This window comes from Anthonomus grandis, chromosome 13 (assembly GCF_022605725.1).
Source record: "Anthonomus grandis grandis chromosome 13, icAntGran1.3, whole genome shotgun sequence".
NCBI classification, from domain to species: Eukaryota; Metazoa; Arthropoda; class Insecta; order Coleoptera; family Curculionidae; genus Anthonomus; species Anthonomus grandis.
In genome coordinates this window covers 13,385,749-13,457,837 of record NC_065558.1, presented here as the reverse complement: position 1 = coordinate 13,457,837, position 72,089 = coordinate 13,385,749, and positions in this window count along the sequence as shown.

Here is a 72,089-nt window from a genome sequence, read left to right as displayed (position 1 = left end):
CTTTCTATCTCCACATCCCAAGATCCATATTAGAGGGATTATGTTTTTTCCATTAAACTTTATAATACAATTGTGTTTTAGTTGCTAGTCATCTAGTACGTGATGTAAATGTTTGGCTATAAAGCAGTGGCTATAAAACGTGGCGTATTTGCCAAGACTGATGCTAGCTCCATTTTTAAGTTCCGCCAGTATATATTAGGCCTGTTTCCATATTTCTTCTCAATGTTAAATAAATTTTCATTGGATTTGTAAAGTCGACAAAAATTCTACAACTGCATCAAAAATTTACTTTAACTTAAAAAACTGATGAACTTGTGTGAGTTAATCTTTGGCTCCCAGAAAATTTCTGCAAAGTCGAATAAATCACAAATAAGTTTGTTGACAAAAAATGGAATATATGACTTTATAAGTTAAGCCTTTCTGTTGAGCTTTAAACCCTTGATGAATGAAGAAATCTTCAAAATCAACGTTTACTTTATCTGAAAGACGAGGAACTACAACCCTACCCTCAGGTTTGCTGGCTTACTTGAACACGAAACCTGTATCGAACTAAATAATCTCGTATTATACCTTTGACTTCGTGCAAACCATCAAGATATCAAAATCTAATCGTATATTTGATAAAACATTTTGAGGACCATGAGGACCTAATCGGATATGCTTATGTTTTAATAACATGCTAACCACATGATTTTGTGAAGGTAACAGGATACGGTGCTTCTGTTTATAAGAAATATCTAGATAGATAGATAGATTCTAGATATCTGGATAGACTATTTGTAATTGACGCTGTAAGAAGCATGACATAAAATTCCAGCCTTGGACCTCTCACTGTTTTAACTGAGGCATTTCAAGACTTTGGTGATACTATAATCTAAAGGGAACTACACAAAGTCTTGGTCTCAAAAGTATTGATAAATTTTAACGGTAGTGTACACCTGTTTTGCTCATATTAAGAGCATCACCAGACCTAAAAATTAAAAACAAAGTAACTAAATACAATAACAAACTTAAAGTTAGATGAAATTGGTAGCATAAAAATCGACTGTAAACAGTACATACTTTACGGTCACATTATACAAATCTACTAAATAAAATAAATTCTTAGGTGATACGCCACAAGTCAGTAAAAAACCAAAACAGCTAAATTAAAATTGATAAAATATAAAATTATTGTCCTAAGCAAGATTCGAACCTACTGGTAGTCTCGAAAAACACGTCAGTTAAGCAATGTAAGCTTCTGCGCTACCAGGTCCTTGGAGATATTTCTAGTAGAAGTAAAGTATGTCAAGCAATTTTGTTAAAAATGAGTCCGGGTTCAAAGTTAAAAACGTCTATAACACAGTCTAAGATTGGGCTTTTCTTGGCTTTGGTGATTTTTAATTTTTCCAGAAGGTCCAATTTTCTACTTTTTTGGCATTCATACACGACTAATACATTATCATTTTGGCCTAAGAACGATAAATGTGTCGCAAAGGTCGACTTCGTCTCAATAGTATCACTGTCTCCAAACTTATTCACCAGATACAAATGTTCTTGTATTCTAGTGGAAATTGTCCTGCCTGACTAACCTACATAAATAGCGGAACAATCGGCACATTGTAAACGGTCTTGTTCATCTACTGGTCTTACCAAATTTCTTTTTAATGAATTTCAAGCTTTAAGAGCAAGAGATATGTAGAGGGACTTAAAGAACTTAGCCAGCTGATATCGGATACCTCCAAAGTACGTTAAACATCTAAAGTTTTTGTTAAGTTTCTTCTTTTCCTGGACAATATGATAAGAGAGTTTGTACTCTAATTATAGCTTGAAATTGGGCATTTATTATTAATAGCAATAGATTTTATGATGTTAAATTCTTTTTGAAATGCTGCGTTAGATAGAGGTAATTTAAATAATCTGTATAGCAAAGAATTAAATGCAGTAAATTTATGTTGTCCAGGAGAAAGGGAATTCTATAGACTTTAAAGGAAATGCAATTGTCATTTCTTCGCAAAAGATCTAAAAATAGCAGACATTGATTTACCTCCCTTTCCAGCGTAAAATTTTTGTGTAGGGAGTTAATAAACGTTAAAAATTCAGACAAATCATTATCGTTACCTCTCCAAACGAGACAAACATCATCAACTTGAACCCCAAACAAGACAAACTCTTATAGGCAATGATAAATTGATAAAATTTCGTAGCCATTATTTTCTTTTCTAATTTTCCCATAAACACTTCGCTCAGGAAGGTAATTAGGGAAAGTAATCAGAAAGAGTAATAATAAATACTTTTGAGACCGAGACTTTGTGTAGTTTTCTTAAGGTTATTGAATCTAGGTCTCTTTGAGAAAATGGACGACTTCTTCCAATTTGGTGATACTGTAACAGATTTTCTGCAGATTCAATAAATAAGCATACTTGAAGACTAAATACTAAACTTTAGCAACTTCACTTACATTTACTTTTTTTTTCTTATCGCCTATTGATTATTTAGGGTACTCGAATTACAATTACTATAAACCTAAACTTAACATCAAATCAGTTCTCTATACATATATACTTATGGCAACTATTGGTATCGTTATAAACTATCCGTAGTTAGTAGGCAGACCAGTCTTTGAAGGTTGTTCCGTTTGGTTTTAGCAAATTGTTGAAATACTAAATCAGAGATTCATAGGTTATCATAGGTCTCATGACCTCTGTAAACATCAAATACAATAAACAATTTTGACGGGTGATAGACATTTCTTCCTTATTGAAAGAATACCCCGTATATAAACATGCTGAAGGGTTATTCCTTGTTTTACACTTGAACGAAATGTTTATTAAGTAAAAATCGTTGAATTAAAAAACGTAACTCATTTTACACGCTTTGAATCTCTAAACTTCCAAAGAAATCTCATGAAGTAAAAACACGTAGCGCAATGAGTGTCGCTCTCCAATTTCCGCATAATGGCACGCCCGAATCAAATAATCCATTCGAAATGAATCTTTTATTAAATTCACGAACTTATTCGCATCGATCCTCGTAGACTTCCACGACGAGATTAAATGTAAAATCTAGCTAGTTTTCGCTATATGGGACCCTCTTGCCTTTCGTTTCTAATATCCCTTATTCCGAATCCAAATTTCATTTTGTCTATAGCGAAATTCCGAAGGGTATATCGCCCCTCGGCCTGTAAGCGACAAGGAATTTCAGTTTTTTTTTGCTATCTCCCTTTCGGGCCAAATAATCCGTATTTTTTAGGTTTACTTTATATAAGTTCAAGATATGGCGGGGAAAAAATTATAAAAAACTAAGGTTGAGATCATTTTTGAGTGAGTTTATAAATTTAATTCTAATATAATTAAATAAAGTTTTAATTATATTTTATTTTCTTTTTATTAAAAGTAAAAGAGCCTTAACAATTTTTTTATTTTTCAAATTTGCTCTTTTTAAAATAACCATTTATTCTAATAGTAAAAAATGCATAGAATTAGTTGGAATTAGACAAAAAACTCTGTCACTTGGCACTTGTTTGCATGAGATTTTTGACATTCATATAATTTTAATAAATTTAAAATTATTTAGCTTTTAAGATTGTAAAGTTAAATTAAAAATAGTTTTAATGTATCATGCTTAATTAAATTATGCACCACTTTAAAGAATCGCGTTGGCAATAAACATATATATCGTTTTCTGTTACTTATATTTTGAAGTTGTATGTTAGAACTTTATCAAAATAAAAGTCGCCGTAACATAAAATGATTAAAAGAAGACTCAAATTAGTAGCAATAATATTAATTTAAATTTTATATATTTTTTTTTGTTCTTTATTAAAAACGTAAAGCTTACTTTAATAAAAACTAAAACACTCTCAACATAGCCCTTTATCAATTTTGCCCTTTCAGAAATACCCATCTAAACTAAAATAAAATTAAAGTGGCAAAAAGGGTGAGTCCGCGGAGAGTCTCGCATGGAATTAATTCGAATGACACAAAAGTTTTTGTCGCTTGACATGTGTTAGGGTTAGTATTTTACAACAGTTTTAATAAATTTTAAATTATTCAGCTTTCGGCGAAGCGTAGCATTTTATTAAGGAAACAGCACTAACTACAAATTAAAAAAAAAAACAGAGATTGCTACAAAAATGCTTTTAAGGTGTAGTGTTTAATTAAATGGGGTGGATGTATAATAATATCGGTACTATCACTAGTTCACTAGTAGTTGTTCCCAATGATCTTGAGCAGGTATTTTTTAGGATTAGTACTAGCTCTAGTGTATTAGTAGTACAACCTCATTCTCCATTAAATAAATACCAACGATATTATTCAACTGTCAACAATTGTTGTGTGGAGACTTTAATATACCTCATTGCACCTACAGTCAACTAGGGAATACTATTCAGTGCCTATGGTAGATTTTAAAAGTGTGCAGTTGTGCTGACATCACCGTTGTGTAAACTGTTCTATACTGATAATCTGACAGGTATTTGTCAACATTATCAGTATGGTTATCGAAAACACAGGTCTGTTGGCCTATATCACGAATGTTTACATAAAAGCTATCTAGAAATATGGTGAATCCCGTGCAACAGCTCTTGATATTTCGAGGGCATTCCATAGTGTCTGGCATAAAAACCTCTTAAACAAACTGTATTTTTATGGTTTGCCACCATTTTTCATCGGTTAGCCTAGAAGCTTCCTCGAGAACCAATCCATCTATGTTGTCGCTGATGGCCACACCTTAATTTAAGTTTCAAATTAACGCTGGTATCCCTCAGGGATGCATCTTGTCCCCTACCCACTTCGTATTATATATCTACGACCTTTTCCACAAGACTTTTCTTATCCAATTTACAGCTTTACTGATGTTAGTATATTGGTGTATTCCTTTAAGTCGCCCAACCAGATGACATTAACCAACAGTGCCATGGGCCCGTTGGAAGCAATATCTCTTAGCATGATATTGTAGCGGGAATAGCTAAGGTAGATTTTGGAGCTGCTTCATTTCTTCCGAAAGTGGGACATACGTCGTATAAAAGATACAGAGATAATTAGAACCGTGGAGAGTTTGGTGCATAGAAATAAGGTGGCGGACCTTACTCTAATTTATCCATACCATCACGGTAACTGCTTTTATGAACTTCCTATATTATTCCACTTAGAACACTCAAAAACTATGAATATCGATCTGCAGACTCCTAAAATGTTCCTATATGTCATTTTTCTTTTTTTCATTTTAACTTCTATTTTGTTTCTCTTAAACATCGGTCTTTCGATTGACAATCCGAGTTCAGATTTGCTATAATACCCTGTTGTAGTGGCCTTTGATTTAATTTATCAAGTTTTCAAAAAATTGAAGTATTTCATTTAAAAAAGAAGCGCAAGCCAAAATCAGAAAAAAAATCTTTTAAGTGTTCGTATCATATCTATTCTCCGATATTTTCGTTCAGTGCGGCCGGACAGATTGCTAACCCTAAAGCACGAAAAATATGAATATGTAAATTGGTAAACACGATTTCACGTTCATGCATATTCAATATTTTCTATTAGAGATCGACGTAAACCCTTCGGTTTTGTTCCTGTTTTGTGTTGCGAGATAAAAGGGCATCAAAAAGGATCGCGAAAAAAAATGCGAGTTTTTCGAAGCCCAGCGGCTGGAAATATACGCTCTGATTGACTTTGGCGTAGTTAAAGTTGAGAGTCGGTTATATTTTTTTTTATTGAATCTGGAGATCGCCGGTTATTGGTAAAATGAATTTTTGTGATTATTTTGCGGTATTCTTTTTTATTAAATGAAAACGCCGCCCCTTTAAGGAAAAAATGTAAGAAGCTCTTAGTTGCTTATGATGAATGTCGCTTTTAAGACATCTCCTAGTATATTTCATATAAGCTTGAAAATTTAAACATTTATTGCTTTTACCCTTATGCCTTGCATGGTTTGGAAAAACAATTTTTAGACTCTCTGTCTTTCAAATTTTAAAAATAATCTTAGAGGTTTTATTAAGGTCTGTCCATCGGAAATATTAATTATTTTATTGTTAGGTCCCAATTTGATAAACTTCTTTAGAGGTCTATCGAGAGGTTATAACTGTTTCTTGCTGATTTCCAGAATTTTAAGCAGTTCATTCTTAATCCTCAGTTTTCATTTCGCCTGAATTACCATAAGTCCCATTATAATGCGATCGATTTAATATAGTCAGATTCAAAAAAAATCATGTACTGTTTAATATTCACCTAACAAGATATTATCATAAAATTTAAAGTAACGCCTGAACAAACAAATGGATATAATAATATAATAATGTATTAATATGTGAGAGTTTAAATTATTTATTACTGTCAATTAACTTCTTAGAAGTCGGCAAAATACGATGGCCAGGATTGAGAAAAAGAAGAAATGACCCTCACTCAATATATTGCAGAAGTAAAAGCGACTCTCCCCATAGACATGGAGTCGCTTTTATTATTTCCCTAATAATAAAAAATCAGTTTTAAATCAGTAAAAAAAAAATCGGATAGAATTGTTTTACTGCAGTTGTAGGACAATTAAATAAAAATATATGAACCAAAAGCTGATGAGATAATGATGAGATATTAGAATTCTACCATGAGTTACAGAACGTGTTAAAAATCTTGCAAAAAACAGGAAGTAAATACCAAATATTATTCTGGGAGATTTTAATACCGAGATCAGTCAAGGAAGCTGCTCAGTAGTGATAGATGGCGTTTTAATTTCTTTAAAATGCAATGTTTAAATTGTCTCAATACGATTATTATCCCTTGCATAATTTAAGTCAAGATGTAGATATTAGATCAAAAAGAATATTATCTACGGAATTATATATTTAAATAGAATCTTATTTACGTTTGGTTCAAAGAGATTTTTATCCTCCATGAATTTATGCAAAAAGAATATTATCCATACACGTGTAGTTTTATGTTATTGTTTATAAGGTGTTTTTATTAGTTGCACGTGTAGATCGTGATGTATCTATTAATAAAACTGGTTTTTGACGAAGTTTTAAGTAGTTTTAATTAGTAAGGCCAATGAAGGTAGTTGAAAGAAGAAATCTAATAATAATAAATGAAAAAAAAAACTAAAAATTTAAAAACCACTTTAAAATTGAGGTTACCTAAATTATTTTTTAGATACCAGGACCAATTTCCAATCATTAAAAATTTCGAAAAGCGTTGTAAACATAACGAGCCTGGGTATAACTGCCTGAAAATATCTGAACAGGATATAGTTTCTCTTAGAAAACGTGTTTTACACATTCCCAAAGATAAGGTAAAGCAAGATCGTAATCTGTCATATTTTTGGAAAAGTCAAACACCAAAAGAAGTAGAAAATACAAACTCAATTGTAGAGATCAACAGCATGTTTTATTAACCGAGTACAGGATGCATCCAATATGCGTTTATACATATAAAGCTTGTCAAAAAGTGATATTGAAGTCCTCTAATTTTTTTTTTAAAACGACATATCACACACAGAGACACATTATATCTAAAGCAGATATTCAAGAGAATAGGGGGAATATTACTGTTTTTTTAAAAAACTTTGAAAAAAAAAATGTGTGATAAATTTTATTATAAAGTTAAAGGTGAAATTAAACCATTATAAGCAAAAGAAATCCAAAAAATTGTATCTCCCGGCAAACCTAAATATTACCAGGCTTTAAAAGATGTATAGTTCCAGTACAGTTAATAACTTGAACGTTAAGAAAAGTTTTTTTTATAATATTTTTCGAAATAATTCTAATATTTGCCTCCAAAACTTAAATGCATTTACCCACCATGCTTTGTACGGCAGACTAGTCCAAGCTTATTTTTTAAATGTTTACATTGAAAGCCGTAAACCATGCTATACTGTTTTCAATGAACCATCCTGTAATTTAAGATATTATTCTTATGTTTTAAGGGACATATTATCATTCTATCTTAAGCTGGGGATCATTCAGAATATTATGCTAAATATTTATTTATTTAATTGAAACCTGGCTTATATATTCTTTTTTAAAATAGATATATATGAGAGGGATTTTGAAGGTATAAAAATCAGTCTGGAAGACCTTTTGTTATACCTATAGAAACTGCAATTTATAGCAACTTGGCTATCTTTATATGACAATAGCGTGTAAAATATAATGATAAATAGAAAAGTGTTTCTAAAAATGGCTTCTTTATCTTCATCATTTAATATTATTTAATTTTCAGGCAACTTTCATAAAAAAAAAATTAAAAAATATATCTTAAAAAAATGTAATAAGATAAAACTGCCAGAAATATTTATTTGTATATTTTGTTATTTTTACGCACTTTTTATATGTTAAATTAGAATTTATTATAGAATTGGATTTAAAATAATTAAATTAAATTCTACTTTAAAATTATATTTTACGTTTATAAAATTTAATAAAAGTGCATCAATAATTTTTTCACCAAGAGACCAAATAAAATAGTATAACGATGAAAACTAAACACAAAATAAAACAAAACTCTAAAATATAAATATATAATAAAATAAGAACAACTATACAGGTTTCGTATTACAGATGCATCATCAGACGTAAGAAAAAGGACGCTTTTAATTTTTAGGCTTTTATCTTATGATGCGCAAATGGCAAATATTATGATTTTTTATTCAATAATTATAAGTTTTCATCTCACATTAAAAGAAGACATACAATATAAATAACTTTTTCAAATTTCACAAATCAATACAAAAAGTGTTTCTTTTAGCACTTTATTTACAAATTTATTAGCAATTTTCCTTTAAAATTGTTAGCTTCCTTGGTACGTTTCTTTAATTTCTTTATTGTTTCACTACTGTATTTATATTTTTAAAATATTTTTTATTGTATTTTTTCGTATAAAATTCCCTCTTAAATTTACAAATAAAAAAATACCGTTATAGCGATTTAATGTTTTCGTGTTACATACAGGATGTTTAGTCAAAGACTTTCTTGGACGTAAATTTTTTAATCCAAGGGTGGATCTTGAAGCCGAACCATCCAACATAAAAAGCATCTTTTTACGTAGTTTATTTATACATATATTATTTGTTCTAATAATAATAATAATAATAATAATCTTTATTTAGCATAAACAGCTACATACAAAAACAACAAATTTCCCAAAAAAAATCATAAAAATAAAAATACATATAATATTAATATTAATGTTCATAAACCTAATTCAACAACATATTTAGTCAGTAAGAGTACCATATAAGTAAGCAATAAATATCAAATGCTGGGTATCCCGATCCCCGACATTTGCAACGCCTCGGTTTTACCAGGAACAGCAGCATCCCGGTTATTCAAAGGATACCGCATTATTCCGGTCCGTCTAAACTGCCATGTCGGCGACCTAAGCACCTTGCCACCAAAACTGGTTCAGAAGTTATTAAAAATTATTACATACATAACCCTCTTACTAACTTTATAATAATATTATTAATTAATTAATTATTAATATACCCTTATAAATTAATCAATATACGCTTATTGTGTAAAAAATATAATATACATATGCACTTGAGGTTACTATTAACATGTGGATCTAAACAAAATAATTGATGTAATCAAAATTTGCAGTGCTCGCAAATAATCATAAAATGTTACGCCAATAGGTGAATCTCGGTCATGAGGTTAATTACTTATGGGCTGGCTTCTTGTTCAAAGCTGTTAGCTTTTTTGGTGCGTTTCTTTAATTTTTTTGTTATTTTCATACTGTATTTAGATTTATACTTGAATACTTTTATCGAAAATGCTTTTAGTTTAATAGGTTATGTCACAAATTTTTTTAATATTAAATTTTAAAAATTCATTTATTAAGATGACTTTTAATAGTCGTAAAAAAAAAAACACGTGAAAAATATTTTACAAAATTTTACTAAGCTTTTAAATAATTTATACCAGGTTTAGATTCTTATTGCTCTTACTTTAAATTTTGATTATTAAAAACTTATTTTGAGGCTAATTCGGAAATTTTTTTTTTCACGAATAAAGCAAATTAAATTGAATCTTAAAACTAATATCAAAAAATTATTTAATTTTTCCATTCTCTCATCTTAAATATTAAAATTCATTTGCTTCTCATATAATTTTTTTTTTACATAAAGTATGGATAATTTATTTTTATTATAAGACGTAATTAAACACATCAAAACCTAAGTGAAACTTATAAAAAAAATAAAACAAAAAGTTGAAAAGAAAACGTATGTGTGCTTAAAAAAAATAAACAAAACGTGAACCTCTCAGAAACTCGTAAAATGCAATTTTCACAAGGGAAAACTACTCGGATACACTCGATGTAGAAAATTGTACGTAGACATTAAAAGGAACAAAGTTTTCCCCGGTTTTCTCCGGTTGTTATATTTTTAAGTTTCGTGCGGGCACGACGATCTTTTTGTCGTTTGTGACAATTTATGCGACCGCTTTTCCCAGCCGAAAGTTTATTTTACATATTAAAGTCTTTGGCCAAGGCATTCCGAAAAGAATGAAATATTACGTAAGCTTTTTGGACCAGATTTTTTACTGCTTAAACTTAAACTGCCGTAAAGTAATATTATGCTAATATAAAAAAATAGTCAAAAAGTATATTCTTTGATTTTTTTTATTCTATTTCTTTTATATCATTTCATTGCATTTGCCAAAGTTTTGGCCAAAGTTTTTTTTTTCGAAAAATTTAAATGTGAAAACCTTGAAACTTATAAAACTGGATTAATTAAATATGACCACTTACTATTAATTAAATCTCATTGTGTTATTCTGCACAGTATCCTACTAATTTTTTTTGCTTTTTTTTCGCTTTTCTTTTAAATTTTGTACCTGTATTATGTTTTTTTTTAAATTTTGGTATTGGACGTTTTATCATTTAATAGTTTATCATTTAATAATTTAAAATAAGCCATTTCAAAAAAAAGTCCATTAAATATTAAAGGGTGTAGAACCTAAGGACCTATTAGGAATTAAGGTCGTTACAAAAATTGAAAATTCCGCTACTAGTTCGAAAGAAAATTAGAAAATCTTTTTGAATAATGAATTCTTTTGCTTTCTAAGGTTAAAGCAAACATGAAAATAAATAAACAAAATTACGTATATTAAATAAAATTAAAAAACTTATTAATTAGGAATGTATGAACTTATTGAGAATTAGTACTGATTCGTATATGTTGGAGTTCAAATAAGAACCTTATTTATTTTAATTAACAGTCTGCAATGATTCAAAACAATTTATCTAAAATAACCTTAATCTTAATTGATTAAAAAAATAAACTTGCCGAAGATTCTTTGCCTTCTATAAATTAGACTATACATGCCATAGTTAGTACGATAAAGCTTTAGGTTCAATAATAACAATACAAGGATTATTTATTTCATTAAAAAGCTGCATCACATATTAAGAGTAAATGAATATAAAAATGCAAGTATGCATAAATTCTTAAAAGTAAAATAATAACTTTAGTATTTTACTAATTAAAAAAGCTATAATCTAATAAGAGGTAATATTATTTTATAATAGAAAGTTAGATAAAAAAGATACGAAATGTAAAAAAAGACAAAAAAGAATGAGCAAAAGAAAAAACGAATAAATGAGAAGAGCAATATTTTTTTATTTATCCTTCTGAAACAAGATACTGATATGACATGACTTTATATTAATTTAAAAAATAACTCACTTCTATGAATAGGTATTGTAAGTTTCGTTTACGAAGTTTAGTACTGTTCTATATTTTATCTTCTAGTACAGATATGAAGGACATTTAAATTTTATAATTTCATAAGAAAATGCGACTGAATGCAAGGTACGTCGCTCAATCATATTACGCCATTTCAATTTTGGTAATTTTAAAAAAATTCTTTGCCTACGCCTGATACCAAAGATGAGAGACAAGAATTTTATATTTTTTTCGATGCTTCTTGTATCCAGGCTATTCAAAAATATTCCTTGTAAATGATCAGCAAAAAGCCTTAGTTTTCTGTGACCAAAAATGTATTCCACTAAATTAGCCTAATCATTGAAAACGCTTTCTTTAAGCAAAAAGTAATATCTTGCAAAATTTTAAATTGCAATCCACAACAAGACCTAGATTATTTATTGATGCCTTAAATGGGACTTAATTGCCATTAGGTTTAGCTGCCTGCAAATGAAGAAGTTTTATTGTAAAAATTGATGACACATGATTTGTCCCGATTTATTAGAAGTAACGATGCATATAGTTGAATGTCGTCGGCATAAATGAGGTATCGGCAGTATTTTAGGTCCACTAAAATGGTAAAAGTGTATATGACATAAAGGAGCAGACCAAGTTTACTCCATTCTTGACCATTATCTTGAATTTATTGTTCCTGTCTTATAAAAAATGAAGATATTTGAGTGCACGCTGATTTAGTAAAACCTAACCATATATACTTCAACACCTACTAATATACCTCAAAATAGCAACCATAATATTGTGATTAAGCAAGTCAGAAGTTTTGGAGTAATCTAATAAAACCAATAAAGTAGCATTACCAGAATCCTAAGAACTTAGAATATTGAAAGGCTCCATATATCAACATATATTATAATGTTAATTTATATTATTTGATTAGAGTAAAAATAAAAAGTAATAATAGAAGCGTAAAAATAACATCTTCAAAGAAAAAAAATTAACATTCTTATTCCTAGAACCGCTTATAAAAAATTTAAAATAATAACACCGCAGGGAAAAGCTGATGTCATCTTGTGAAATGTCATCCTGACAAACGGCTTTGTGTTTACATTCATCATTTGTGAAGCTCTGTATTTTTTCTTTAGTAATGAATAATAAAAACCTATTAAAAAATCTATAATAATTATAAAACATTTAATTTTTATATTTTTTTTAGCTTTTTATTAAATAAGTACCTTTACTCTAATAAAGTACGTTTAAAAAACGCAAAAAGCATAATCTATTATTAATAAATATTAATCATGCATATATTTTTTGACGACGTTACTGGTAAAGATTACTTGTGTCGGTGGAATCAACAATGCAATCGAGCGGCGTTGCGATGTTTTTACCTTATTCTCTAATAAAGGGACACATACATTCATTTATCTTTGAAAGTTGACTTCTTTACAGAGTATCTTATCATATTTTATGAAAAAAAAATTATTCATATTTTATTAATGAGGAATAGTACTATTTTGCGCCTATCAAAATAAGTGACAAATTTTTATGATATAAAAAAGTGTGTTTTTTTGCCAGTTCTACATAAGCACTTGGCATGATTGCATCAGAGATGTTGTAAGCAAACAAACAGTCCATTGTTTCACAGCAATGCTAATTCTAGCCTTCCAATTTTCAAAGTCTAAGAAGCAACAATATCGTTTAGTATGTCAAACAGTGGAACAGCTATAATTAGCTCAAAACTCCAATTGTTTATCAGAAATAATGAATGGTTGTATTAATAATAAATTTATTAATACAACCATTCACCTAAAATTCCAATACCTTTTTCTAATACTTTTTAAAGTTCATCTTTATTTTAGCAAGGCAAAACATTGGCCATTTTCCAGTCCTTTGGAAAAAATGAGTTTATGCAACTCTTTATGATATGAGTCATATAGGAAATTATAAATGGACAACATAAAGAGATTAGTGTAATATTTAGACTGTCTGATCCAAAAGCCTTAGGCTACATATTATGAATAATTTATTAAGTTAATTATTCAACAACGTCAACAGTCACATTATAGGTTCGTTGTATAATTAATTATTCCTGTAAAAATTTAATAATTCTGCTTAGATTTTTTTAAGTAGTTTAAAAACTTTTTTTATTTTATTCATACCAGTTTTTCAAATATTAGGAATAGTTTACTTCTATTTTTTAGAATAGTCAATTTCCTCAGTTCTCTATTTTCTTTTGACTACTATTTCAAAATTTTTGATTCAAATATGCTTTCTTTTAGCCCTAATTAAATTTGTTGTAAGTTTCTTAACTATTTATAATAATTCCAATAAATAGGATCTCTAATGCGTCTAAGACGTAAAAGTACTTGCTTTCAAAGGTTCTTTATTAGTCGAATGTTAAATGGAGCATGCAAATTAAAAACATTGTATTTTGTCAAGTTAAAAAATGCATGCTTTGTGATCAATATTAAAATTGAGTTAATTTAATGCGATTCAAAGACCTAAACCAATATTGAGTATTATGAGGTTCAACTGTAGGCAGATTTAGTTTAACGTGAACCAAAAAAAGATCTAAAACCCTATTAACTTGCACTGCAGTACCTCCCACAGCATCAGAATTACAATAGATCAAACTAATTACTGTAGATCTTAACGGGAATGTTTTTTTCTTGGTTTATACTATCTAGGCTAAATTAAATCTGTCCAAAATATTTTTTAACTAATTGCTTTAAACTGGTTCTAAAGGGTGTCCCAATAAGAGCGCACGTTTTAATTGGTAAATAAAAGTCATCATTTATTTTAAACTGAGTGCTATTTACATTTTAATGTAAAGCTAATATTAAACGTAAAAAATAATATCTGGCAAATGGCCCCCTCGACTTTCGTGACTCTTATTCATTTTCAGAAATTTTCAATTACAGTTTCACATAATTGCGGCCCAATTTCTCTAATAATACGTCTAATTTCGTTTTTCAACTGTGGAATTGTTGTTGGGTAATTAGCGTATACGAGGGATTTTAAAAAACCCCAAAGAAAAAAGTCACAAGGCGTTATATCGCATGATCTTGCGGGTCAGTTCTGGTCTCCATTTCGTGAAATGACATGACCGGGAAACTTTCTTTGCAACAATTGAATTGCGTCACGTGTAGTGTGACATGTTGCACCATCCTGTTGATACCACATACCGCCCGTATCCATACCATCCAATTGAGGCCATAAAAACTCAGTGAGCATATTACGATAGCGTTAGCTGTTCACGGTAACTGCATTTTCAGCCTCGTCCTCGAAGAAGTACGGTCCAATTACTCCACCTGTCCAAAGTCTGCACCAAACAGTGACTCTTAATGGATGCAATTTCTTCTCATGAATGATTCTAGGCTTTTCTTCGCTCCAAATTCGGCAATTTTGTTTATTAACAAAGCCATTAAGGTGAAAGTGTGCCTCATCGGTAAACAAAATTTTTTCGAAAAATCGACATCCATTTGTTTCTTTTGCACTACCCAAGAAGAAAATGTACGGCGCGTCGCATGGTCCACTGGCTTTAATTCTTGGGTCAATTAAATCTTAAAGGCATGTAAATGAAGATCTTTTGTTAGAATTCGGTGGGTAGTGCTGTTCGAAATGTGCAACTGCTGTGCACGATGACGGATAGATGTTCCCGGATTCTCGTCAACACTTTCACGCACTGCGGCAACCACCACAGAACCATTTTGTTTAAATTTATCAATTAGTCTTTGGACGGTCGTGTGATTTGGTGCATCGTGTCGACCAAAAATGCCTCGCAATTTACTAACCGTTTCCGCAAAACATTTTCCATATTTATAGTGTCTTTTAACAATAATAATTCGTTGTTCGACCGTATATCGTTCAACAAACTGCTACATCAGCAAACTATTTACATTATTCTTTTCAGTTTTTTTTTTTAACATAATGCGATAAAAAAAGAATGCTGCGCAATTCAAAACGTGCGTTCCTACTGGGACACCCTTTATAAGTTGTCTAAAACGTCAATTTTCCCAAAAGATAGTTGCAGTTAATTGAGCCATTTAAAATTTTTAAAAGGAAATATATATCATATACCAGGTAATCTACGATTTTTAAGAAAATCAATATTGAGGTAAGCCATAAGATTCGTTCTTAAAATTTTTGTCTGAATATTTTCAATTTGAGCATTTAAATAAAAAGCCTAAATCTTATGAAACCAAAAAATTGAGTGAAATATTGACTTACGACGAAAATTATTTACTAAAAAAAATGTATGCTTAAAATTTTCGCATTTATATTAATATTAAAATAAAATCACAGTTATTTATTTAAAATAAAAAATAAAAAGTATCAAACAACATAGTACACTTAACTCAAGAGAAAAATAATTTAAATAAAACAATAATAATAACCCTTATATAAATATCATCTAAATGTTTTAATCAGTTAAAAAAAGTTTAATTTATTCCCCTAATCTATCCGACTTTTAATCAAACAGTGTCCTTAAAATGTAATCTGAAAGTTTCATATCGATTAAAGGCGTATTTAGTAAGTTGACGCGAGAACTCTGGTACAGCTATTTTATGATATAAAGCCAAACAGCTCCGCTTGACAGCACTAAATTGCAAAAGTGCCACGAAGAAAATTAAAACTCCGAAGCGACGCCGGTAATAAAATATAATAAAAATAACGTTGTTCCTTGCCGTTCGGGAATTTGGGACGAATGTTCTCGTCTTTTAAAAGTTGATTTACAAGTTGCATAAGGCAAAGGAAATAGTGCCAGTTACGTGTTACTTTCGTTGGCAGTTTTCTGTTTGTTACAGACGCGGTTTTACGGAAATGAGTTTTCTATTAGACACTTGACTCTATTAGAAAATGTAGCTTTATACACGGTTTAATATATATTTCCCATTCTCTCCCTTACTAATGTTCATATTCACATGGGAAATAGGTTATTTAGACCTGAAAATATATTTATTTATTTTCTAAGAACCATTAAAAATTAATTTTATTAACGGCTCTGCATCCTTTAAACATATGATTTTAAATGATCCTAATTCTTCAACTCCCTTTTAGCTTATTTAATTAATCTTAATGGACGTGAAAGATATCCATGTCCAAAAATAGCTAAGTGTCATTAGGACGATAATTTTTTTATCTATCTGCTGTAACATATAGTCAATTTAAACAAATCTATTCTTCAATGAGTTAGAACACTATTATTTTTCATACATTTTATATATTTATTGATTCTACAGGGTGGCTGAAAACAGTCCAGAAAAAATTTTTAAAAAATGTCGATTTTTGATTTTAAGGGGACAAATTTTTTTAATACTTTTAACCGCTTGGCGGAGGTTGCGACCACTCTCAAAATCTTAAATAGGAGTGAGAGTCGAGTAATAACCTATTTTAAAGGTCTTTTTATTCTAGTTATAATTGCTAAGTTTGAAATTACTAGCTTGAGTTTACGCAGTATGACAGCTTGTCAAAGATTTTGAAATAATACCATTGTTTAATAGTTTTAGCGCTAGTTTTTAGAGGTTCTTGACTTACAAAACAAAAACGCTCGCATCGATCTATACTTGATTTTAGAAAAACGATTTTTTGTTTAAATTTTTAACTCCACAACTTCAACCCCTTAGCGGGGGCAATATTCACACTTATTTTTTAAATGGGAAGGGGTGTGTTGAAATACATTTATTAAAAGGGTATTCAATTTTCTTTACAATAGCGCTTTGTTTTTAAATTATTTTTTTTATATAGTAGTTTTTTAAAAGAAGTGGGCAGGGAGAATTTTGTTTTAGCTGTGTTTTTCAGTATGGGTACTACTGAGAATTGTCCTAAGTCCATTATTATTTCAGCTTTAAATAAACGATATCGCAAACCTTCTAAATGTTTGAAATCAAGAATTCTTCACGGATGGTAATGGTATATTTGAGTGGAAAGGTTACTAATACAAAGTAGGAAAATTTGAAAAATTTAAAGAACAATTTAAATGGTTTTTTCCAACAATTTATGCATAAATAATCTAAATTTGTATAAATATTGTATAACAGGGCATGAAAAATAAATAACATACTTACTTAAGTTTAATATTCAAGTTAATTCGAATTTAACTTCGAAAAACGTAACTTGGACAAATAAGTTTATATGGTTGCTTTCTTTATCGAGAATTATTGCGAAATATTGCTTCTAAATCGATAGGATTTTTGTAGCACAAAGTTTTTTTACCGTATATCAATAGGCTTTAATAAACGCAAATTTTCTTAATTTAACCAAAGCTCTATCTCTAAAAAATACCGAAACGCCCATGCCTAGGATACTTATCTTGGGCTCTCTTATATATCGCTATATTGTTAAGAATTATGGTACGTTTAAATAAATTTGCACAAAACAATTCTTAAAATGCCTATTTTAATTCTAAATAATAAAAATCTAGGTTAAAATACTATGTTGCACTAAATTTACAATTTGTCAACAGAAACTGGAAATATCAAAGTGAACACCTTAATTTTGGTGTTGTGTATGATTTCATTAACGAATTTAGACTTCAATTCCCTAACTTGTTAATTTTTTTAAATGCTGATATACATTAGACACAAAACAAGTTCTTAATAATAACATATCCCTTTTATCATGTCTTTTGCCAAATATTTTCTCTACATATTTCTTAAACTATTTTTTAAACTAATTGTGAGCCGCATATAAATAATTTTTAAAATCTGGAAACATTTAGAAAATCTAATGACCTAACTATCCTATTGGCCCAACTACCTACTTTAAAATACCTGTAATATTGTACAAAATAGGTCATTTAAAGCTTATACGGGAAAACCTCGCATAAAGTAATCTCCAGAAGGCTCATTTTAACCCGCTTTTCCAGGAAATTTTATTAGAGAATTGAAAATTCTGCTTCAGGTTAATAGATAAGGCGAAAGACAGTAGACATTGTTGGAAGGAATTCGCCATCTGACGTACATTAATTTTTAATGCACTTGCATTAGGGTTAACGTTCTTTTATATCATAAAACTATTTGATCCAATTGCAATTTGAAAATTAGAATAGTAATGGCCTAGAGTATGATCAGAAAACTACAGGTAAATCGTTTTATTGTTTCGTAAAGGAGAAATGGGGGAGCCTCATAAAATTCAATGGGGCGTACGACTTGTGCGACTGGTTTATACGAGCTGCTACTTCCGCTTCTGGTGGAAACATAAAAATGTAGCACCAATTTTATTTCATACTTTCTAAAATTTTGATTTTTTTTTGGTAAAAGAGGTCATAAGTATACATAACTTCTTTGGAGGGCTTTAGGTGAACGTTTTAGGAGAAAGTAGGCCAACTGAAATCTTACTATATACAGTGGTTTTTTTGTTGTCATTTAAAATATAAAATAATTTTTTTTTGTAATTTGGAAAGAACACTGATTAAAAAACTAAAAAGTTAATATATATGAAATGTATGTATTTGTCTAATTGATAATAACCAAAATCTTTTTTGTGTTACATGTTATACATAAATGAACCGACTAGACATTATTATTATAGGGTAAATTAGCAAACTAGTAGGATTTTTTCTGCTGATTAGTAAAAACATAAAAAAATTAAACATCGGGTTTTTGATAAAATATGAAACTTTTGTTAAATAGATTGTCTTATTAATTCTTACATAAATAGAAAAACATAAATTTCTTAATCAAAGTCTTGTAGCTTTTAAGGTTGATCATCCATCTATTCATACAACTAGTTGGTTATGTTTTTTTTTAATACAAATCATTCTTTAGGTAAGCACAAAAATAAAAATATCAAGAGGGGTTAGGTCTGGTGATCTAGGTGGCCAATGAATCGGGTCACTTGTCGCAATCCATTTATCGTTAATATTTTTACATCATTTAGTGGATGGGTTGCGAATAAATTGAATTGTTCTACTAAGTATTATGACTAAATATTTATTGATTGGTTGTTTTTAACAAAACTGGAAAATTTATAGATTATATTAGATATTTATTAAATCCTGATACTCGTATAAGTCTATTTGAAAATTGTATTGTTCGGATCGGTTAATAAAAGAAGTTTAAACTTAAAATGATTTAAATTATGTTATGCGATATAAGGATAGAGACTTGTACACTGTTTACAAAAAACAAATAAAAATTAATAATATGAAGGATAATGTAAATCTGCAGAATATTTATTTTTCTATTTCCATATTTCATGTGAGTTTCTATAAATAATAACATATATACCAAAAAAATTATATCTGAATATACATAAACAATTCCAAAATAATCAACAATTTTAAAATAAAAACAGAAATGAAGGGAATACTTTAATCCGGATAGAATTTAATCCGCTCAAAAATTAATTAAGGCTGGAGTAAAACGGAAGGGTATTTTATTAAATAAATCTCTTTTAAATAGAATTTGAAATCTAAAACAGTAAAAGGCCCAGAAGAAATATTTATTAAAATATATTTATAAAGAAAATTATTATTTTTTATGATGTATACAGGATGTGTGTAAAAGGCCTTTACAACATCATACCACACATTTTTCAGACCAAATTAGTTAATTGAAAGTTGAGGTTGACCATGTGGTTTAGGATGTTAGGAGGTGTGCGACATAGCAAAGGCTCGAAGATCTTCAAAGGGGCAAATATTGAAAGTAGCAATTAGAAAAAGATATTGATAAAATTTCAAATGTGGTTTATCTAGACTGTCAGGGGTATCTTAATCACAAGGATAGTTTAGTTTTATTAATAAATTGTTGGAAACCAAGAATTTTGCTATTATCTAAAACTCATGTGTCTTCTGTAGAAGAAATGTATGAATTGGAGGTGGATGGGTATTATTTAGAACAATGTATCACAAATAATAGACGAACAGGCGGTGTAATGATCTTAATAAGGAAAGATATCAATTATAAGCGAGTAACATTAGAGTGTGTGGAGGAGTATGTATGGAATGTTAGTGTAGAAATATTTCTTAATGGATCTAAATATCTTTGTAGTGTATTGTATCATCCCCCTAACAATAGAGATGCTAAGTTTATTGAATATTTTTCGAACTATTTGGACCAAGTAAGTAGCACTAATGGCATTAATATTATAGCCGGTGACTTTAATTTTGATTTAACAAAATACTCCTTTTATGGTGAAAAAATATTAAACAGCATATATGGTTCTGGATTCACTCAACTAGTCAATAGTCCTACAAGAATAACAAACAATAGCAGCACATTAATTGACTTTATTATACCAAATGATAAAAATCTATTAGTACAGGTTCACCATACTCCAAAAATTAGTGACCACTCCATTGTGTCTATATGCCTTCCAAAAGTAGATGATTATAAACAAAAAATTACATACTACCATCGGTCAATAAAACACTATAATTCTGAAACTTTACAAAATATCTTGTCTGACAGGTCATGGAACATTAATTTGACAGATGTAAATATATTGGCAAATTCTTTTATTTTAGATTTAGAAAATAGTTTAAATATAATGTGTCCAAAGTTAGAGATATCTGTTAGCCTAAAATATAAAAATAAAAAATGGATAACTTATTATATTTTACAGTTAATGGAAGATAGGAACAAGTTATATGTAAGGGCAATTTATGAGGGCACTCCAGATCTATGGGATAGCTATAAAAGGGTCAGAAACCAAATAGTTAATAAAATAAGAATAGAAAAAAAAAATATTTTCGAGAAGTTATCGATAACAATAGAAATAATTCAGCAGAGCTTTGGAAAAATCTTAAATTACTTCTACCGGGTAAAAATTTTGCCAAATGAGGTTTTATTTGAGGGGCAGACATTTACTAATGAGTTTGAAATAGCAGATAAATTTAATAAATATTTTATTAATGGTATAGATCAAATTATAGATATTTTACCCAAACGTTCAGGCTTAAATAGTACAGTTCAAAATATATTAAGTTATAATGTATGGGATAAATTTGAAAATACTACTACGATGATACAAGATCTCTGTTAAAAAATATGAAAAATGTTAAAGGAGGAGAAAGTGGTATCTCAAAAAAAGTGCTTCTAGATGTCTTTAAAGTTGTGGGCAACCGTGTGTTAGATATAATTAATACATCGCTTCAGTATGGTGAATTCCCAGAAAATTGGAAGATCTCAACAGTCTTACCGGTTCCTAAGGTCTCAGGCACAAGGCTGGCGAGTGAGTTTAGGCCTATTAATACTGTACCAATTTACAAAAAATGTCTAGAATTAACTGTAAAAACCCAACTTCAATTTAAAAGCTAAGCTGTGATAAAAATAATATTTTAACAACAAATCAGACCTCACCATTCTTGCGAAACTGTGATAGTTAACATATGTGATAATTTTAATAGAGAAATAGATAAGGGTAATTTTGTTTTGGCAATTTTCTTGGATTTTAGAAGAGCATTTGAGATGGTTAATAGCAATGTTTTACTTCTTAAAATGGAAAAAATGGGGATAGGAGGTACAGTTTTAAGTTGGTTTAAATCGTATTTGTATAACAGGAAACAAGTGGTCAAATTTAAAAATAAATTATCTGTTGCTGAAAATACGAGCCCTGTCTCAGTGAAGTTGGCCCAACGCCCCAAAACATGATTTTTTAGAATTTATTTAAGGGATAACTAAAATTTTATTTCAAATATAATATTTTTGGTTTCTTGAAATGTTTATGGAAAGATAACAAAACCGACGCAGCTATTTTTAAAGCGTTTTAATTTCGATATTTTTTTCTTTGCAAAATGATTATTCTATCGCAAAATACGTGATGGAAATAACTTAGTTGAATGGTCTGAAAATTTATCATCAGACTTATCAGATTTATTTATTATTTATTTTAAAATTTATTAAAATAATTTATTATATTTATATTATTAAATTTATTAATAAAATTATTATTAATCGACAAATTTTTTGAATTTTTGTAAGATATTTTTCCTCAGTTATAAAACATGTAGTATTTTAAGCTAATAATAAATAAAAAGATCATATGTTATCAGAAATACCTTTTAGTTTTTAATACGTTTTCGCTAATATGTCAAATTTCATAAAAAATCCTAGTTTTGATAGTTGGGCCAACTTTTCACTGAGACAGGGCTCGTATTAATCATGGTGTTCCCCAAGGTACTGTGTTGGATCCAATTCTATTCCTTATTTATATTAATGATATTGTCAATGTTATTAGTAGGAGTAACTCAGCATTATTTGCAGATGACACTATGCTGTATGTTGTGGGAAAGGATATTAAAAAAATGCAAGAAGATCTAAACTTTGATTTGGATAATGTATACAAATGGCTGTGTAATAATAACTTAAGTATTAATGCAGCTAAAACAAAATTTTGTCTGTTTGGAAGTAAAGCTAGATTAACCCAAGTAAATTTGAATGTAATAAAAGTAGAGATAAGTAATGAAACAATATCCTACCAAGCAGAAATTAAATATTTGGGTGTTGTTTTGGATCCACATTTGAATTTTGATTCTCAGATTGACAGCATAACGCGCAAAATGTCAAAAAAGTTAATTTTTTATCGAGAATTGGCAGAAACCTCTTTTTACAAACAAAATTGCTAATTTATAATAGTATTATTTTGCCGCACTTGGATTTTTGTTCTACACTTTTGCTTGATATTCCGGATTACAGGGCCAATAGACTTTAAATCATACAGAACAGAGCCATGAGAATAATATTAAAATATAATAGATATACACCGGTAGATAATATGTTAAATGTACTAAATATCTTATCGGTAAAACAAAAAATATTATTTAGTACCTGTATGTTTATTTTTAAATTAAAAAATTAATTGCTACCACACTATATTTGTGAAAAGATTACAGTTTTTAGTGATCTACATAACTAAATAACTATGCTACCAGACAACAGGAGACATACATACTTCAAACAGAATGACAAACACTATTCTACACAAAGGTCTTATATATTTTAATGAATTACCCAATAATATAAAGAACTGTAGAAGCCTAATTATGTTTAGAAAAACGTTGAAAAGACATATATATATATACATATGTAAGTGTTTTATATTTTAATTGTCTTTCTTTGTGTCTTTTATTTTTACACTTCTTAGTATTGTTTTAAATTATATCTGTGCATAAGTTTTATGTTTTTTTTTTTATATTTTAATTTTTTTTTGTGTAGTTTAACGTTATATTTTACTCTTTTATTATTTATTTGTTTACTTTTATTATTGCTTTTTATATTTTCTAGTTTTATTAAGATATTGTAAATATGTTTTAAAAATTATAATTTATAATATTGTACTTGTATGTAGCAATATGCTAAATAAATAAACATTATTATTATTCTTTACGTAAACTTACCTTAGTACAAAGTTTTTAGTTTGAGCAGTAAACGGCAATATTTAAACCGTTTTTCTTAATTATTAAAAAAACTGCTCATTCTATTTTGCCGAAATTTGCTACATTAACATAGTATTTTGGAAGGGAAAAAGCCCATGTCATGATTATGATTAATACCAGTTATAATATAAGGCGTATAAATTAGGTTTTTTAATTTTCGGGCATAACCACAAAGTGATTTGCCACAAAGAATGTACTTTTGTTAAGACTTAATTCCTTTAAAGGTTTTTGAGAAATTTTTATTTAAAATATTAAAGAAAATAACAGGATGTTTTTAAAAAAAGCTGAGACCAAAATTAAAGTTAAAACGAAATTGCTTAGACAGCGAAAAACAAGTGTAAAAATTGTTACTTAAGCTGAATGAGCCTTTTTAAAATTTCACGCTCATGGACTGACTGATATTATTCATAATTGTGACTTGGATTTTTTGTCTAATTAATCTATGACAATATAACATATTTTGGTAAAAATAGAATTAGTAGTTTTGAGTAGTTTACTTAAGAAAAGTTATTTTAAAATAGTCATTATAACACCGTGTAGCCCCTAGACTAAACAATTTTGTCCTAAAGTAAGTTTGCCTAAATTGATATATAAGATTACTCAAATATAACAAAAAAATAATTTGAACGCTTATTTATACATTCTAAGTATACCAGATACATTGTTAAATAATAGCATTTCTTAAATTATTTTACTTATATTACTTAAATAACTTTCCAAATATTACTTCTAAAAAAATATATTTTTTTTAATCTTTTTTCTCTGACATAAAATTCTATATAAAAAGATTTATTTTATAAAATACCCTTCCTTCTTAATCCAGTCTTAATAAGTTTTTGAGAGGACTAAATCCTTTGACCTGGCAGAGCATCTACTTAGCTTTAAAAAGCTATCTTTTTAATTATCTTAACGTTATGTTACTATTTCTTGTCTTTTTATTCGTAGGAAAATTTATACCTTAATGATGTTTAATACGACCGCTACCGTGTCGATATTTTTTGTTTACCTTAAAATTAATGTGAATTTTGTATCAATGATATTTTTGACAAATTATACGAGTAAAAATAAGTTGTCTTTTACGTACTACATTAAATAAGTAAACCTTCTTATCTCTAGTGAATTTGTCAAGTGCTTTTTACTTTTTTGATTCATTTCAATTTTTTTATTTTGACCCTTTCTTTAGAAAAAAAATAAAAATGTAAATTTAGGTAGCTGAATATTTCTAAAAAACACTTTTATCCTTTTTCTATAATAGCATATCTGAAGAAAATTATTTTTTCTTTCGATACAAAATATACACTGTCAAAAAGGGAAGTTTTATTACTACGTTAGATGTTAAGGGAAAACCCCTTTTTTCACTTGATTTTACAAACTTTTATTCAGGAGAAATGTCTTAAATGTCCATAATAAAAAAAAATCTAATACACAAATCTTAAAAATTATAAAATTTCAATTACATCGTAAAAAGTTTAAATAACTTAAAAAGAAATTTATAAAATTCATTACTACAATTTTTTAGGTTGATTTCCTATTAAACTGCAAATGTTTAAAAATTTTTTCTGGTGAATAAAGCGAAATACTTCAAGAGCAGCATATTGCAACATTCGAGTCATTCGTTTTCTATTCCAATACAATATTTTGGCCATTAAAATAATTTTATAAAGAATTGCGATTTAATTCCTTTTCAAAACCAATCGTATTCAATACAACTTACAAATATGATACTATTTTGACAATATCATTGTTGTTTACTACAGGTCTGAAAAAGTAAAAAATGTGTGTGCTTATAAAATTTCTGGCTATCCTGGGGTTATGATAAATAGCAAAGTTTAAAATTATTAAGTTCGTTAATTTTTCAAAATCACTAATATTTTAAAAATTGACGATATTTTTAAGAAAACTAAGTTGTCTAGTCTGATACTTTTGGCGACAATCAGACTAGACAAACAAGATTTAAAAGAGAAAGAAAAGTAAACATAACATTGTTTCAAAATATATTCTCTGAAATATCCTCGTTCTTATTGGCATTACGTTAGTAACACCATAGATGTTATCGATTGATGGATTTGAAATGTGGTATTCAAGAATATTTTTAAATATTTAATAATCCAAAAGGAAAATATAACCTGGAAGTACGTTCACTGTGAAATAATGTTAGTTACTTAGTGATTCCTTTGTTCTTTTCTTATTGTTTACCTACCTATCCGAGCCTCTCTGATGAGAAGCATGCAACCTTATGTAAGATGCCCAGTATTATTCATTTTTCTACAATGTTTGTCTTTTTTAAAAGTTAGATAGGGCACAGAATATAATGCCATACTGCTCAAAAGTATAATTTTATTGGTTAAATGCTATATAAGAAACCTGTTTTGTTATGAATATGAATGTGTTCCTATATTGGAACAAGTAACAAGCTAAGAAAAAAACGAAATTTAATAATAATTTTTTTACATGTATTGCCATAACGAAATTGACTTTCATTGCCCGCAACAAGTAGTGAAAAATAACGTTCTTATATAAAACTCGAAGGAGCACTGATGTAAATTTATAAAACATTACATTGGCAAATTATAAGTTAAAATAAACGCATATAATTGTAAAACGTAATGAAAACCTAATACAAGCAAATTTATTGTATGTTACATCACGCATACGAGAAAATACAAACCCATTTCGTTTACGATGTAAATATTGATGAATATGTATACAAATCTTATACTAGTCAAATCATTAAAACAAATAGTGTTTTATACTAACCTTTTACTCTAAACCTGCATAAATTAATACGAGCAGCATGAGACCGGCTGTGAAATAAATAAGACGAAGGAGAGTTATTAGCATGGTTTTTCGTAATTTTACAGTTTGATTGGACATTTTTTATAACAAATTATTTATTTATGTAAGTACAAGATTCTCAAGATTCCGACCCATATCTAATGTAGATATGGCTAAAACGTGTGGAATGGGGAATTGGTGAAGTATTCTTATACTCTTTTTAACTTGAAGATTTGAATATGATTTTCTGTTGCATGTCAGTGCACGAATATTTCGGTCCCCAAGGAAGAAATTAGCAGGGATGTATCTGCGTAATTCATCATTTTATTCCTTTTTTGAGGTTAAATTTCGTGAGATTCATAACCTTTGCTCTTAACTTGAAACTTCTACTGGAAGTATTTTTCTTTGCAAATAAAGTAGAATCTTTTAAGTGGCCCTTAGTTAAATAACACCAGACCTGAAAAACATAATATTATTGAAATTAATTTGTTAAAAATGTTTAATACTACGGAAGCATCTGAACCAAAGAGCTAAATAGTTAAAAGAATATCGTGAGATGCTATTCTATTACGATTAAGGCTGATCTATTACGCAACATATTAGTAGAAGTCTATTAAATAAATAATAATCTTATAAATTAAAACTAAATTAAAATTATCTACGACTCTCCAAGGACTTAATACCATAAAACCTTCAGTTATTTAGTAGTTTAAGAACGTATATATCTATTAAAGTGGAAATTTAGTATGCTTAAAACTTTATGCCTAAAGACAGAAATATTTGTCAAATTTGACATAATAGACTAATGAAACATATGACTTTAAATAATATTAATTTATACATCACATATGGCAACTGATGTTCAATTTGTTGTCAATTCACTTGCATTGAAGTTTTTAAGTCGGTTGATAACTTCCAGTTGCACATTTTTAATTATTTGCATATCGATTAGTTTAATTTCTTGTCGAATTATATTCTTTAAATCATCAACACTATTTGGTCTATTCACATAAACTTTGGACTTCAAATAGCCCTGTAAGAAAAAATATAATGGGGTTATATCCGGTGACCTTGCTGGCTACTCAATCGGTCCTCTTCGTCCAATCCATTTAAAAAAAAAGTTGCATCAAGAAATTATCGAACGGCGATGACAAAATGAGGAGGTACCTTATCTTGTTCAAATTTTATTTTGTTACTAGGTATGTCAGGGAATAAAACCACTAAAGCAGGGTAAGTTGGCGTCATAGTTTCTACTTGAGATACCCTGTAACCAAAATTTTTATTGCAAAGGACGCATTGAATCAAATGGACAACGAATTAAACATTAATTGCAATAAATCTAGAATAACATTTCTATGTTTTAATTTCATATGTTTCGTTAGTCTGCTATGTCATATTTGACAAACCATTGACTTTAAGCATATGGTTTGCTATACAACAAGTATTTAGAATATATGATATAGTTGTAAAAGGTCATAATTTACAGGGAGTTCTATTCAAAAAAATTAATGTTGACGCCATAGTTTCTACTTGAGGTATCATGTATAGATTTTTATTTTATTTTAAAAAACGCGCAAGTAAAAATACTAATATTTTTGTTCAAAAAATATAAGAAGAATAAAATACCTGATTTTTAAATAAATTTGTTTCTTTCATCGTGAATGTACTGTATATAGACATCACACTTGTTTTGTCTTTGAAGTGATTTTCTACTAAAGAGTATAGAATGACATTTATCTGGGATAGTACATAATTTACTTGAGGTACAGTTTTTTTTTAATTAGGAAAGTCAGAGTCAGATAATTGTTATGAAGATTCTTAGATTATCTAGCATAAGTAAGATATTTACAAATTAAAAAACATTAATCATTGTCATTTAACATACCAACCCAAATATTAATATACATGAATTCAAATTGACCAAATAATATCTCACAGGCAAGTTGTATTTAGTTTCAGCATTTTCAAAATTCAAATTTATTAGGTTATATTTACATTAAAATATATATTTTAAGTAAAATATACATAATTTATTATCATCATCATTTTTACAAGCGTCCTGTAAACCTTACAAGTTTTGTAAGGCTTAGTTGAATAGGGGAGAAGGAACCGAAAATAGTCAAAAAAACGTCTTTCGTAATTTATGGATGGCTCCTTTATGTTGATTCTAAATGAAGCTACAATTATCTCTGAAAATCCCCCTAAACCTCACTCGCACTCGACTATAACTAAATATGATGCATTTTCTAAACTCCCAAAAGTGACACAATTTATCATCGTTGCCGAAGTTTGATAATAAATTTCGGCACAATAACGCCATCGAGCGTTCTAAGCGAAATGAAATACACGACAGGGCACAAAGAGAAGTTTCTTCGGTGTGTCAAAGAGCAGAACTTCTTGCGATACCACCTCGAATAGCAAAGGTCTCTTTGAGGGCGTATTAATCGGCGGGGACAATTTAACTTAAGTTGAGAGTTGTGCATTTATAAGGGCCCCATTATTCGAACAATAAAACCGATAAGGTAAAAAGGTAATTAGCAAATCCCCCAAATCTGGCACGTGCAAATTTGGGAAATCGATTCGCGCTAGAGAGCTGTGTTGTATACTCATATTAAACTCAATTTTCCATCTAACTGTAATTGGATTTGCATCTCGACTGCAAACAACATTTTTTTTCGAAAAAGTTTACTAACTCTGTTAGTGGCCCCAGTTGTTCGTTGCATACGATAATTGCTTTTTGTTACCTGTTTATTAGGCTTGATCCATCCAAGTGGCAAAGAAGTCTTATATAACAATTTGGTTGGTAGAGTAAATAGTGGTGTATAATTTTATGTGGGTTCTCTACTATTTAAAGCATATTTCTAGTATAGTCAAGTCATAGTCAATAAGCATAGTCAAAGTCTCACAGTGCCAGTCAGAAAGTGCTTAGCTGTAAATATTAGGAACAAATAATTCTTGTCGAAGAGATAAATTGTAGAGAATTATAATTTTCGTTATAAGTTTTTCTGTAGGATTCCTCGTTTTCGTAAAAATTAAAAATAAATATATTTTTTTTAATTTCCTTATAATGCTCCAAAGTGAACCATCTTTTGCAACATAACCTTCCATATCCTTAACAATCATAACCTTCTTTTGCAGAATTAGAATTTTATTAGTTCTATCATAGATAATAGTTTTTAGAAATAATACTATTGGTAAAAATTAAGAACAAGACTGGTCCTAGCCACTTAGTACACTAGAGAAATTTTTTCGTATTCCATTAAATTTTAATTAAGAAATAAGTAGATTAATATTTATAAGGTCAAAAGATTTATAAAGTAAGGAGTATAATCTACCTTTGCTTATATTTTTGAATATTTTCCTATACAGGGTGTCCCGCGAAGTTTAGGTTAATTTTTAGGTAAATTTGAGCCAAAAATTTCCTATAAACGAAGAGAAGATTTTTTATATTTAATAATGTTATTGTGCTTAAGGTGACCAGAATTCTCAGAAAAACAGAAAAATAATTTTTTTAACACGTTCAATGGGTTTGGTAACTTTTGCCCGTATTGGGCTTAAAAAAATAAATAAATTAGAGAGAATTTGGCCTCTATTTTATTAGCAGCGTAGACTACTTGCAAAATAAAAATCAAATATTTGACGACTGCTATCACCCTTTAACCTATAATTGCATAATTTATGAAAAATACCCAGCATACAAATTATTAAAAAAGTGAGAATACTTCGATTACAAATCACATGTAAAATTTGTGTTGTGTTCTGACCCAAATCTTCAAATTCTTAAAGCAAAACTTGCCCTGTTTTTTTAAATAGTTACTGCCGCTTAGGAATAGCTCAATAAACTGATACCTTAGAATTAAAAGATACAGAACTTTAATTTGTTCAATAAATATTTTCTAAGAAACAAAAGCATTCTACAAGAAAACTATTTTATTAATTAGGTAAGTGCTAAAAATACTGTCCCAGCTGATTCAGGTTAGCTTCAAATCACAGCTAGAACTCTCTTGTGAATCAGAAAAACCGGTAATTGATTTCAATATACTCGAAGATCGAGTTATGCTTTTGAGACTCCTTAACATTCAGAAAGTTATGAACATTATTCAAGGGCATGCTCTAACAGAAGACAATCCTGATGATGACATAACCACTTTGAACGGAGCTATGAAAATAACAAAATGAGGAAAGGTGACAATAATTTGGTATCGGAAAGGGTGCTGATGGTGCGATTTATGGAAATCATCGTCTGGAAATACGCAACACTAGAGATAGAATTATCGTCTAGCACGACCTCTTTGCTACCAACACTTGTTTCAAACAACATCCTAGACATCTGTAAACGTGGAAATCCTTAGCCTATCGCGATGACCACATAGTGAGAAACTAAATAGATTTCGTTTTTATCAAGAGCTATTTAATGAAGTTTGTCAAATCAGTAACAACATACCCTGGCTCCGATGTCAACAGCGACCACAATCTACAGTTTTACTACTTCACTAATGTTCAATGTGCAAATAAACCTAAGCGAATGTATGTTAAAATACTACATGATTTCGAAACACAGGCCAGAGCAGCCAAGAATATTAAGGCGGGTTTACAAACAAATAACTTTTGCAATGATGAGGATGTGGAGCCTCGGTAGACTATCTTAAAGAAGGCACTTTTGAAACCCAACAGGAGGAGAGATGAAATTATCCAACTTGTAAACAAGAGAAGGAAAAACAAAGCCACAGACTTTAACTGGTACAGGGAATTGAACGGTGAGATTAAAATGCTGAAAGGTAAAGGAGTCATCCGTCCTTTAGATAATAAATGCAGTGAAATGGAAAAGATAGTAGAAAAAAAGCATAACTCATTTAATCTCTACAAAAAAATTAAAAAAATCACAAACACATAACGCAATCAGATCTACGATATTCGAAAGACACTTGAAACAAGATCTTAACGAGCATTGAGGCAAATCTTAAAAGCCGAAAGGAGTATGTTGTAGCCCTCTTAAATGACATAAGACTCCACTAACCACCTATAATGATATCCACGTGCTCTGTTATCTGTCAAGATGACATGCAAATGATAAAGGCCCTAAAAATTCTTACATTTTTAAAGGCAGGCTGGAGAGATGCAATTGGGATTTAAGAACGGTGTCGGCATGTGCAGCAAAGCTCTTTTTTTATCTGAACGTTCTCACAAAGCGATGCAGAGACATAAATGTTGATATACACGCCTGTTTCATTGACTACCGAAAAGCTTTTGACTGTGTCCCGCACCAGAAGCACATTATATTTTCAAGTACTGGACAACTTTGTACCAAAGTATCAAATGATTTTAAAGAGAAATTATCCACCACTTGATTCTCGTCAAATATTATAAAAGACCTTAACCCGCGATCACTCGGCCATTAAAAGGAAACATTAAACAAACAAAAATGTATTAGAAATTAAATGAACAGAATCGTTGTCAAAAAGATAATTAATAAAATAGTGCAATCAGTCTATTTGTCTTCTTGCATAACACAGTCCTGGCATAAAACTGTAGTTTTTATCGTATGTTCCTTACAAATAGGTTTGGAGCATACATCACACTGGTAATTTGTAAATCTATTTTTTCTGATTGGACAAAAAGAGCATCTAGCTTTTCGCTAGGTACCAATTCGTTCTTCGCTGGCTCGTTCTGCTAGAGGTGCTTCAGAACCAAGGACATTTCGAATTTTTTGCTTCAAGGGGTGTTAGCTCAAAGTAGTGGACTGTATGAATGAAAACTGTGCTGCACTTTACTAACAGAAACTATAATTTTCACTTTAAAAATTACAAATAAAGCGCGACAAAAAGATTCTAGCGGGACGACCCTTCTAGAACCCACACAGATCTCTCCTTTCTCCACGTCGCAGCGTGGCTAGTACAAAAAATGGAGGGGCAAAAGCGGCGTTGTCGGTTGTTACATAAATACCCTTTAAAACGTCTTGAAAAATAATAATTATGCTCAAACAATCGATTCGTAAGCAATTGCAGGCGGACATACCAAAAGATGTCTAAAGAGTTTCTGCGTTGCATTACGGGGCTCTACAAGTAAGCGGTCGGTGCTATTTCCAACTGATCATCATATTAGTTCGAAGCGTCGTGCCCTTATTCAGCCAGACAAGAAGGAACTATCATCATTTCTGGGCAAGTGTCATGTTTAAAGCAAAATTGGACATAAGGCTTATCAGAGCAAAGTGAATGTAGCATCTGTGAATAGGCGGGTAGTGCACGATAGCAAAATCGCAAAGTCTGTTACGTGTTTGTGGATTTGTGGAAAACCAGGTTATACTGCAACCAGTTGTCCTGATAAAGAAAAGCAAGCTTCTAGTAGCAAACCTCGATATGAAGAAAGGCTCAACTTGGTTGAGGTGCAGGTATTGTTCCTTTTCTTTTTGATTCAGGATCTGACTGTTATTTGATTAAACTCTAAAGGGTTTAGGCGGGAATGCTATATTGTGTAATTTACAAATTATAATACTGGTTGAAATTCAAGATAGTTTTCTTGAACTTGTTTTATCTATAGTCCCTGAAGAATGCATTTCTTTTGATGTTTTATTCGGCAGAGATTTAATAAGCCAAAACATCAGTGTTTGCTTAAGTAACAAAGGTTAAATTTTGACTCGTGAAAAAAATGTTTTTATTTGCGAAAAAAATAAAGTAAATTCAGAGAAAATTGATACTGACGTTCAGGCTGCCGATAAGGAGGACTTAGTCTTTTCCCATTTTAAGAAAGTTACTTGTTCCATATATATTTATGTATTTTGTGTCTTGTAAACAGATCTGTTTGACCTGTTAAGCCGATATTGTAAAATAAATAAACATTAAAATTTTCCATACTCAGCTATAAACGTAATTTTTGAATATGGATAATTATTTTGGCAGTAAAATATTACAGTTATCTTATAACTGTTACTACTAATCTACGTCCTAATACTAAATTATGTTTTTTCCAAAGTCTGCAGTCTGGCCACGACAACGTAAACACAAGAAGCAACTGCAAATTAGGTACCAAAAGTAATAAAGGGTCCAGACCCTCAAAATGTGGCTCTGCATAAACATGAGAAGCTGAGAACTGAAATTTTGCTTGAAAGGGACAGATTTATCGTGTGAAAGGAAGCGCGTCAGCTGCAATACGGATCGCAGCTAAATAGTAAATTAACGGCATTGCAAGGCACGATCGATCATATCGTTGCCACATCTGTAAGCAATTTTTAGTTTAATTTCGGTGGGATGTTTGGCCCTTGTACCCCTTAACGAACTAAGCAGTAATTTAGACGCGTCTTCCCTTAATTATTCCACTTTTCCTAGTTTGTACCTGCAGCGGCATCATTTCCATTTCTTAATAAAGTTCCGAAGCGGGGCTCCGGTTAAAATGAGAACACCGAGCTTGCTTTATATCGAGCCGTTCGCAAATAGACAATTTTGTACATCGTTAGGTGGATCTAAGCGGAATTTTATATTTTAAAATTAAAGGTTATTTTAGGTGTACGGGCGTGTTACAACGGGTATTAGGTACTTCGCTATATGGTCTTTCTTAAGGACTACATTGTTGTATTGGTAATATAAAAATTTATCATATAGCACTTCTTTTATCTTTATTTTTACTATTTTCACCAAAAAGTATTTAAATATCCAAACAAGTTTAAAATAAATTATTGTTATCATAAAAGTTACCACTAAATTATTGACCTAAAATTGATTATTAATTAATCGAAAACAATCACCATAGTGCGATAAAAACTATTATTATAGTTAATATCTAAAGTAATTTTTGACGTGAATTTGATAATGTTACCAATGTGTCGTTGATTGTAAAGAGTGAACCTTTTGAAACTCAATAAAATAATTGACATCAATATATAGAGTGATTAAAGAGATTCTTTGGTTCGAAGCCAGTAAAATAAGCATAAATATGGTAGAGTTTCTAAGAATGAAAACCTTAAATAAAAAGCATGCCTAATTTAATTTTTATTTTTACAATTTTTTACTAGATAGTGTTCGAGTCGAGTTGAGTTTCAATCAATTCGAGTTTAAAATAAATAATTGTGCTGATAAAAATTAGCCCTAAATCATTGACCTAGAATTTATAAAAAGTACTTATTAAATTAGAATTGATAATATTGTCAATATATTGATTTTAAAGACTGACCTTTCCAAAACTTATAAAATTATTGATATCAATATATAATGTGACTAAAGAAAATATTTAATTGGAAACCAATAAAATAATCATGAATATGGTAAAGTGCCTAAGAATGGAAACTTTAAATAAAGAATATGCTTTATTTTTATTTTTATTATTTCCAAAAATTATTCCTTGAATAAGGAACATCCTTTATCTTTAGTAATATCGACCCAAGCTTTTAAATAAATATATGTTATAATGAAAAATCGGCCATTAAACATTTATTGTTGTTTAATCATTAATCAGTAACGGAATAAGTGATTATTAAATACTATAAAATAAAACCTAAACTTTTGTATAAAACAGATAAGTATGTATAGGGTGGTTCAAATTGGAGAGTTGTTATTAGAGACACAAACTGTAGAAAATGTAATGGCTAAATATTTAGTAATCAAAAATTTTTTAAAATTTGTGATATCTATACTATTTGAAAAAGGTGTTCTTTTTGAATTTTTTTACAAAAACTCTAGAAAAATATAAAAAAAAAGATGAATTTTGGAGTTTATCAAAACCTCCAAACAATATTTTAAGCTTCTGCTTACGCAAAATATAACCATGTAGGTATCACTAACAATATTGGAACTCTAATTAATGAGATTCGAATAGAGGGTTACTTTAAAATTGATTGTAAATAGTGATCATTCCGAAACTAATGAAATAATTTTTTCAAAAAAATATCAGCAATCCAAAATTAAATAAATTATCAAGAAATATATAAACTTATCGTAAATAAAAGATTAACGACCTGAAATTGGGATGATTATATCCTGAATATGGTTCAAAAAAATATAATAAAACATTTATCATATTAGTTAGTATACGAAAAAGTCGTATCTTAAATAAAATTGACTGTAAAAAATAACTAGACAAAAATCAAGAAATAATGTGATTCGTCAATCTGATATTAAATTAATCATCAACATACTCTTTAGTACGAATAAATAGTAGTAGTGAAATAATAACTAGAAAATCTACTGTCTACCTCAAGCTTATAAAAAATCACGTATCTGAAACTATATAATCTAATAATTTTAACGTACAAGTATCGTACAAGCGTACAAAAATCGAGAGCAATAAAACATTTTATGATCAAGTAATCATCATAGAAATTGTAAAAGGTTATTTACATAAAATCAAGTAATTTCGTAAGCATATCGAAGTTCGAGAATATTTTGATGATTTTGTGGAAATATGGAAAAATAAGTCAAATGATATTCAGTTAAACTTTAACAGGACGGAATTTGATAAAAAGAGTTACTAATCCAAAATGAGTAATTTAGTAGTAAAAACTAAATTAAATGTATAATACTGTTAATATCTACAACGCTTTTGATGCAGACACACGCAGACGTTAATACTGTTAACGTCTTACAAGGTTATCGATGTGGGCAGACCTAAAGAAATGAATTTTAATTAAAATTTAAAAACGGTATTTTATATCCAATTAAATTATGTCAATCGCACTTTAAATTTAATAAAAAGTATTTATATATGTTTAGTATTAAACGATAACGCCTTGATGATGTGGAAACAAATAACAATATAGCATTTTAACAAAAACGGTTCTTTTTTTCCTTTTTGGCATTTTCGCTATTGATTGTTATTACCTACTAGGAATATGATTTAACACTGATCCTAATTTTTATAAAAGTTTATTGCGGCTTTCTTGTATATTAAACAAAATTTCTTTCGTTTGCTTTTATCTTAGAGCACATGAACTTTTCCATTAAATCTTTTAAAACAATACAAAAAGCCGTTACTCACAAATAACCGTCCCAATATATAAAGTCAGAAAAGTAAACTCCTGGCTGGAAAACTTTTGACTTTCGAGAAGATTTACTTCGCATTAGGCCGCCAATATTGATATTAACGGTACAATGCTGTTATAATAAAAAAAAGAACTTGAGCGTTTCATCTAACTTCGCAGGGATATAGTCCAATCTGTGCCAACTAAAAACATCTTTAAACGTCACGTCCTCACTGAACCACAATTTTTCTTTATACAAAAGTAATTGATTCGCCGTTTGGCCGCTAACAAAGATAAATTTGTAGTCGAAGTCGACGGCACAGGCTGCGGAATTCACTCTTTAAGTTTCACCGACGAAGTAAAACTGATATTTATGAGAAAAGTTCGGTCGTCGAGAAGTGGAGGCCCGGTTATTAAATTTGCCAGCGATGGAATTATTTAACCTGTTATTGAGAAGTTGAAGAATTTTTATCATTTAAGTTTTTTATTTGATGAAAAGCGTTATTTTTTTTTTGGAGAACTTATGCATTTAGTGTTTTTTTTTCAATTTTTTAAGCCTTTCATAGTTGATCTTCTGACAGCAGTAATCCCGAATTATCTGTTGGGTCATAAATAGACTTTAAATTATCAGATTTGTGGTCAGAGCCGGATTAGATATTTAATATTTACCTACATTGCAAAATATTAACTAGGCAAAAAATGTAAATATGTATATATATTTAAACCCGAGTTTAGTCCGAATTAAAACTTGAAACGTTGTATTATAATATATATATTATAACGTATATATTATAATATATATACGTTATATTATAAACGTTATAGGTCTGTAAGTTTTATATTCACCCTTACCTCTGTCAGTACCTACCAGGGGTCTTATATAAATAAGAAGAAATTGAGTTCTATTAAGTTTTTAAGTTAAATGGCTATTGTTCTTGTAAGCCAGTGATTTTAGTCCGTTATTTTTTTTGTGGCGTTATAGCGCAAAAATGTGGCGACCATGGGAGAGTTCTAATAGTGGACCATCCTTTCGTAACACCTTTAGAAAAAGACTTTTAAGTTTCGATGCTAAAGAAAAATTAAAAATTGTTTTTTTCTATGCTGCAACCGAGACATATGCTTTGACAAAAACACCTGTGTTTACAGTTAAGGATATAATATCCCGTCAATTTCCAGGAGAAAGTAAAATGACTTCGGCTTCTTGAAATATATGATTTGGGTAATTTGGTTCCACACTCATGATACTGCATAAAGATGGTGACTCCAAAAATGTACCACCATTGCACACTCAAATAAAGAAAAGAGGATAACAATAGTACATGCAAGTTCAGAAAGTAGCTTCGTTACAAACTGTTTACTACTTTTAGCTAAAAAAATAGCGGATTGTTCCCTGGATAACCACCATCAAGACACTGACTCACAACTTTTTGAAAAGTGGTTTGAATATTGGCTTCTTAAAAATATTCCAAGAATAATACTAGTTACCATAGTCGTCAAGTAGCTAAGCTGCCTTGTTTTAGTAGTACTAAAGCAGAAATTTTAAATTATATTGTAGACAATAATATGTAGGGTTTGTGGTAACCTCACAATGGAAAATGGGCATACAGTGTTGCATCTACTTCCATATTATTGTGTTCTTAATCTCAATGAACTTTTATAGCATCAAGTAAAATTGAATTTTTGAATAAATAATACTTCCCTAATATTAAATGCATCTGTAGTGGAATAAGAAGTGTAGTAAATAATATTACAACCCAGAGTTAAAGAAACTCTACACAATATGTTTTAAAGGTAAAAAATTATTACGCCTCTATAAATACCAATGTTTATCCTTTAATAATAAGGTTAAATATGATGGTAAAACAGAATTAAACGTAGAGTAATGTAGACTATGTTATAAGAAAACGTTGTATTTTGTATTTTATATTTTGCTCCTATTTTACTAATAATTTTATTTACTTTTATAAATATATATTATTAAAGTCGTTTTACTTGTTTTACCTTACCTTGGAGGAAAAAATAAGTAGTCATATTTAAATAATAATTTATATTATGTACTTATTAGCCTTTTCTAATAAAATACTATTTTCTATTGAATTAGTAAGTTATATTTAGAATCTTTTTAAAGCCGACTCTGTTCCCTCTATCATGTTTTAAAAATTTTGGGCCTTGCACAATCTTAAAGGTCAAGAGTCAACGGTATATCTTTGAGTAAACTTATTGAAGTGATTACAAACTAATCTTAATTCAGTTATATATTATACCAACAAGAAAATTTATTGTAACCTAAATAGGTCAACTACAGGGAAACTTTGAAGTAAATTATAAACCTGTCAAAGCAAACATAAATCATAATCCTGATGTTGAGTTTAATCACCAGCCACTTCAGAATCCTATACTATATTAAGCTCTTCATTGCCCTAAAATTATTAATATAGGACATGTTAAAGCAATTCTTAATTCTAAAACTTATAGTTCACAAAACATCTGTCTATTTGTCATTAAATTAAAAAATAGTAGTTCACTAGAGTATTTCACTTATTACAAAATTTTACACCAATTCATCAGCTTACTTTATTTAACTCTCCATACATGTTTTGCTAACCATCGTCAGGAAAAGATATATTAAATACATTAATGCAATTAAGTATTACACTCTAGAAAAAACACCCTTATTAAAAACTATCTCTAAATATTATTATTAATTTAAATTCTTTATTTCTCACTTTATACAAAATAATATATTCACTTTAATAGGAGTATAACGTTATTTTAAATTTTTATAGCATAAAAATAAAAAGTATTTAAATAATCTCTCTTTCCATAAATGTTTGCAAAAAGACACAAAAAATATACAAATATAAACCAGGGGAAGCCCTGACTCTGCAAAAAATTAGATATACATAAATCTGTAACAGATTTCTTAATGATGCGAGGTTTTATATGTATAAAAAGTGTTTACTTGGTTTTAAAACGTTTACATTTTTATTGCATTATAATTGCATATTAAAATTTATAAAGTTTTTTATTTTCTAATTTTCTCAAAATTGAAGCTTTTAAATTACCTATACCTTAGATCCCTATTTTTAATAGGAGTTCTAAATGCATTTGAAATATTAGTTTCGTATTAATTTAAAAAACAGGAAATTTTCGCATAATTTCTGTTTGTTTTCTAAAATGTTTATATGTATTATGGTTTTATGCTGTAAAATAAGCTGAAATAACGTAAAAGAACCAAATCAAATCTCTGTTTATATATATTAAAAATGAGCACGCTAAAATTTAGGATTCATATACATGTTTCACACTATAAAATCTTCGCGACTCGATGTTATAAATTTAGAGTTTTTAAAACTTTTTGATGAAGACAGCATGAGGTGGTTACCTAATGTGTTTAATAAGATGTACAGTTCTTGTAAGGTTTCACACGGGTGACTTACATCGGAGTTTATCAGCCTAAAAAATCTAAATCGTAATAATAATAAGGAAAGCTTTATTATTTCAACAAATTACAATATTATAAACAAATCACAAACTAGGTGTAAATTACACTGAATAATATCGATACGTTCTGGCGAAAGTATCGTAACCTAAATTTTTGTCAAAAATGAGTTTTTGGGCTCTATCGACTTCGAAAAATCGGCTGAATATTTTCGGAAATTTTTTTAAGTCTATTTTTGATTATTTTCCAAAAGAAAACTATAATTTAATGCCGTAATAGTGTATCAAGCCCGCAAAAAAATCGTATCTGCGCGTGCTATACATATGCGATAAATGCGAGAAAATACGAATTCTATACTAATGAAAAAGAGCAAAGCCTAAATTTGTTTTTAAAAGACCGACAAAAACCTATATATGAAGGTCCTTGCTGCAGTTTTGAGCTTCAAAAAGTACTAAACACTCCAATAGGGATAACATGCTCCTGTACTACTCTAGGAAATATTCGTTTTACAATAAAACTTTTTGAAAATCAAACAAAAAATGCTACTTACTATCTGTGGAATGAATTGAATGGTAGAAGGGGTTGCAATGAAATTTCATCTATAATGACTCTGTACCTCCGAGAAATTAATAGAGGACAAATTGCAGTGCTAAGCCTATACTGCGATAGTGGTTGGCGCAAAATAAAAATAGGACAATGCTCTATATCCTACAGAGTTTTGTTAAAAATGAGGCTAAATATTTTTTTAAAAAAATGTGTTTTTACTACCAGGGCATGCATGCTTGCATCGAAAGATTTCAAAAAAAACTTGGACTGCGTTGTAATCAGGAACGATAATTTCCAATGCAAAAATGAATCCGGGAATGTATGAAGTCCAAAGGTTAATACATACAGATTTTTACAACAACTGTCAATAAGTTAGTGAAACATTATTTCCTTCTCAAACAAAAACTAGCGAAAACAAAAAGTTTTTGATTTCTAATGTAAGGCAGGCGTCTTTTGACAAAGATATTGGCCTTCGATATAGCTACTGTGAAACCTCGGAACCTGATGCCTATTTAAAACTGACTGAAATAAATAAAAAAATCGCTATTATATGTATATATATTCGCATTTTAAACATAACTGTGTAGGGTATAGAGCATTGCCCTATTATTATTTTGCGCCAACAACTATCGCAGTATAGGCTTAGCACTGCAATTTGACCTCTATTAAATGGCCACCATCTTCTCAGATACAAAATTGGCATATTTTTGAAATGCTAAATGAATTGCGTCTTGAAGTTCTATGAGATTATTGCATTGTCTTTTATACACTTGATCTTGTATATACTCCCATAATTTTTTTTAATTTATGTTATTTATTTATTAACGGTATCCACCAATTTTACAAAAATAAAATAATACAAAAGATACTAATATTAATTCAACTTAAGCTTGATAATAGTAAGACATAAATCAATGTTAGCAATTAATTTAAAGAAACATGTTAATTTAATAAAAAACAATTTATTTGTAATTTTTTTGTTTCTTGTTATAAATAACCATCCATTAAATTATGAATTTGATAATTTAAATTTAGAAAATTGTAATTTTTTTTACGTATTTTTAAAAGTAAGTTCATGCTGTTATATATTTTTAAAAAGGTAAAAAAGGCCAATATTATGAACTATAAATATACAGGGTGTTTTGTTAAAAAAAAACATAAGTTTGAGTTATAACTCAGAAACTATTGATCAAAAAAAATATATATCTACACCGCTGGATTTTACGGAAAAAAATCTATAGGAATGAATTTTTACTTTTACCAAATCTTTAAAGATAACGGAGATACGACTGGGGTCCCAAAATGCAAAAATTTCAAAAATGCCCTGTATCTTAAAAAATAAAAGGGCTATAAAAATCTTGTTAACAGCATCTTTAGTTTTACGAAAAAGTAGTATAGTGTCGCGAAAACCGCAACTCTCTATCTCTAAAAATAACGGAGATATTCCGCAAAAGTACCCAAAATGGGATACCCTGTACATATTAAACATAAAAAAATATTTGTGCAATATTAATGCAATATTTCGTCGGTTTTTAAAAATTTGTTGAAACTGCTGGTATTCTTTATGACATTCAATTTATCAAAATGCATTTAGTATCCACAATACAATTATAATTGGCTATTGTAACAAAAACTCCCGCAATGATATATATCACAAAGTGTGCTTATAATATAGATTGTTTAATAGCTCATGTCCTTCATCGATCAGTATCAAAGAGCGAACACTGTAAATTACAAAAACAATAAAAATATTCCGAGATTTCGTCTAAATTTCTTCAATTTTTTTAAGATACACTCAGGTTCCAATTCTGCGTAAATTCTAAACAATATGCTATATTTGGTGAAATATATAGAACACAATTTTGATTCACTATAAGATTAAGAGCTCCCGCTAACAAAGGCACTTTTAAACATAATTTTCAATGAAGCGCCAACTAATACCTATGCCGAACTAAATTCCAGAAGTGTGTAACACACGTTCAAGAGCTCTTGTTAGTTTACACAAGGCGAAATTCCCGGTAATATTGTTCTCTTAAATGTAGCTTATTAGGTTTAAACGTTCCGTATTATGGGGGCAAATGAACCTGTAATTTTCCCTTTAGCGAGGAGTAATTTTCCGTTTTCACGGCCTCGCCCTAAATACTTAAAAATGTTCGTTAGTACTACATGATTTCGCAAACATGATTTCCGATGCGGGTAAACAAGCATAACTGAATTTAATGCTAGCATTTACCGTGCCCATTGTTTGTTTAAATGCTGCATTAATCCCACAACTGATGCGGTTTTAATTACCTGCAATATTATCCGAGGGAAATTTAATTTTTTGAAATTGCCCCGTTTTTAAGAATTGAGCTTTCAGGTCGTAGCACCATATGCCTGTAATAGCTTTAACCGATTTATTATCCTTGTCTTTCTTCTTATATTAAAGTTTAGTTCATCGTTTTTATAACTTAGCCTTTTGCAATAAAAACCTAATCAACTATTTAAAAAAAATACTTTCTTTAGAACTCACAAACACTTTGGGGAACTACTGATTTTCGCAAAATCAAAGTAAAAGGGGCAAAAGAAGCTCCCGAGAGAACCATTCTCAAGTAACTGCGTTGATTTAATCCGAGTTTCAGGGGGGTGGTTTTCCATGGAAGCGATAAGGATCGGACAAGGTGATTTATTGACAATTATCTTTACGATTTTCGGTCAGTTTCGGTTACGACCAATTGAGTTTATTATTATTTTTTATTTATTTTAAGTTTACGAATTTCAAAGTGTTTTAGGGCAGTTGTTATAGGAATTAATACCTATAACAATTGCTCAAAACAAATAATTGTTCTTTAATTATTAAAAAAAAACACAAGTTAAGTAAAATAATATTTTTTTCAAAGAATCTTTTCTTACTTATTAAAGGCTATGGTTAATGGTTGTTTTAATTTTTTTTAACCCTAAAGAGCATACAAAATGTTACTATAATTATAGTGTGCTATTGGTTTAACATTTATTAATTTTACATGAAATTAAATAACATTGGTAAGTAGTGGTTAATTTAAACAAATTTCTATGAAGAGCATATCAATATGGTAAAAAAAAAAGAATAAATATATTGTAACAAAAAATATTATATATTAATAAAATTGTTAGTCAAAAAAATTATTTCTTGAATTTTGATATTTAATGTGAATGGATTGCCAAAGAATGCCAAAAAATAATATAAGTAGTTCATACAGAACCTATGCAAAAAATAATACGCAACTCAAAAACTGCAAGTTTGCCCTTCTTTTACATATTTAAAAAAATTAAAAAAAATCAGCTCGCAATAAATTTAAATTTCAACGCTTTTGCCATACTTACCTCATATCAAATTTAAGTGTGTAAGTATGGCTTTGTTTATAAATATACACGAGGTATATTCAAAAAGTTTTCCCATCTCCTGGCTACCCAAATGTTTTTTTGTTATTGGCTTCCAACGTTAGACCAGGCAAACTTTTAGATACCCTTTGCTTATACTACATCATTATATTAATTTATAATTTGAAATTTTTAATAGCATAATTAATTTAATTAAAGTAAACCCTAAAAAGGGCAAAACTTATTATCATCTAATAAAAAAATAAAACAATAGATTATATAAATTTGCCTCCTTTAATTCATTTTTCTATAGATTATTTAATATGCCCTTGTCAAAAGAAGCTTTCGCTAAAGAATTAAATATTATAAAACATATTGCTCTCAACAACGGATTTCCCCTTCATTTAATAGACAAAATTTATTACAAATTTTCAAATAAATATAAATTAACCTACGATATTGTTCATAATAACGACTCAAAAAGTTCCTTGAGATCCTTGTCCTTTTTTGGTTCTGTCTCCGTAAATTTAGCAACATTCTTTAAGTCACTAAAAATCGCGTTAAAGATAGTCAATAATTTAAAGAACCAATTGGTCAGTACAGTGGATAAAGCAAACATCCTTTCTAAATCGGGAGTTTATTCTTTAAAATGTGACGATTGCAATGCAATATACATTGGCCAATCTGGAAGAAAATCTCTGCACGCATTGAAGAACAGGTAGCGCTTTTTGAAAAATTTAAAAATACCAATGTTAGTGATACCAGATCAGTGTTTGCTAGTCATTTGCTGGCCTCAACTCATAATTTTTCTCCAGGGGTGGGAGCTGAAATGCTTCATGAATGCCCTAAAGGTAAGAAGCTTGACCTTCTAGAGAAAATGGAAATTACAAAAGCTAAAAAGAGTCCTGTTCTCGTGTGTGTGAATGACGTGTTTACTTTTGAACCTAATTTAATTTTTAACAATTTAATTTAGCTAAGTATCTTTTAACATTTTCCTTTTAGTCACTTTCTTCAACTTACATTGGCTAACGTATTAAGTTGTTTTAGCATTAGGTCCGTTATAAGTTTTGTTCTCACAGCAGTAAGAAACAAGTTTTCGACAAATACACATGCGCAATAGAGTAAAATGCGTTCGCACAGGAACTTCTGATCGGTTTCAAATCAAAAGTTTGATGTTCTTACACAAATTTCTGATCGTCATCTGATAGTCAGACTTGTTTTCGGATTTATTTCAAGCAGTGTCAGAGAATTCGTGTAGCCAGTCAACGCCGATCTTCGGAATATGAACATAACCTCTAAATTGTTGTTTCTATTTTTCCGTTTTGTATAGTCCTTGATATTCGTTTTGAAAATTGTATTTTATATTTTTGGATTAGTGTAAACATAAACATTAAGGAAACAAGTGCTTTTGAATCGTCGGAAGAATCTGATCAGATTTATGTTGATTCCGACACAAACTTTTAAAGAAGATTTAATTGAAGAACGGATAAAGCCCAAAAGTCAAAACTATTTTCATGAAACTGTCTCCCAATTTAATAGAATAGAATTTCTCGAGCATTTTAGAGTAAGTCTTGAAGTAGCAAATAATCACACAATCTTAAACTCTATTAATAATATACAGCTATTTCAAGGTTGTAGTATAATTTTTGTTTTGTTTATGTTTTATTTATTTTCCCATTTCCCACTGGGATAAAAAGGTGAGGCTATTTTTCTTCTCCACTCAACCCGTATTTGATGTTCGCACAGACGGTTTCAAATCGATCAGAAGTTGTAATATTTTACACATGCGCATCAAGAATGGTTTGGAAACAGTTTCAAACTTGTAAGAAATTTGCAGTGAGAACAAACCTATTGTCAATAGGTTTTACACTTATACTTTTAACCTTCTGATACCGGGTTCGATTTTCGATGAGTCTATGCTGTACCGTTCCACTTTTTAATTTTTTATTTTTTGCTTTGTACAATTATAACCTAAAAATTATTGTTTATTTATATACTGTGAAGTGTGTGGATGACTTTTGATGACTATTATTTTATGTAAGTTTTTAATTTTGTTTAAGTTATATTTTTATTTTAGGCCTGATGATGCTCTAACTAGAGCGAAACACGTGTAGCCCGTTTATTACATGTTGTCAGACTGTGACTTCGTGTTTTTCTTTGTTTTCGTCAATAAACAAGTTACTTTTCACAAAGTCGCTTAAGGTTCAAAATTTTCGTAGACGTAGAAAATCAAATTTTACTTTTAAAATCCCATTACTTCATTCTTAATTAAATTTTTATTTTATAAATGAAATATACAAGATGTTCCAGTTTAAACTTTTGATCATGTTTCCTGAGAAATCGATAAAGCAAAAATAGACCCTTTTTAAATCCTCCCTCTTATTTGGTATTTTTTCAGCTCTTAAAACCACATAGAAATTCTAGGTCAAATAGTTCGTATGGCACACAAAGGAGTCTATTATCTCTTCATTCCTCTTTGGGTTTTTCTCATTCAAATAGCGGCTTGCATACGAAACACGGCGGCCCACCATCGAGACCCGTAAAATTAATCATTCCTCCCTTTTGTTGGCTGGCCCCTTTGCCTATGACTCTTATCCGATTTAAAACTGGGTTAGAGATTTGCGCACTTATGTATTACTCGAAAAATTACTCCTGTCTTGTGTTGCAATATTAATCGTGTCTTTAATGTGATGTGGTTTTAAATCCGGATTCGATTTAAATCCCGACAGGAAATTCGGAAAGTTTCTTAAAATCAGAATACTGAAGGTTCTCCTGTTCATCCCGGAAAACACCGGGCCCGTCTTAACTTTTTATAATGGAATTTTTAGTTTAAAAATAAGATTATCCTGACTCAGGAGTTGCAAAAGCTAACTTTCGGGAACTTTGTTTTTATTATAGTAATTAAATCTGGGTCGGTGGATCGGGGATTTTGGCCTTATCTAAACTTTTTTACGATTCGACTATAAAAACAATAGCTGAAGCTTTCTTTACGTTACGCCGTGACTCTATTTTTAAATACTTTGTCATACTCATTTTGTAATTTTTGGAGAAATGGAAATTAACTCTACGGTCCATTTTATTTTAGTTGTAATTATAAGTTATCTCTCTTAATATTAAATATTGAATCTTACCTTCTTCAGTTACCTTTGCTACCTTATATCAATTGTTCTTTTTAGTAAAACTCTAAATTTTTGTTTGTAATTGTCTGATTTTAGTATAAATTTAGTAAAAGCTCGAAAAAAAGATTTTAACTACAACAAAATTTTTAGGAGTAGGCACTTTAGGTATTAAAGATAGATATAAAAGAAGCAAGTACCTTTGCTTTTTTAAATTTTCCTTTGACAAAAAGTCTTTAATCGAACAAGTAAATCAATGCAAACAATTTAAAAACTATCCCTAATTTATACATACTAAATAGAGATGAGACTTAAACAATGTATAAAGCGTTGGTACCGGTAACTATATATTTTTAAAATATTGCAAACAGGTTTTTGATAAATACTATTATCGAGTATAAGAACGATGAATTCTCTTAGTAAGAGCAAAAGGTGTGTTGCATTTCTGTAATTTATTAATTATTTTAAAAATCTTTTACTTTGTTCAATTCTTAATATCGTATTTATAGGCTACATTTTTAACATTGTATACAATGAATTCCAAGTATCAGTCCTATAATGTAAATTAAATAGGGTCCGTGTATAGTACAGATTGAGATCGTCATTTGCAATACAACCAAGTGTGGTTGAGTTACTTCCATAATACAACAACACTGTGTCCTTCGCAAAAGTAAAATATTGACACTTTATATCTGCCAACTGTATATACGAATAGTACGGATTACTGCGAAACTCTACTCTTATTGTACAAAATTGAACTAGAAGTCTTTGTATCTTTTGTAAAATATTGCCCATGGTTATTCAAGTAAGACTTTAACAACATCTTTATGGTATAATTTACTTTACAGAGGGTGGAGTTTCACAACATCAAATGCCTTGCGTACATCTCTAAACACAACAATGGTAATATGATCAAGGCTTTTGGCAATAACATTAAGTAGATTCAAATTTGCACTAGGCCTACCACTATTTTTAAGAAAACCGTACTTATATGGGTCAAATTTAATATATTCTTCGATAAACCTTAAAATTGTCGTTTTGAGAATATTTTCTGCTGTTCTTAGTAATACAGAAATCAAGCTTATAGGTCTATAATTACTAATTCTGGAACTGTATCTTTAGTTAATTTATTATTGATAAAAATTGCAAACATATTTAGATATGTTTGATTCTTAATATCGTAAATCGATATGCTATCATGTGTAGCGAAGCATTATATTAAACGTTTGTTAAAATATTATTTATTTTGCTTTTATCTGTAGAGGTAATAACAAAGTTATGATTACATGTCACTTGATTAAACATTATATAGTCATCAAAATTTCGTTTTTCTACTTGTACTTCCATTACAATATCAGCAGTAATAGTTCAAAAAATTATTCGTTTAGCGCTTTTACAATTTCCTGCAAATTACTTTTAAGTTTTTCTTCCATAAAAAGTTTAGAAATACTACTACTATTAATTGAATTGATTTATATGCTAAATCTCTTTTTTTTAATTAACTCAATAAGGTTCATGGACATCTTTAAGTTTCGATTTCTTTACTTAATTTCTACTTCATTCTGGTAGCTACAATTAAATCGATTAAATTTTAAAATGTGTTTGTATTGTTATTATTAAGTATCAGTTCTGCCAATTTATTCTCAAATTTAGAAATATCTAAGGTTTTTTGTTTTTGGTCTTAATTTTAGAATTTTTTCCTTAAGTTCTATGAATATTAGTTTATTATCAGAAACAGCTATATTGTATACCTCAATCTCATAACTGCTTTTAATTCATGCTGACCAAAAAACATGATCAATCAATCAATTAACTACATAATTAATTAATCTTTAAATTATTGCCTATACCCACACATGCTCATTTATTATACTACTTGTCACTAAAGCTTCTTCCTACTTCTGTGAATTTGTTTAGATTTTTAATATGAATTGTAACCCTTGCTCCTCGTTCTTACCTGGAAGTATTTACTGCCTTCAGCCTCTTACTTGTTTTAGTATTTCGGAATAAAATTTCCATTATTAATCCACAATAATTTAAAGTTATTTTTTATCTTAGAAATTTTGGCTTTTTTAAATAATTTATTTATATACTTAGGTTGTGATTTATATATATGGGGTCTGGTGTTCCTTATGCTATCACTATTATTGCCTAGTCTATAAGCTTTATTTACATTCCCTCGATTAAATCACAGAGCATCCTCTATTGTAGATATAATTCCCCCCGACTTTTTCGTTTTCCTTGAAAGGAATTCCCCGAATAATTTTACTAAGTTATTTTTGTTTTTTAATGCTCTTTAACTCTCTTTGCAAATTTTTATTTTTTTTTATTTGTGGTTGATAGTTTGCAAATAATTGATGGTACTTTTCGTCCATGTCCGTAAGTTTATTCATAAAATCTTTAAGAGTATAGGAGTTGTGGTTTGTTTCCGATTTATACTTAACTTTTTCGTTTTGTCCTTGTCACAATACCATGAGACTTAAGAGTTAACTAGTTTTGCTTTTTGCATCCTTGGTTTACTTTTTATATTCCTCCATTTTCAATCATTTAATACAGATATTGCATTTCTCTTACATTTTGTGGCCAGAATATCTTCTAATAATGTTTAGTTTTGCCGATATCTTATGGTGTTAATAATATGTAAAATGTAATATCACCATTTGTAGTGACACTACACACTTTGCAATGTATTTTCCGCGTAGTTGTTTATCCTACTGATCATTGATTTATTAAGTTTGTCGATCATATAAACACGATATCTTGCGATAAGCGACTTTGGCTACTCGCTTTTATTTGTAATTAAAAATATCGTTGTAAATCGTAAAAAAGATAATTAATCAAAAATTTAAAATTTTTTAAAATATTGACATTTTTGGATAGCGATATCAAAAAATATTGCATTTGAAGTATGAGATTCAGAAATATTGACAATTTTGATTAGCAGTATCTAATAATATAATTTCAAAGTGTCCACTCGCTTGAAAGGTCAAAATCTCAAAGGCTACCTGAAATTTTTCTATAACACAAAAAGAAGAAGATAGTTGATAACTGTTGGCTGTGTATAATTTAAAAACGTCCCAAAGTGTCTGAATATAAATGCAAAACTTCTGATAATAAGAAAAAATTTTAATAAAAATTTTTAAAATACTAGGTACAATATTTTTTATTACGTTATACTGCTTGTGCCCCAGTTTTATATTAAAATTGTACTAACAAGGCCTTAGGCGCAGTCAGAAGCACATACAAAAGTAAATGAATTTTTACATATGAAATATAAACAATAAAATTTTTTTTTATAATTTTTATTATATTTGCTCTAATTTATTGCAAGCTGCTTTTATTAAAATACAAATCCTCTCTCAGAGACTTTATTTTTTTTTTAATTTGCCAATAAAAAAAATTTCAAAGATATATTAGAAAAACAAAAATTTTAATTTATCATTTATCCACCTCTCCCGAGTATTCTGTATTTCCAATTCTATGCAATACTCTAAACTTTGAATTTCCATTTCAAAGTAAATACTTTATTAAGACCGAAACTCTTTAATTTAATTGAATTTAGCATTTGTTAAGCTACAACTTCAATTACTACTGCTCTCTTAAGCTTTAGTATAGCCTCAGGTTAAAACTGAACACTAATCTTCCAATGAGATAAGCTTGGAAATTTGTTATTTATTAACTTTTATAGCAATTGCTGAGTTCTAATATGAGAAAGCCCACCAAAAATCGAGTTTTTAAAAAAACTAAAGTATTAAATTTTAAGAAATATGAAACTAAGATAATCTAATGACAAAACTAAGTTTGGTTTTATGGAATTAGTTGCAATTTCTTTTGATAGACTTTGGTTAATAAAGGAAAAAAATAATTTGTTTACATGAATCATAAAAAAAAATCTAAAACTGAAAAGGAAAAAAAGAACATCTGAATTATTTGCAGAAAAGACCGTTACATTTGAAATATAAAAAAATTAAAACTGTACTTAAATCAAGATTAAAATCAAAACTGAGATCTATGATTTGCTCATGAAAAGTGTGTGGCATGAATATTAGGTTACACAAACCATATAAAGATCAGCGTGACTTCTGTTTAGGTACAAAATGTAACAAAAAAAATTAAGCTAATTATCAGTTATAATTAAGATATTAGCGTTAGGGAAACCGCAAGGTAAGAAAAGAAGATACATAGATAAAAAATGAGAGACGAAGACTAAATCTTTGCTCTTATAATAAATATGCAGGCAATAAATTTATGTCCGAAAATTCAAGTTTGTACTGCTTACTGGAAAACAAAATTGCAAGTATTTACTATCATTGGTCATCATCTATTATCAGTATATCACACGTATACTAGAAATAATTATGAATTGGTTCTGTTTTTCTTAGTCAAAATTCCTTTTTGAGGGATACGCTTTATTAGAACTAAGCGGTTAATATAATATTATGATCTCACTTTCTGGAAGTGCTCTATATTCCTTTTATTGCAATTCTTTGGATAAAAGAAGTTCTCTTTAACAAATTGTGTTCTAGTTCTACCATTTAATAAGTTTTGAGTTAAATTACTTTTTTTTTATTTAGTGGTAAAATAGGTATTAACAATAGTACTTTATTTATTGCATAGATTATGTTTGAAAGTAGATACTATATTAAGCATCTTAACAGAACATCTGTTATGTAAATTTTACTATTTTCTCAAAATGCTCTTTAGCATTTAATAAACTGTTCTATTTAATTGTAGCTCTACTTCTTTAAATTAGCTTCAGTACCTCATTTCTTACAGATACTATTTTTGAAACTGAATACTATTAACGAGTGTTTTCCGTTGACATAATCTTTGAAATATACTTACCTACCTGCCCATATTAATATAAATGCCTAATTCTTTGGATATGCTATTTTATACCCACGATTGTGAAACTCTGTGGATGATGATTTAGCATTTAGCAGGCTTCAATAACATAATATAAAAAATCTACAAACAAAAAGATTACTGGTTTCCCCCAGCCAATTAGTTTAATGATGTAGCCCCAAACTATGCGAAATATAAACTTTTTATTTTACATGTTATACCTTCTTAAAAAACGGATAATGTTTGTTAATAAGAATCTATTTAAAGCCGTTCTTAAAGAAACCTGTCTATTTCTTTTGGGGAGCAGCATTACCTTATTAATTACAATGTTTTTTTTAATTCTTTTTACATTTTATAGCGTAAACATAATTTATAACTAAGTGTTAAGTCAAATTTAAAAAAAAATACAGATGCATTTACCTGAAATTTTTGTCAAAACCAGCAAAATATTAATAAAAAAAATATTGTGCTACCTCACTTTAATCCAAGAAAACATCTTTTTAATTTCAATCTGTAACATAATAATCCTCTATTATATTAATCAGGCTATACAGGTATTAAAGAAAATATTTCTGTAATTTGTTATTATTCTAGGACCAAATTTTCATATGGAAAAGCCTAAAAAAACAATAGAATTAATTGCGTGTATTATTATAGAGTTTAATTTACACCAAACAAGTCTTTGTTCGTAAAAACAATCGAAATTAACCAAGTAAAATCTGCTTGATCGCAAAATTGTATTTAATAGGTTGATTGTTGTTTTATTGGTAAAAACTCTGTATGGTACCCATTTAGATTATGCTTTTGATAGGCGATTCATTAGAATTTAAATGAATTTACTAACCTTTATAGATTTGTTCGTTTGTGAGCTTTAGACGTTATGTTTGAACATTTTTTTTTTCAAATGAGATAAAAGAGTGGAAAAATGACAAAATCATTAGTTTCATCATTTTGATCTTAAGCTGGAGAATTTTTGACGATCATAATGAAATTATGTTGTTTTTCTGGCTACATCGAGCTTAGATACGGAAAAAGAATAATACTTCAAAGCAATTTAGGAGAAAAATAATAATTGAAACGGGAAAGAAACTCTGTAAAAATATTGTAAATTGATTTTTGTTTATATTGTTTTCTTTACTTTTCAGTGAAATTATAGTATCGTATTGAAATAAAAAAAATATTAGAAAACCAGTTTTTATTTTTGCTACAAGACCGTAGGCTTAAAAAAGTAGGTCCAGTTAGCTGTACACATTGTCCAAATAGAAACTATATTATTACACAACAAATGTTATTATCTAGAATTAATTTTTTCTTTTTTTAATCATATAAAATTGCTTAATTTCTTATAATGTTTAAACTTTTTTATTAATTTTCTTAAAATTCTATGTTTCTAAATATATTACCAGAAATTCTACTCGCTATGTTTAGTTTCCTTCCTAAGTATATTTCACTGACTAGCTTTAAAATTGAGTATAACATCAATAATTTCAGATTATTTAAAATTCTTAATTATCTAGAAATGCTTTTTAGATTTCTCTCATTGGTCCCATTTAGATTTTAATTTTTTTTCTTATCTGGTAGCTTTCACTCAGTTCAAATTCTAATAATGAGGATAGGCTGAAGTTAATTTTACCTAGCCTTGCTTTTTTACTTAAGCTATTTAATGACAGATATCTAAAAAATTATACTTTAAGCTACGATAATTCCTTCCTTTCTAATCAACTTACACTTTATGTATTGTAGCTGTAATACATCTAAAGAAACCTGTCGGGATGCTTCAAGTTTATGATGATCATGTTGCATTTAATATTTTTTACAAGAATCATGTTAGGATATTAGTCTAGTTTGGCTTTCGGGCAAAGTATAAAGAGTGGGCAAACATCTCACATGGGCATTTAAAATACTAATTATAATTTGTGACTATATTATTTAATGTGTCGTTTGAAAATGTCAATAATACCTAATTCGTGATGGTCGCAACATTTTTTAGTAATCATCTATAGTCACGTTAGGCTCTCTAAAGTTCCAGGACTTTGTTAAATGAGATTGTGAGTTGAGTACCTTTGTCTAAAAGTCACTATATAATATTATATTAGTAATACCTATTCTTCACTTCTCATTATTGAGTTGAGAATTATTAACGAATTTAATAAAAAATTATTAATCAACACTATTATAATCACTGATTCAATATGTACTTATTGAATTTTTAATACCAGTATTACCAGGTTAATATTATTAATACCTTGAGAACAAACTATTTTTCAAAATACCTATATTTTAAATCGTAATGTAGTTGTTTTGAGTAATAATTGGAGTTGAATTGAATTTTGTAATAAGCATGGACACTCCCTCTCATTGTCCAAGAAAATAATATTATAAATTATCATAATTTATTATTACTCTTCATATCATATTCCAAATGTGTATAGATGTGAAAAAGCTATACTTTTGAGTGACTCAGATATAGTACTACTATGAAGGCTTGGAAATATCAAGATTGGATTTGTGTGAATTATTTCATATAAGAATAATAGACAGAATTGATAATTCCTACAGCTTGTGTGCAGTGCATGTACAGTGCGAAAAACGTATTTGCGTTAGGTTTTTTTATAAAACCAAGGTTTTCTTAAAATTTTCATTCTGACTTTTTTTTTTACAAACAACATTTAACAGTTTTTTAGGGATCTTAAAATAAAAGCTTGTTCTTAGTTTTTAACGCCCTTTAATATTCTTATTAATTTCGAGGTCTGTACAACTGTACTGTTTTTTTCAATTAAAATTTAGACGGTAACTATTTTTTTTAGTTTACCAGGCGTCACACATGCATTTCATTATCTTATAAGAATATACAGGGTGATTTTTAAGTTAATACTTTTTTTTAACTGTGTATAGAATTCGGTAAAGTAAAAATTTTTTTCAAATAACTTTATTCAAAAAACCGAAAAATAAAAAAATTGCATTGCCAAAATGTTATAAAATGAGTCCAATACGGTCCTTTCTAATTTAAATAAGTTGTTCAAACTTGTCACCATTAACTTCAACATAAGGATTTGCTCGACGTAATCACTGTTCCGTAACGGCACGCAATAGAAAAATTGGTTTTTGTCTAACTGTTGCCGCAGCCTGCTCAATACGTGCTATTAGTTCTTCTTGTGTGTCGATAGGCATCTTGAAAACTAAACTTTTCATATACCCCCACAAAAAAAAGTCACATGGATTTAGGTCTGGCAACCTTGGTGGCCATGCAACTGGTCCATTTCAGCCAATCCACCGAATTTTTGGATATAAGTTACCCATATCCAAAAATTCGCTCACTTCTCGTCTAAAATAGGCAGATGCTCCATCCTGCAGGAGCCACATAGCTTGCCTGATATTCAGTGGCACGTCTTCTAACAGAACAGGCAGATTATTTTGCAAAAAGTCCAAATAAACATCGCCCGTCAAATGGTCTGGTAAGATAAATGGTCCAACAAGTATCTCATTCACAATTCCTGCCCACACATTAGCAGAAAAGCGGTGTTGAAAATTGGTTCTGCGAATTGCATGGGGATTATCAACAGACCAAACATGCGTATTTCGAAAATTGTTAATTCCGGTTCGGGTGAATGTTGCCTCGTCCATGGCTAAAGTTTAGTTCGAAAAATGTTGATCATTTTCATGTTGTTGTAGGAACCATTCACAGAACTGAACTCTGCGGGGAAGTCTTCAGGCAGTAGCGCTTGAACACGTTGAACGTGAAAGGGATTAAATTGATTCTCGCGCAATATTGTGCATACTTATGTTTGACTTAATCCGACCTGCTCTGCAACAACTCGAGTACTTGTTATTGGATCTTCTTCGATGAGATTTAAAATTTGTTCTTCCCTATGAACATTTTCAGGTCTCCTTCCTCTTCCTGCATGCCCTCCACGATGTTTCCGTAAATTGCCAGTATACCTAGCTCGTTGAATAATATTTATGAAACTTCTGGGTGTAGGATGATTCCGCAAAGGAAAGCATTCTGCGTATAATACCGAAGCAGCAGCAGCACTTTGAAGACACTATCCATAAATAAGCAACATATCCACAAGTTCATTGTTTTTATAACGATGTGCCATTTTTAGGATTTGCAAATTTAAAATTAACAACAATTAACCGTGTAAAAAGTGTCTAAGACTAACTGATCGGTACAATGCGTGATCGATAATACAAAAATTCGAGCAAAAACTAAATATAAACAGACGATGAAAAACAAATCCATATTCACTTTTTTTATGTCCTACTTGTCTTACTTACTTTTTTTATATTTGAAAAAATTTATATTTTACCGAGTTCTGTACACAGTTAAAAAAAATATCAACTTAAAAATCACCCTGTATATTTGCGGTAATGCAGCATGCAGCATGACACACAGCTTTAAAAATTTATTTCGAGGTGTGACACGTACATATATGGGTCTCGCGATAAAAAGTTTCCTGTGATGCTTCCGTGCATCATATGGTGGTTAATGTGTTAATTTAAACAAACGTCTTTTGAAAACTTTCTTTTCAGGTGTTTGTATTTGACAAACATGTAAGGCATGAACAAAAAATATATTTCTGCTTTTTTTCTGGACTAAAGATGTAATAATATAGGTGAACGCATCAAGACTTTTCCTTAAGAAAATTCTTCGAGTAAATTTGTTTTATTTTTAATGTAAGTTTTCCTAAGAATCTGTTAGTTGGAGTTAGTAGCCATGTCAGGTCCTTACGCCATGACAAACATATTTTCCAATATTTTCTATATGTTTGACTTATATTTATTTTCAGCCTTGAGGGGTTGGAGAGTTTTAGAGAAGTCAGTACATATTCTTAATGATTCACAATTGACCTCAAAATAACGTAAAATAGATATTTGCTATAGTATATACAGCATTAACAAATAACAGCACAAAACAATTTAGTTAAAATTGGGCATTATATTCCTTAAATAATATTATATTTTATTAAAGTTTATTTAATTATTAATCATATAAATTAATACATTTAGTAACTAGGAAATTATCTATTTTTTTTAAATTAACCTAATTCATATAAAAAAAAAACGGTAATATGAATTTGATATTAATTTTTTATTTATTAATTTTTTTTAATATGTTGTTTCGCAATGTTTAATCGTAAAACTAAAAAGCAAATACCATTCCAATTTATTATTGATATTACCGGTGTTAAAGTGATTTTAAAAACGAATTATCAATATTTAACTATTAAGAATTTCTGCCACAAGAAATTATTTAAATTGTAATTAACCTCTAATTGCTTGTAATATAATATTCTAAATACTTCCTGACCTAAGGGTTTCCTGGAAACGTTTGGTAATGCTCGTGCCCACTTTGCAATTTTAAGTAGTTTTAAAACTAAATCGATGCCCGTTTTAATTAAAAGTTTTTGGTGATAATTTCCCAGAGTTACTAAACGGATATTTTTTTGATTGCTATCAATTAATTGGAGAGAGGGAAAGTTAAAACTCGTTTAATTTACGAAGGTGTAACTCCTAAGAGATCTTTTAGTTAATATGCTATTAAAAAAATTAAATATAACCAAAACCAAAAAAAAGAAACTTCATAATTGCATATTTGGCTTAATAAATATCATTACATTAATATTTATATAATTTGTAATTGTGCCCTGTTCAGTGCATAAGTTTTTGCCTAATGTTCCGTAAAATAATGTATCCCTCGCTATGTTTTATAATTTTGCATTATTCTGCTGTCTAATTTGAAATTTGTTTTAATTAATTATTATTGAAATTTCTATGAAAGCATGATTTAGTTAACATATTAAATAAGGCTTAAATATAGTGAATATGTTCAAATATTTACCTTATAAATCCCCTATTTCCTGCCATCAATATTTCATATATCAAAATTTTCAAGCAAGACTGCGCCAGGAAAATGTGTATATTAAAAACCTATCAATTTGCCTTGACGTTAAATTACATTGGCAAAGTGGCTTATATAATGTCAACATGGCCGGGAAACATTTCGCGCATAAAACAACAAGCTGTAGGGTTCGTGTTTTCTAATCACTAAAGCTAATTAATAAAATAGGGTTCATTTCCATTTAAATTATGCACTCCTCAGGGTATTTGATCAATCAGGCTCCTGTACTTTAAAATTGATGTTTTCAATGGTATGGTCAAGCTTTAAATGGCTGGTCGATAGCTAAATCTATTAAAATATTAATGCACTTTAGATAAATATACTCTATGATTTTTTTTTCTACAAAAATAGAGTAACGGCTTATATTAATTAAAAAAACACATTTTCTTTTGCTAAAATAAAGAAGAAATTGTTTTTGGAAGCTTTCCTAAAAATGTTTCAACTTTTACATTAAAGTCCATAAAGTCGGACACTTTTTGGGAAAGAAAATATTTCGCCTACCATTATTATTAATTTCTAATCTTTTTCTTTGGTATAATTTTGTATAAATTCTAACTGTAATATTTTACTTAAAAAAATGTGATTATTAAATGTAAACGACCAAAATTTTATAAATAAGATACGAGTGCTCACAACAAATATATATTCCAGACTACCGGGCTTTTCCTTTTTAAAATACATTCTCGCAGATCTAACAGTTGGATAACAGATGTGGACAGGTTCCCACCATAGTTCGGAGGCTCATTAGTTTTCTTATCACGTCCTAGCCTAGGGTTGCTTTAAGCACCATGTGGCCTCATTTTGGGCCCGGTACTTTTCCGTAGATTACAGTCCTGACTATCTTCGCGCCCTCGTGAAGGCTCTCTTTTCTTACGTAGGCGTTACCTATAACAAAAAATAAAAAAAAAACAATTAGTAAATTATTTCTCACTACAGTTGTTAATTGCCGCAGTCACTGTCGGACTTGTTAGAACTAACAACTGTAGAAAACAATTTTAATTTATCAGAGGTACATATCCCTTTATATGCGGTTTTAGAGCGTTCTGCACCCGCTAGATCCTCAACCACGTATCGATCGTTATCTAACACTGCCGTTACAGTGAAGGGCCCTTGATAAAGTGGTTTGAGATTCTTGCTCTGTCCATCATTTGAACACTTTGTTCCTTGGACAAGGACTTGTTGTCCTTCAGTAAACGTTTTTATGCCGGCATATCTTTGGTTGTACAACTGCTTTTGTTTTTGCTGACTTTTAGCAATCTTTGTTGACGCTTCCGCTCTCACAGTCGGCAGGTCAACGGGTTCTTCATCACAAACCTCAGCTGTAAGATAAGCGTCATCAATACCACGTGGCTGATAACCAAAAACTAGCTCATAAGGCGATTTCCCGGTGACCGAGCTTACCGGTGTATTGATGCCCCATCTGACAATAACTAGGGACTTTTCCCAATTTTGTTCATGTAATATGCTAGCTCTTAACGTTATAAGTAATTGCCTAGGTCCTTTGACCTCAAGTATTATTTCTTTGATCCGTCGATCAAATACAAATAGATCCGTCGATCTCAGATATAAATTTGTGATCTTAACTCATACGCAGAGATCATTTGATTTAAGGAGATTCGTTGATCTCAACTAAAATCCGTTGATCTTAGTTTGTATAGACATAGATCCTTTGATCTAGAGAGATCCGTTGATCTCTACTTGAGAATCGTTAATCATAACTCATACGCATAGATCCTTTGATCTATGGAGATCCATTGATCTCAACTAAGATCCTTTGACCTTAGTTCGCATGCATAAATCCGTTGACTTATGGAGATCTATTGATCTTAATTAAGATCCTTTGACCTTACTTTGTAAGTATACGTCTTATACTCACAATTCATCGTCTTGAAAAATATTCCATTTCTTAATCAAATCAGGAGACACCACCATCGGTCTGCTAACTCGTTTGGCTCCCTCTCGTAAGTCCTGAACCTCATAGCGATTATTAATTAACACTTTTGTTATGCGGAATGGCCCTCTGAACTTCGGTAACAGTTTTCGGCTTGACCCCGTTGGAACCTTACTGACTATTCGCACTAGCACTACATCTCCTTCCTGATACTTCGTAGCCTCTTTTCTGGTCTTGTCATATCTTTCTTTTTGCTTTCGTTGATCTTCGGTTATGTGTTGGGAAATGCTTTTTCGCAGCTCATGTAAATCCAATCTTTTAATTTGAACTTGCACTTCGTTCAAAATCCATGCTTCAGCTATATTCTTTGATTTGTAACCGATTAAAAATTCTATTGGTGTGGCATTTATAGTTCGATTAAATGAAGTATTTAGTAAGCATTGTATTTTTTTTGATAAACTGGTCCCAGTTGTCAGCTGTTCTACTGTTGTCGCAGCCAAAGCGTTAACAATAGTCTTATTATACCTTTCACATTGGCCGTTGGCTCTCGGAGTAGCAACAGCATTTAACACATGTTTTATCCCATAAGTCTTGCAAAAGTTATCAAACGTTTTCGAAGTAAAAGCTGTTCCTCTATCACTTATAATATGATTGGGAACACCAAAAAGATGAATTAGGTTCATGAAAGCGTTAACAATATATTTACTTTTTTGATCACGTACAGGTTCCAATAGACAAAACTTGGTAAAACCATCTACAATCCCAAACAGAAATTTATTCTTCTTCTTGCTTGTAACAAATAAGCCCATGTGATCGATGTGAAGTGTATGAAATGGAGCTGCGATTTTTTCGATTGGATATAGTTTACCTTGTTTGATTACGTCCGTTTTCTTATAATAAGCACAGTGTAAACAAGCCTTGATATACTTTGGGACAAATCGCCTCATTTCTGCAAACCAATAATATTTACAATTGCTCTTTATGGTTTTACCAATGCGAAAATGACCAGAATTATCATGACACAGTCTCAGATCTGCATTCTTGCCATTCGAGGAACTACCTATGCTAGTTTCCTATCTTTTAACTTCTTATTTAATTTATTATCTTTCAGTTTATATTCCTCGAAATACTGCTTCGTTTCTCGATTTTCTTGACGTTATTCTAAAATTTTTCTTATACGGTTGATGTGAGAATCTTTAAGTTGTGCTGCTACTATCCATTCGGCTTCTACTATATCTACCTGGTGTACTTCTACATTGATTGGATTTCGACTTAACGCATCGACGTGAGCCATTCCTGTGCCAGCTCTATACTCGATTTCAAATGTGAAATCTAATACTTCCAACCAATTACCGCATCTATTAAAAATGCGTCAGGAATTGTCAATTGCAATGCTCTTAACTTCGTAAGCTTTTGAAAGCAACAATCCCCCAAATTTTGACTAGGTTGAACTTCATAATTAGTGGCCTCACGAAGTAAACATGCAAATGGAATAGACTTACCAAAATGTTGTGCCATACTCATCTTCAACTCACTCCAAGAAATATCACATTTTTCATGTTCGTCAAAAAATTGTCTTGCATTCCAAAACTGGCTTCACGCACTTTGCTGCTAAATGGCCACGTTGACCGCAGTTAAAGCATTTCGGCTGGAAGTTAGTATTATGAACTGATCGTTTACCTGACATAATTTCTTACTGAGTGTTTTGCTGTCGGCTGTTCATAAAGAACTGACAAATATTCTTCGTATGGATCTTCCGGCGTTTGTTTGTTATATTATTTTTATCTATATTTTTTACTTTTTACATTTTTATTCTGGTCTGTTTTCTATTTTAATTATTAATTAATATAGAGTCCTAAAGATATAGCTAACATATTTCAAAACATTGATAAGCAACAAACAGTTTTTTAGCATATACCCAATTAACTATATCTGATTTGTACAAGACACTATATATTACATTTTATATAAGAATAATTAAATACTTTGCATATGTGCATGTGCAGAAAAAATTAATATAAAATAAAAATAAAATCAGCATAATAATTACGTTAAAATCAAAATCTTTTCTCTTCGACATGACCTAATTCTTTTAAAAATTATCATATTTTTATATATTTCTTGTTTATTTTTTCTTAGTTTAAGAATGAATATTGGGGTTAAATTATACTATTTTGGTCCTTGTGAAAAGTTTTTTTTATATTAAACTAATATTGAGAAGACTGTGTATTAGTTTACTTGTGTTGAGCCAAACTAAAATAAATAATAACCGTTTAACTTTCAAATACTTAAATAGCTAGTAATAAATTATTAAAATAAGAATTATAGCCATATAAATTATGCACTCCTCTGAGTGTCAGCCTTATCCAAGCGTCTTTTTATTTTAAATTTTTATATTTAAATTATATTTTAACGTTTGATTTTTATGTAATATAAAAATACCCAAACAAAAATATTGCGTCTTTAAGTTGATTTAATAAATATAACAATTTATCAAATTGACATTGGGTTGCAAAAATATAATAGATATCATTTGACTTTTAAATACTTAGCTAGTTTATTTTGGACCTTTTGATATAAATCATTTTATTCGAAAACTAACAGAAACTTAACAACACAGAAAATACATTTTTATAGGCACTAAAAATTCCAAACTTTTCCAACAACAATATTACAACAATAGCAGTAATATTGGAATAATGGTCGATAAATATCATAGGCTAAGCAAAAAATATTATTTTACGTAAAATATTACAAAAATATTAAGTCACTTAGAATTAAAACATCATTGTTATATAACTCAGTATAGCTAATTAATAAAGTAAGCGTCATAGTTATTTATATTATGCATTCCGTCGGTTTTTGGTCTTATCCAAGGATCTTCTAATTAAAAAATTTCCCCGTTAAATTTGCACTTAAAATTCAAGTAACATTTTATTTGTGTTTAACCGAGATATCGCTCCTGCAATGCTAAATCCATTTTGCCGTCGAAATAAGGAAAAACTGACTTAAACTTGTCACCATAAATTTAAATCCGGCAGTTATTGCGGATAATTTTAGGGAAAAGAAGGTTTACGTAATTGGGCGTGGGAGTTTTTGATTAAAGTAATTTTTAAGCTTTAATGGGAGGATTATTTAAGGTTTAGGGAGCAAATTGAAATTATTTTTGAATTAAAGTTTGAAATTTGTCTTTTTTTTTTAGTTTCAGAATTATTATCTTAATACTGAAAAAAGTTGATTAATTTCAAATATTTAATAAGGGCATATCTTGATCCAACTATAAAACAGGATAAAGAAAGAGAATACTTAACTAAAATTAAAACTAAGAAAATGTACAATACATATAAATTTAGTGGCTAAATAATTAAATATTAAGAATAACAAGCAAATGACTATACATATATTAACAGCAGGTAAGGCAAGACAAATCAAAGCATCAGGTACTCTCTGGATCATGTTCCTTGAAGATAGTCCAAATCATTGCAACTGAAGTATTAAACATATCAATATCACTACCAAAAAGATTATGTGTTTTGCATACGATATAGAAAACTATTGTTTATTAACTCTCAGCAAAGAAAGAGATAAGTTTCGACGTGAACCTGTACGAGGAACACGAAAGTTAATTCAATCAGTCAAAAAGATTATTAACCAACATAAACAAAAATACCTAAAAAAAAGTAGTTTCTTCTTGATTTAGAGGATTGTGTAAGGTATAAGCAGCAAGTTCTCCTTAGGGAATCCTTGAAAGGAGCTATGGCTTTTTAAGTATAAAAACTTCAAGAACCTAAATTGCATTCTCTCCAGGCTCTCTGTCTCCACATTATACTTTAGCGACTAGACGGCTGAGGTATACTTATGCTTTAGCCTAATAAAGATTAGGTTAGCTTTATTAAAATTTAGTTTTAAGAGTAAATGCAAGCACTTGGCATTTGTGAATGATCATCTCTAGATTATTAAAATTGCGCCAATTAATTAATGAAGTAGATTTAGTATGGGAAAGAAGTCTATGATCATTTATACACAGAAGAACCAGATAGTTGTGTTGTTTATACACATCATTAATAAATATCTCATTTATTTGTGTACTAAAAAATAGATAAGCGATTAGTATGTTCATTTAAAATATTGATATGTTTAGATTTTTGCTCAATCCTATACACTTTTATAAAAAAAAAATTAAACAAAGCGTAGTGTCAAGTTAATAAGGGTCTATTAAAATAATTAACCACTATGTACATATTTAATACATTTACATTTTACGAATGAAGTAGTTTGCTAACCACTTGAATTTCAAAATGTAAATAATGAAATGGGGTAATGAGTTAAATATTAGTTTATTTTCTCTGTTTACTCATTATTTATAAAGCAACCTATGCATAACTCTTAACCCATTTTTATATTGCATTTACGGCATATTAAAATTAAAATGCTTTTTAACCGAAATAAAAATATTTCTTTTCGTTTTATTCGCTCTGAAGTTTTTTTGTATTAAGTTATAAATATTTCCGATTCCATTAATTTCTTAATTCTTATTTCTACTAATTTCTTTATTTTATCGAATATTCGAAATAAAATTTGAATATGTAGTGAAACTCTTTTTAAATATTTTTTTGACTTTAAGCAAAACAAAAAATAAGAATTTTAGTTGCGAAAATATTAAATCAAAGTATAAAAACTTAGTAAAAACTCTTTGCAAAATCTAAGTTTAATAATTATTCTTGCATAAACTACTGGATACGATTATCATATATTTATTGTAACAAATTATTTAATTATTAGTTTTTATTATTTTGATCTTAATTTGATAAGTGTAGTTTAACATCAATTTTTTAAACGTTGGTTTTTGCTTTTATTAGACCCATGAAACGTACTCATAAACACATATATAAATGTTGTACAAACTTGACTAAAAAAACGAAAAACATTTGATAATAAAATTTATAATTCGAACTATGAAGAAATACAAGCAAGTCTTAAGAAAAAATGAAAAAATAAAATACAAATCTTGTAAGAATTACACCATTATCGTCTTTTACAGTTGCTTTGAAAATATAAGGCACATATTAAATTTCAATACTTTAAATGTAAATTATTTTTTCATGATAAAATCGTAAGCTAGACTCATTAACTTCCTCTAGCCACATTTATTTCAAACACATAATTCTATTACTTGTGTTTGCATGTGAAAATAGTTTATTGGCTACATCTATTGATTTTTGAGAAACTCCAAACTCCTTTATGACGGCAAACGCCTATAGTGTAATGCACTTTTTAAGCACATGTTGAAAGTTTCCTCACAAAAACTTTCTTACTAAATGACCGACCTAAATAGCTTAACTCTAAATTCCGTCTAAGTAAGCATCTCTTAACCAAATTATCCTAATATACTTAAGTTGCCAATACCGTAATAACTTGTCAAAATTAACGGCTAGTTTCGTAGCGTATCCGATCGACTCAAGTTGTTTAAAAGACACCAGACCCGATCCGGGAACACTTTAAAACTATAATTTCTAACTCCACTTTGGAGTTCTGTGTGCACTTAAGTTTTAAGTGTCGGAAGCAGAACTAATCAGTTTTTATGTGCCTTGTCTCTTAATTTCATTTATATTTTTATAATATCTGTAATCTAAATAATCAGTTGTCTAGTATAAGTTGTCTTAATTTAAGTAGAGCGTATTTAATCAAAGGCCCTCATATATACTGAAATTTTTTTTTATCGATATTTTCTGGAATTATACACTGCATCCCAACGAAGCCATACACCCTCTTGAAGAAGGGCGTTAATATTTAAATTCTGATTCTCATAATCCCGGAAATTCAATTTGTAGGTATATCGATAAATTATTAAAAGTATGGGCAGGTATGACTTCTGAAATAACCAAAGATTTTAGTCGATAAATAGATTTTAAGTTATTACTTGCAAGTATAAGGTCTATATGCGAGTCTCTATTTACTGCGAAATTAATTCTAGTAGTAATTTGTTACTTAAGATCAAAAAGTTGCAAAATATTTTATATTCTAATCGCATATACTAATAAAGTCGCTAATAAAATTAATATTTATGTACCCTGTAATACTTACAAAATCATATTGTAAAACAATGAGATCAAGATATTCTTCTTCGCACTTAGTTTTTCTTACATAAACCTATTGGATACGATAGTCATTTATTTAATATATAAAGTATTTCGATAAGAATTTTAATTTTTTTAATGGTGATATAAAAAATGTACTGTAACTTCACTTATAGAAATAGTGTTAATACAATTCGGACGGAATAAATACCAAAAACATCTTATATAAAAACTCATAATACAAAAAATTATAAGCAAGTTTTAAACAAACTTGGAAAAATAAAATTTAAATATTTTAGAAAATTCACAATTTTTATCAATTAGGTTTTAAAATTAATAATAGGTAAATTGTTTTTTTTTTTCATAATAAAATCGTAAAACTAAACCAGCTTTCTGCAGAAAGCAGATCTTTTCGAGAAAAATAATTCTATTAGTTTTGTTTGCATGTGAAAATTGTTTATTAACTACATTTATTGGTTTTTGAAAAACTCCATATTCCTAGTAGCACCAAGGCCCTATAGTGAAATGCACTTTTGAAACACATGTGGAAAGTTTCCTCACAAAAACATTCTAACTAAATGACCGACCTAAATAGCTTAACTCTAAATTTTGTCTAAGTAAGCATCCCTTAACTTAATGACCCTAAGATACTTAACTTGCCAATACCGTAATAACTTGTCAGAATTAACGGCTAGTTTCGTAGCGTATCCGATCGACTTAAGTTGTTTAAAAGACACCAGTCCCGATCCGGGAACACTTTAAAACTATAATTTCTAACTCCACTTTGGAGTTCTGTGTGCACTTAAGTTTTAAGTGTCGGAAGCAGAACTAAGTTGCTCTCTTCACTTTTACTGATATTAGTTATCGATACATGAGCAAAGTAGTTATTTTTCGAGGGCTTAAATACCTTTTCGAAGTAATTACAGGTTTTTCGTTTTATCCTTGGCTTTACTTCGACGATAAATTTCAGATGCACTTTGGGAAATCAGATTATAATCGAATCTTAAAAGGTTGCCTCCTGTAAATCACGGATTTGTCATGACCTTTTTAAAAGCGAAGAAGAAATTCAATTCGTGATTTAATTTCGGTAAGAGTACCCTTTTAGGACGCCAATTTAAGTAGAAATGTCATAGAAGTTGAAACACTTTAAACTGTAACACAATTCAACCCGTTTGAGTGTCAGACGAAAAGGATTCAAAAAAAAAAAATTATCCACAGAGATAAATTTCCGACGTAATCCACAAAAGAGGTGGTCGCGACACACATTTTCCAAGACCTTTTCAATTCGGAAAAGTGTAAGGTTCTCAACATTCCGATGTCCTTTCGCCACAAACGATCTTTCAGTCGGATGAGGTCGGTCAGAAACGGGGATTTTCCAACGGGAAGGAAAATGAAAATCAGTCAGTTTGCGTGGAAACTCTCGTGCGACACGAGTAACTCGGCTTGAGCGCGTTTACACGCGAATATTTTGGCGCGTGGTCGTGAGTTTTTTAAAGTGACGTTTTCAAGTGTTAAAAAATTAATGTGGTTTTATTTTTATTACGACCAGATTAAAAGAGTTAATGTTCTGTTTTGAAATAATATGTAACAGTTGCATATAATAAAATGGTGACACAAATACTTTAAACTTAATTTTAATTTTGGTGGCTTTATTAATTTTTTATATGGAATAAATAATGATTTATAAAGTAAAAGATGTTAGAATGGAGTTTATAAATCTTTAAAAAAAGTTGCTTAGCCCCAAATTGGATACTTTGCAATAATTTTCATGACTTTTGAAAAAGTCCTTAATTCTATACTGACTACTATTTTTGAATTTACAAGGTTAATTACATGTTTTTATTTTTAATTATTTTAGAGTTTTTGTAGATTTTTTATTGCTTGCCCTTGTACTTACCACGAAATACAATAAAGGAAAATAATATTATAACTTTAAGTATTTCTTAAAATACATAAATCACAGTTTAAAAAAAAATGCTAAATTTAAATATGTTTATAAAATGTAGTTTAAAAAGATATTTAAATTTTTATTCACTTAAATAAATTTTAAAGTAAAGTTTAGTAAACCAAACATAGGCTTAAATAACATTATTAAATATTTATATTTGATTGCCTGCAAGACTTTTAAATAAATTCATACTCCTATTTTTGACATTTTTAAAAAATTTCAATTGATTACAACAGCTGGTCTATTTATAACTTTTTCTTACCTTTCTTAAAGATATAAAGAGTTACTTCATATTCTTTATGCTAAGTATAAAAAAAATATTTATTAGTTTTTCGGTAAAGCTAAAAGTAACGAATAAATAAATTTAAAAAAATTTCTTTAAATTAAAGTACACTTTAAATCCACATATATTTGATTTTAGCATTTAAAATAATAATTTTGCTTTTCCTAACAAATGTAACAACCATTTGCAATTAGGTTATGCATAAAAAATATGCATCGATTAAGAATCATAAATGTTTAAAAGGCTCTGGTACTCTTTTAGTGACTTTTTTTGAGTGAAAAATTTAAGAATTTAAAAAACTGTTTTTTTTTTGTTAAGAGTTTTTTAAATTACTTACTTTAAAGAATCTATCAACAATAATTCTTAGAAATATTGTTTTAAATTCTTGTAAAAAAACCGACAAAATCTTCAACACAATTAAAGGGTCATATTATTTAAATCCCACACTAGCCAACTTACTAGCTAATCCACACTTACTCTATAATTACATTATACGCTTACCTTTAAATTTTTTATCCTTCGATTTTAAAAGTTAAAAAATAACTTTTAAATTATAATCAGATCCAATAAAATTGTAATGCATACATCTTGGAGTTTTAAATAATTTTAATTTATAATAATTAAATTTAAAGGAAAAATTGTTACCTTATATACAAATATTTTAAAGTGTACCTATGGTTTCTAAACTTATTGTTAAAACACAATATTGCCAATACTATTTTTTTAATTTTTCACGCTTTTCAAAACATAAAAGAAATTCATTCAATTTTTAAAGTCTCTAACAAAGATAGACAAAGATTAAGAAATTACGAAGTACTAAAATTAATATGTAGTTAAAACATTTTGGTAAAAATTAATTTGTTGTATTTTAAACAATTTCTTTAATATTTTAATAATTTTTTTCGTCAAGGTTTTAATGAAAACATCGAAAAATTTATTATTACAAACAATATACTCGTAAGATCATATTATTGAAATCACACATAGTTAGTAAGTAATAAAAATAAATAAGTTTTCTTTTAGGTTTTTAAAATATTCAAGAATATTATGACATAATGTCTTTTATATTTAGTTTTAGAACCAAAAAGAGTTTTTTTTTTAAATCTACTCATATTTATACTTCTGAATTACAATGTTTCAATATACTTGAAAAATAAGGGCATTTTTATCAGACCTTTCTCACTTTAGTAAATCAAATAGTCTAAGGCAATCTCAAACTGCTTGTATACTACATTTATTAGTGTTTTAACCAAATGTTTTTATAAATAAGAAATATCTTTTTTAATAAAATGATAATCGGCTCCAATTAAGTTATGCATACATCCTAATTTTTTAAATAATGTTGATCTATAATTGAATATCTATAATTGAATGTGAAAAAAAATTAGTTTCTATAAGTATATTTATATTTTTTGAAACTTAAATTATACCAATGATGAACGTTGTTAATTTTTTTTTAAACCTAAATTTTATTTATTTAATTTTTGAAGTAGCTTTTGATATTTTTAATATAAGAATAACAAAATATTTAAGAGAGTACTTAAATTCACGCAGTTTAAAAAGTTTTAAAAGTAAAAATAATATACTCTCTAATATAATCTAATATACTCTCTAATATAAAAAAAAATATTTAATTTAATTTAATGAAAACATTGACAAATTCATTATAAAAAATGATAAAAGATCCATACTATTCGAATCCCTTATTGGGTTTACCTTTTAATTTTTTAAACTTTCAGTACAAACGTTGTCAAAAAATTGTAATTTTAAATACGTCTTCTTTAAACAATTTCAATTATACAATATTTTCTAACATAATGTCTTTATATTTATTTTTTAAACAGAAAGGTTTAACTCATTTTTACGTAAAAATGCCAAAACACTTTCTTAACCTTCTTAAGTACTCCAAAAAATATAACTAATTTTAAGTACTATTTATTGCTTACATTTTGTCAATATATTAATCAAAATAAATACCTTTTCAAAGGCTTTTATTGTTTCTCATTTTTGATCGGCAAATTCTTTAAACTTCTAAGACAATTTATTGTTTTAATATAATTTATTATTTTTCTATTAGTATTAACAACCCAAGTACTATCACACAAGTCAATAAATATAAAATGCAAACACATAAATCTAAAGATTACAATAAGAAGAATAACTAATTATTGTGTATGTCTAAACTAACAATGCAACTAGTTTAGAGCAATCTCAAACTACGTCTATGCTACAACAATTTTCATTTGATATTCTTCTAAACTAAACCCTTCAGGTACTAAAAAATTGCTTATTCAATGAAATCGTAATCGGGTCCAATAAAATTATGCATACAGTACTGAGCAAAAGTAAAGAAAATCCTTTAAGCCTACACCAAAGTAGACAACAAAAATAAATCATATAAAAAATAATTCTACTTGCTATTAAGCCATGCTTTAATTTAATTTAAAAATTTCATAACTAAAAACTTAAATTTAGTTGCATATCCCGTATTTTCATAACTGCAAGGCATCTTCTCTTTATTAGATTTAATTTGATTCCTTAAGGTCTCTTTGGCTGTAACAATTGGTTTAAACAAGTCGGTTCCATTTTAAATTTTTTGGAATGTTTACTATACATTTTTTTATCAACTAAATCCCATACGTTCTCTATGGGATTTAGGTCAGAACTCTGGACTAGCCACTTAGGAACAAACATTTTTTGATCCTTAAAGTTTTTTTAATGATTTTAGTCGTACTACTATCGTGTTAAAATCGCCATTGCAATGACAATGTTTTCCTCTGCATATCGCAAAATAGTATCACTTAATATTTTTTGATACTTATACCGATTTATAATCCTATCAATTTTAACACGCAATACTAGAGAAGCAACCTCAAACTTAACAGTGCCCAAAGTATACCTTGGATCAAATCTTTTACTTCTAGGTCGCCTGACTCATAAAATACTATCCGAAGAAAATAAATCAAATTTACTTTTATTGGAAAATAACTGTATTCCATCTTGTTTCCGACCAATTCAAATGTTCGTATGAAAATTGAAGTCAGCCGGTTCGATTCTTCTTTTAAATGAAAGGTTTCTTGGATGGTTTTCTGCCAATAAACCACAGTCTTCTACGCGTTTTCTATTTCGTCTAGTTGGGATTTTATGTCTACTGCTATCTTGAATGGATTTCCAAGAGCTTATGCTTTAATCTTCTGGTCAACTCTAGGTGTTATTTTTCTAGGCCTAACGGTTTTAGATGGACTTACTTACCACCTGCTGATGCGCGACAACTTTATAGTTTTGACCGACAAATTTAATCCTAACTATTAGATAATTATTGCTTCTGTAATACATGATTGATATTTTAATACTGTCAACTGTTTTACACATAACGTCAAAGTAATATCTCAGGGTATATTTATAGGCTATGCTTTATTTAACCAGACATTATTGTCTGTTGCATTTAATAAGTCAATAAATACTACAATTTCATAAATGTTTTCCTACTTTGGCTCCTTATAAAATAAGGATAAGCAAATACTTTTTTGTAGCAAGAATTTAAATAAGAAATTTGAGGATTTATTTGTGGGCAATAGTCAACCAGGTTGGCTTTTTATTTTATAAATAAGGTATTTTTTCACTTTTGCTGGATATTATACATCTTGGTTTTTTAAAATAATTTTGATCTATAATAATTAAATTTCAAAAAAAAAATGTGGTATTATATACAAATATTTTAAAGTGGAAATATGCTTTATAAAACTTACAATTGTGCCAACATTAAATTGTATTAATTTTTTACGCTTTTTAAAACATGAATGTTTTATTTAATTTTTGAACTAACTTTAACCTCTCCCTTACTAGAATTACAACAAATTTAGGAGTTACTTAAATTAATACATAGTTTGAAAGGTCTGTTAAGAATATACTTATTCTAATGTATACAAATATTTTTTTTTATAAGTTCTACTGCATATATCAAAA